The sequence below is a fragment of the Microtus pennsylvanicus genome, chromosome 13 (genome assembly GCF_037038515.1).
Source record: "Microtus pennsylvanicus isolate mMicPen1 chromosome 13, mMicPen1.hap1, whole genome shotgun sequence".
In the NCBI taxonomy this organism is placed as follows: domain Eukaryota; kingdom Metazoa; phylum Chordata; class Mammalia; order Rodentia; family Cricetidae; genus Microtus; species Microtus pennsylvanicus.
This window is the reverse complement of record NC_134591.1, coordinates 18,807,976-18,880,064: the sequence shown is the minus strand read 5'-3', so window position 1 is coordinate 18,880,064 and position 72,089 is coordinate 18,807,976. Positions and strand designations below refer to the sequence as shown.

Genomic DNA, 72,089 nt, shown 5'->3' with positions numbered 1-72,089 from the left:
GTGGTGCTCGCCTTTAATCCCAGCACTCAGAAGGCAGAGGCAGGTGCATCTCTGTGGGTGTGAGGCTAGACTGGTCTGCAGAGCAAGCTCCAGGATAGCCAGGGTTATGGAGAGAGACTGATAAACCAGTCTGTCTCCATCTTATGCTTGAAAGATATCTTATAGAAAAGATAAATGAGATTCATTTCTATTTATGATTAAATCTGTTTCTCACAGATGGGGCTATACCCTACCTGTAACCTTAACCTCTAGTGATTCTGTACTCCTGTTACAGGAAATGGTAATCATAGTTTTGTTTCAAGAGGATTCTATGACCATCTTGCTGTGACCACCTTGGAACCACGCCTTTGTTTCAGGAGGCTGTTGTCACTAGCTTGTTATACATACACTCTGCTTCTGTAGCATCATTTAGTCAAGAGCCAAATACTCCATCGAGAAACCCCTGCTCCTCAGCTATAAATGCTTTATCTCCCCCACATCCAGGGCTGAGCTTTTAAACCCTGCCTTAGGGGCGACAGCCATGCACATAAATAAAACTTGCTGTAGTTAATTTGGCAATGATTTGGGTTGCTGGTCTGTCTTTGCATACGTGGGACAACAAGACTGTCTCAAACAAATAGGAAAGACAAAAGAAGGATGATGCAGAGAAAGCAAGAACATGAAAGAAACAGACATTATCATATTCAGCCAAGAAACTTCAATAACATCCATAGGACACTCCATTCCTTAGTGAAAGAAGCTCTTTCTGGTGCCTAATAAATGCTCAGTGAGAAAACTAGATCCTAAACTGGAAATGAAATATAACAACTATAAAAGAGTTGATTCATATGAGATATCTCCTCACATAATAACATGATATAACCAGAAATCAGCCCAATTGTGGACACCTTTATCACCACAACACCCTTTATCCAAAGCTCAGGGAATATCTCAGAAGACAGTGGACAAGAAAGGGCCAGAGGAAGGCCAGTTGTGCTGGGAAACATTATCTTCTGAATATGCCATAGCCATGGCCTGAGGAACCCATAGCAACTGCTGTCACCTGTACATTATGTGGACCTTCAACATCCCAGCATGAAAGGGAGGCACACATGAGATCTCACCCCAGGTAGTGTAACTATTGACAGTTAATGGCTGCTGGAAACTTGGGAGTTGTTTCTTCAAGGGTATAGCCACCAGTAAGCTGTCCTTGCTTGAGTAGATAAGCCCACACCCATACACAGGTAAGCAACCCTAATGAAACTCCGCTATTTCAGATAAATTCATAAAAGCATGAGCCAATGAAGAAGGACTCCAGATGGAGGGGGAATCAGAGAGGGATACACTGTGTGCATGTGTGTGTGTGTGTGTGTGTGTGTGTGTGTGTGTGTGTGTGTGTAAGAGAGAGAGAGAATGTGATCAAAATATATTATATGCATATATGCAATAGTCAAAGAATAAATTAAAATTTATTAAAAACATAAAACAAATATACACAGAGCTATGGTGTGACATTTCAGGGAAGAAGTTTCTGGATCAGAATCTGACTCTTCTTGGCGTTTTTTCCTTTTCCTTTTTTTCCTCAGTGAGCAGGGTGTTCGTCTGCTGTACCAACTTATTTGATAGTGTTAGCAGCATGAAATGTCTTGGTAGACTCAAGAGTAATCCCTTGGTCTGATTATCATTGTGATTTTTCGTGCTTATTACTGCAAAATGACCCAGCCTGTCCTCCCTGACACCTCAAAAAGCTAACAAATAACAGAATTAGGAGCTTATCTGCTTGGTAGGCTATCTCTCAGAATCTCAAATAGGCTGTTTGGAAAACTGTAGGTTATGCTTATCAACGTGTATCTTGAAAGTGTATTCTTTAAATGCTATATTGCAATCATTATTCTGATTTCTATAAATAATAATTAGAATTTCAAATATAGTTAGAATAAGGACAAGGTGAAATTACCAATTTTTATTATTCCTTCAAAAGAACTGCTTCTCTCTATTCTGTGATATTCAGAATATGACTAAGCTTCTCAAGTCAAGACACCAAGAAGTGGGTTCTCTTAAGTGTAAGAATATATATAGGTGTAGAGATGATGGAAGAAATATGGAATTTAAACTATCTGATGGTCCAGCAGTACAGATTGCCCAAGATAGACTGGGTGAAAGCACTGTACAAACCTGGCAATCTGAGTTTGGTCCCCAGAACCTACACAACCGTGAAAAGAAACAACTACATAGAATTGTCCCCTGACCTCCACATGTACACTGTGACATGCATCTAATCCCAGTTAGATGCATCTAACCCAATGCTAACAAATAAAATTTTAGAAACTGTAAAAATTAAAAAAAATCTTCCTCAGAAAATTATAATTCTTTCTTTCATCCAACAAATCCACTGTGGAAGTTGTTTTAATATGCCAGCCAGAGTGTAAAGAAAGATGAACAATTTGATCTCACCAGAGACACAGGTAGGAAGGAAAGAGGAACACAGAATGAGTAAGGTAAGAAATAAGAATAAGCGATGCGCAAAATGCCATGGGTGTGCCTGCAAGGGGGCACCTACCACTGGTGGGGGCGGAAGAAAAGCTTCATATGAAAACAATGGAACCCCTCAGACTTTAGGATATAGGCTTCACGGGGAAGCATGATAGCTTGTGCAGGTGAGAAGAGTAGACAAAACATGGATTTCTCTGGAAACACTTTCTCAGAATTGGTGAAACAGTTTGCCTGGCGGGGAACTGAGCCACAGAAGCAGCTCTGAGAGTGCTGTGAGAACCAGGCACAATCATTGCCCGCATCTCTGAATCATCAGAGTGGGTAGAGCAGCTCCTCTGCCCTGTACATAAACAACCTTTGTCTGGGCGAGGGGAAGGGTGGCCTGGGCCAGACAGAACTGCTCTGCTGTGACTTGCGTTGCGGAAGATGAGAAAGCTGTTACAGCAAGGACAGAATGTAAAAAAAAAAAAGCAAGTTTTATATTCTTCTTGAAAACAAGCGGGCAGCTAAGCCAAAACAAGAGCGTTTTCAAGTAGGGTAACCCCAGGTAAAAAACAGCTCCTGGGAATGAGGCTGCTTCTGGCGAAGGGAAATTTTTCAACAAATGGTGCTGGAATGCTGGACATTCATACTGAAAATGAAAATTAAAAGAACCTTGACCATTGCCTTATTCCAAAATCCAAGGTACATTCATTTACCTATAACTCAACTGATAAAAGTGTTTACAAATTTTAGAGGGAAACGGAAGACTCACGTTGGTTGATAAACAAACACAGAAAACAGCAGACTAAAAAGTCAAGCAAAAACTTAAGCTTAATATCTGAATTCCCATGGATGAAATTCGAGAATTAAAGGGTGCAGATGAGAGGTTTCCTGTGGGAAGGTAGAGGGTAAGTTGGAGAGATTGTGAGACTATGTTTTGGGTGTAGTTGGGATTTATCTTTGATAAGGCTTTGCCTTACACAGAGGCACACACATTTTCTGCATACAACTTTACCAGAAATCAGAAAAAAATGATGAGTTCCACTTAACTTTCAGCACCCCAAAATATCTGGTAGGCACTGCGCTGTTATCCATAGTTACTTTGAAACACACTAAACACTGACCTAAATTCATGGACAGAGGAGTGGCTAAATGAACTGGCATAAACCACTTTTGCTGTAATGTTAATTAGTGAATTTAGGTGGGAGAGACAGAAAATACGCTGTTTTTTTTTTTCAATTTTGCTCTACCTTGAAATTTTACATAATTAACACGAAGATAAATTCATTTCTGATAGTTTCCTTCCACATCCATTAAGTGTAAAACAAGTGTTTAGAACCATTATTTTTAAAGGTAGACAGCCCAAGAGTGACATCCACCCCTTTACCCTCCCTTCCATTAGAGCCAAATGAAGTCACAGGGTGGATAGATGTTGTTATAACTAGTTAATAAGGGTCTTCTCCTGACACTCCCTACCCTAGAACACTGCTTCAGGGTTTAGGGCTGATAATTACCAAAGCACAAGTCCCTGCTGGGAATGGGAGCTGTGAGTAGGGCCTCAATCAGGTCATTACGGACAGACAGTTAATGCTGAAGGTTCTAACTGTGGGAACAAGCCTCCATTAAATGACTGACATGTTCAAGCTAAAAAAAAAAAAAAAAAGCCAAACTTTCCAAATGCTTTGGAACAATACCACAGTCAGCTAAATTCTCCCTTTAGCTGCTAGGATTAGCTATACATTGTTCTGTTTATGACCCCAATAATACTTGCACAGATGACTGATTAGGAAATTTAAAAGTATAATTACTGTATTTCTCCATTCCCGCTTGTTTCCTCATACAGTGTCATGTATCTCAGGAACACTGTCAGCCACCCAGTTGGACAATCCTGAAAATGGAGGGTAATTTCCGATTGCCCAATTTCTTTAAGCCTTCACCCATCATCAAGTCTGATTAATTCTGAATGTTCCAAGACACAATCCTCTGTTCTTTTTAATGTTGCCGTCTCCCCTAGAGTTATCATCTTTGCTGTGGGTTACTCCCCAAGCGTCTTTGCCGTATTCTCTTTCCTCATTCCCACTGTTTCCTATATAAAAGCTAGGTAATTTTTCTCAAAACACATCTGTACTGTGTAGTTTGTTTGAAATCTTTCATTATCCCCCTGCCCCGTGCTTTGCCGTACTCTCCTCTGTGTAAATTCTAAGACTGCTGGACAGGCATCTTTGTCTCTCCAGATGTTCTGCTCCACCTGTGTGTCTCTGAAAAGACCACATACCTGGCGAGTTTTACACGATCCACCCTCTCTGGAATGCTCTTCCTCCCGCTTGTCTATCTAACTCTCTTTCTGGTTTGGGGGTTGTTCAGATATAAACTCTCACGTGTCCAGAAGACTTGCCTGGCCACGACAAGCTGCTCTCTGTGTTTCAGTGTCTTCTCTAGATGAACAAATGCAGGCTTTCCTTATTGGATCCTCCAGCTTATTTCCTCAGGATCTACACTGGAAATGCCAAAAATCTTTGGTATAAACTAAAACTTACTTTCACACTGAAGCAATTCCACTTTATTTTCCTACAGTGTCTTTTTAAAGAGTATGTGGTTGCTACTATGATTTGAAAATCTTAATATTATTTCTTAATTTCTAGGAGATTTTTGTATTTCTTTTTCATAGAAGATCATAAGAATAAAATGCTCTTATGTGATATTTTTGTTGTTCTGTTTAACGAGAGACCTTATATCCGTGAAAAGTTCGAAGCACAACTACACAATTATGACAGATACGTTAAAAATAAATTAAGTAATAAAAATAAAAAATATTTCATTTTTGGACTAAATTGAATAGTTTTTTGCTTGTTTGGTTGTTTTGTTTTGGTATTTGTAGTTAGAATGAGACACTTAGAAATGAAAGGATTCCTTGAAAGAGGATCCACCCAGACACAACACTGACAGAGATGGAGGATGAGCTCACCAGGTACCATACCCTACTGAGACTTTATCTACAGTTGAAAGCTGACGGTTGTCTTCCTGCCACCACACTAATGTCCCTAAACCTGTCCCGCTCTCCCCAGAGGATAGAGTACTCATCAAACAGTTAACTCCTAGGGCTCTTGAGCCTCAATGGACAGCACCTCACACCTGCCTTCTCATCCCCCCCAAGGAACAGATGCCTGCCTTCTCCAGGATGACAGTTCATGGGATGCCTTTCCAGGCACACCTCTTGCTAAACATGGACACCTGGCTCTCCCCTTCTCTACTCCACCCTGTGCCCACAGAAAGTAGCCAGATTTGAGTCTACGCCCTTTGTTCCCAAAGAGAACCCAAGTGTTTGTCATAATTACCATTCCAATTTTCGGTCACCCCTATATCCAAAGAGTCTGGAATGCCAAGTTGGGAGTGTAGGCCCCAGTCCCTCGCATCTATCCCAGCCCCCAGGCCTGGTCTGGACTCCAAATTCCAGCAGGCCAGATCCTAACCCCTCCCTGGGGATGGGGTCAGGACCACTCCCCAGGGTACTTAAGTGAACTCCCGAAAGAGGAACACGTGTTCTCCCAGGGGGGGGGGGTCTCATTCCCACAGCTTCCTGGTTCCCCCTGGGGCCACCTGAGAGTGCAGATCTCCCATTAAACCTGGATATTTCTTAATTTGGCTTGTTTTGATTTGGCTTGATTGGAAATTCTTGAGTCAGTGGGGAGCTTGTATTAAATATTTCTAACAAAAGCTACTATGAGAGGAGATTCATTCTTATTCTTTTTATTTTATTTTTTTATTTTGCTATTTATTAAGATTTTTTGAAATTGGTTTTTTCTGTGTACCCTTGACTATCCTGGATCTCTCTCTCTCTCTCTCTCTCTCTCTCTCTCTCTCTCTCTCTCTCTCTCTCTCTCTCTCTCTCTCTCTTGTAGACCAGGTTGGCTTTGAATTCACAGACATCTGCCTGGCTCTGCCTTTCAAGTGTTGTGACACAAGGTGTGTGTCATCATTGCCTGGCTACATTGTTTTTTAAATATATGACCTCTGGTAACTTTCCCTTGCTCTAGTGATGACTCCAGAGCCATATATATGTGCAGAACTGATTTGGGATATTATGGGATAAAATAAAAGAAAATAGGACATGAAGTTAGGAGGGGTCATGTTGGGGAAGGGGAGATACCATATGTTTCACTATATATATATATATCTATGAAATTCCTAAGAATAAAATAAAATAAAAAGGGCCCAGACAAGGAGATAGCTCAGTGGGCTCAGCCAGAAACCACTAGATGCTTTACCATGGTCCCAGGGTGGATTTCCAACATCCACATTGTAATGTTAAACCCTGCAGTTCCCCCAGGGACAGCAGCTGGCCACTGCAGGTGGTTTAGGGTAACTGTAGGTGGCCACAGCTGGGTCCCAGGACCCGAGGACTCTGTGGGTCCCAGGCAGGTGGGAGGCAGTAGGTAAGAGACCTTGGAGGGTCAGCTGGTCCCATGAGTTGCTGCAGTGGGTGAGAGACAAATGGATAGACAAGTCATGCAGAGAGAGGGTTTGGGTATAATTTATTCAGTGGGTTATGGAGGGGAAAGGGAAAGGGGGGAGGGGAGAAGGGGAAAGAGCAGAGAGGCTGAAAGAGTGTATGTGTGTGTGTGTGTGTGTGTGTGTGTGTGTATGAGAGAGAGAGAGAGAGAGAGAGAGAGAGAGAGAGAGAGAGAGAGAGAGAGAGAGAGAGCGAGCTCAGGCTAGAAGTGGAAGGAAGATCTGTTTGTCTCAGCAGACAGGGGAAGAAGTGGGAGAGGCTTGTCTCTTAAAGGGACAGGACAGACTATTACATTCCCATCTCCTTTTTACAATAAAAAGGCTGGAGGTTAGGCACAACAGGTTAAAGAAACTGGGATGGCAGATTCTCAAGACTTCTTCCTGATTATTTGTGGGTGACATCTTGGGGGTAACCTGAGAAAGTTGGGTTCTGGTCACATCTTGAGGTAGCTGGTCTCTTTGTTCCTGTCTGGTGTTTGTGGTATGGAAATGTCTGGTGTCTCTTACACCTGTTTAAGGTATTGGCAGAACAGAGGACAAAGTTAAGTTTAGGGGAAAAAATAGGATCAGGGAACTGAGAAAGGTGTATCTGACCTGTTTAAGGTGGATCCCTTAATTTGGCTGCTTGGAACTCACAAGATTTTTTTTTTGGGTTCTTGAAAACATAAGTTTTAAACAGCACCAGAATGATGGTGACAGATATTTTTGCATAGGGAAAAGTATCTTTAAGACTATAAAAGGCAGTGTGAGAGAGAATATATTAATGAAATTTGTTTGGTGAGGCTGTTTTTTTAAATGACAAAACCTCTCAGCTGTCAAAAAGCATCAGAGATTTTTGAGAAGGATAAAATTTATTTTCCAGATCTCTGAGCAGTTGAGGGCTGTTTATTGGATATAGATAAGTTATAGAATCTGCCTGGAGAGTTGTGTCCAAGCTTCACTATACTGGCTCTCAATTTAACAGGTAAAATTTACACTTGTAAAAGATAGAACTCCAAAAGCTATAGAGAAACCCTGTCTCGAAAACAAACAAACCAACAAAAGACAGAAAGAAAAAACAACTGCCTGCAATAGAAGGTTAATGGGAAACTGATAATAGTAGAAAACAGCTTAATATATTTTAAAAAAGAATTGGATTACATATACAGTATTTTTTGTAAGAGACTTAAAAATACATACCAATTTAAAACATGAGACTTATTGTTTTGTAGTCTGAAAAGAGATACAACGAACAGGCAATTATAACATTTAACAGTAAACATAGGTGTATTTAAGTTGCATGTATGCACACACACACACACACACAGTGAACAGGAATTGGGTGAAGTGGATGCTTTTGGTGGGCCCTACCAAAGACATGCCAATGCACAAAACACACATGTAACAGAGTCAGCACCAGGGGACCAGACAGGGGAAAACTCAGTAAATAAGGCAGGACTTGGTCACCTGATCTGGCCCTCAGTTAAGATGATGGTAAAGTCACCTGACCTCAGTCAAAATAGCAGCAATCACATGTTGTATGGAGAAGCCCCCTTTTTTTTTTTGAGCCAGGGGAGTTTTAAACATAATAATAGGTCTCATAAGAGAGACCTAGAGTCATGATCAGCCATAACGCCAAGCCTCAATGCCACACGCTGCAGCAAGGAGCAAAGGCTGGAACTGAAAACAGCTGTCTCACAGATCTGACTAATCTTGTCTGTTTCCATGGGACCAACGGTAGCAGTGGCAGGAATAGTATAGAAGGAATGGGAGCAAGAGAAAAAGAGCATTTTCAGACAGGCGGGGAAGGGGTTGTCCAGTGAAACGAAAAGCAGAGTCATGGGACACGGGCTGATAGTTTGTGGGTTTATACTCCACAGTTGAAAATGTGAAAACCAGCAAAACAAGTGACACCACAAGGTCTTTTCTCTACAGGTGGGGTGTGAATGAAGCTGACTGGTCGTGGTCCAGGCGACTTGGAAGCCAGAGAGGCTAGAGGCCTTTCTGAGCAGTCTCTCACAGCAGGGACCACTTATGAGTGGTCCAAAAGAAAAGGAAAAGAAAAGAGAAAGAAAAACCTGAGAGATCCTGGATCCCAAAGCAAACACATTGCTCAGTGTATGCTGTGCTAGTGCAGGAGGATTACCCTGGATTGTCCAATCACATTTATAGCTATGAGAAGCAACCAGAAATGAATGTCAATGAAGGGCTCAACCATAGCCATGAAGGCTGTGGTTGGGACAATCCCTCCCTTTTTTTAGGAATGCCATAGGATTCCTGGGAGCTCAATGGTCAATTCCTCAGGTTCAGAGAAACGGTTAAGCTGACTGGAAGGGGAAAACTCACCACCAAAGATGCTGGTGTGCATAGAGGTTGGTGCTCAGGCAGAGCTGTTGTAAAGAAGCACAGTTCCTGAGCCCAGGGTTCCATGTGTCCTCAACTGGCCTGCGGATGGGCAGGAGGGAATGTGGAGAGAGCCTGGCTGAGTCACAGAGCATTAAATGTTATGATTTAGATAAAATGGTGCAGGTCCCCGAGGGGTGGCAGAGGGCCACAAGGAGCCACAGTGGGGGAGATACAGATATGGCTAGGCACACCATGCAGAGAAAGTGGGTATTTATTTAGTGGGTGTGAAAGGAAAAGGAAAGGGGAAAGAGGGAGAGAGAGAGAGGGAAAGTGGGGAAGAGGAGAGGAGCCATGGCAGTAGCTGCCTCTTCCAAAGAGAAACAGGGCAGAGAGAGCACAGGCTGAAAATGGAAGGAAGATCCACTTGCCTCCGTGGAAGGGGAGGAGTGTGTGGGGCTTGCCTCTTAAAGGGACAGGACAGACCATTACACACATTGAGGCTCACAACCATCTGTAACTCCAACACAAGGGGATCCTTGGCCCAATCTGGCCTCCATGTGCACTAGTCATGCATATGATGTACTTGCAAACATATATGCGAGACACTAATTCACATAAAATGAAATATTTATTAAAGAACTAAAAATTAATTTAAAAATCCTTGTAATGGTTTCGCTTCACAGTTTAATTTCATGGAAAGGAAGAAGGACTTCAGGGAGAACTTTAGAGTCTTCATGGAGTCATTCGGACAGCAGACGAGTAGCTCTGTTCAGTCCTGGGGAGTTAACACTTCTTCCAGCTTCCTACTTCCTCTTGACACCACCCTTTCCAAATAGATTTAGATGTTTCCTTAGATGACTAACATCCAGCTTCTAAACGGCCGTCCAAGGAGTGGTTAGTCCACTCATGCTCTGGTTAACTCACCCTTGCCCTCCCTCTTTCCAGACTATAATCTCATTGAATGAGGGATTTCTTTTTATTGGTAGTTAAAGAGCTATATAACAAGCTACATAGTAGCATTAAACGACAATAGAAGAAACAGAGTTGTTAAGCAAAGGTAGTATGACTCCAGAAAGGTAATCAGGAAGTTGTGCTGAGAACCATAAAACATGTGATGAAGCCCATATGCCTGTAAAACATGTGCAGAAGCCCACATGCATGTAAAACACATGCAGAAGCCTACATGTGCTGCCAGACCTTCTTCTCACAGGTCTCTTGAAGTTCCTGAGGCAGCATAAGACCACAGCCCTGGAACCCTTGGCAATAAGCTGAAGACTTGATGGTAATAAAGTTGGGTTCCCCGGTACTCCTGCTGGACACTGTGGAGCACAATCACTTTAATGGCGTATATAAACAGTTGGAGGGTTTAATGTTTTCATAGATTTACAATGTCAAACTGAAGTCCATTTTCAACAGGGATGTAGAAACCATAAAGTCTAAATGGATCCATATTAAGTCTGCTAGATTTAAATCTAGTGTTATAAAAATGTGGATTTGTAAATAAGCAGATAAAATACTTAAAATCCTTTCTATTTTCATTGATCTTCAGGTAAGCTGGTTTTCTAAGGACAGAACTTCTGTTAGGAGTGGGTTTTTTGGTTTTGTGTTCATAGAGAAAAAGGGATGCGTTTGAGCTGAAGAGATGACTCTGCAGTTAAGAACACTGGCTGCTCTGCCAGAGTCCCCAGGTTCAATTCCCCGTATCCATGTTGTGCTTCACAAACATCTATAATTGCAGCTCCAGGGATCAGATGTCCTCATCTGGCTTCTGTGGGCACCAGGCTTACACGTGAAACACAGACAAATATGCAGGAAGAACACTGATACACATACAATTAAACTTAAAAAAACAAAAGAAAACAAAAAAGGGAAAACAGAAAAAGGGATGTGGGGAGGTGGAAACTTCTAGTGGAAACGTCCATTTTTAGATTCAACTTTCTAGACAAACAGGGTGCTCAAGAGAGCTTTGGGGAGGTGGATACACAGTTCCTGCTGCTCCCAAGATGGCTTCGGGGATCTGTCAGACAGTTCTGGTCTTGGTGGGCACTGCACTTACATGTACACCCCATCCACATACACAGATAACTAAAACCTAAATAAAGAAACAGTTAGCATAGAGCATACTTTAAGATTGAAAGAAAAGCAATTTACATGATCTCTTAGACTATCGAGATTCATATAAAGGGAAATAGTAAACATTATTTGGAAAGTAGTCCAAATCTTTTGTCACAATAATCTGATTGTTGGGACACAATTTCTCATTGTGCACTCATACATTGATGGATATTTACCAAACAAGTTATACATTTTCAGAACACCAGTTGTTTATTAAAAGTTAAAGAGCAATAAACGAAACAACACAAGATTAAAGAAATACACCGAATTTGGGGATTGATTATACACACAAGGAAGGTAATATGACCAACACATCAGGCCAATTTAATTTTAAGTAATTCTGTTTTCCCGTCTACTCCATTGTCTTTGTTTCATGGCCTACAGGTGTCATGCATAATGCATTTCCAATTACCTTTTAAGTTGGAGCAGATGGAATTGAAGGGTGGAACAATGACCATTGTCCCTTACCCATATTGGCTTCAGCTTTTGTGTATAGTAATATATCCTGTGGCTCCTGCATGTCTATGCCAAATGCTGCTGCCTTTTGAATTAAAATTGGTTTTTAAAAATCACCTTAAGGAAACCCCCTAAAGTATTTTTGTAACTTCCTGTATCCTGAATGCAAATTTATTTCGGAAATGCTAAGGAAGGAAGAATCTTAGCTCCCTCTTGTCCTGGCCCAGATAAACTCACACCTTATTCAATCTAATAAAATAACCTCAAGAAAATGTAAGCATGTAAAATCGTGATTAGACAAAAGTTAGCTAGAGACAGCCAGCCAGGTCACTTTCAATAAACTTGAAACTTTCCCGTAGACTTGTCTTTTTGTAGACCAATGAGGTACTTTTATTTTCTTCTTCTGGAAATTCAGAAGTTTCCACAATAGATTACATAAAGCAATAGTATTCCACTGTTAAAAATCTCCGTACTCATGCAAAGCCTTGGCCTAAGAGTAAAGTAAAATGACCTTCCTTATGATGGGGTAAGCCTGCTGGCAGTGCCCGAGTTAGTCTTCTCTCAGCATATCTGCTGGATGCTTTCTGAACATGAGAAACATGGAAAGTCTATATTATATAGTATCATATCTACAGTTATTATCTGAAGAAGATGCATTGATGTGACAAGCTGTGGCTAGCCGTATTGGTACCATGAAGACTAACTTCATGTGAAGTAGACCATGCCAAATGTTTTTTACTGTTTGGGGATCTTGAAATGAAAAATAATGAACTGGTAGCTGGAGACAGAAATTACTCCAACATAGAAATGATTTTAAAAACAAAACAACAAACAAACCAAAAACCCCTTGTAGAATCAATTACATGAGGAAAAAGGGCAAAATGAAATTACGAGGCAACAGACTAGGAGAAAATGAAATTGAGAACTATAGGGAGTAGAGTAGAGAGAGAGAGCGAGAGAGCGAGCGAGAGAGAGAGAGAGAGACAGACAGAGAGACAGACAGACAGACAGAGAGACAGACAGACAGAGTGGTCAGTATAGTCAAAAGGCAGAGTTTTTTCTTTTAAATGTAATTTTTATGTAATAAAAATACAGAGGCTCCAGCAATTTTAGTATCTGTAGTAATCATTGATGGCTTGCCTGCCTCTGCTACATTCATACATGGCTTTACCTGAGAACACAGTGGGAGTTTTCTAAAAATCCTATGGTTTAAAGCAGGACAAAATTCAGGAGGAAGGGAGACCAGAGTGAAAACTCCAGATGTCACGAGGCTGTGCTCCTTCTGTGGCTCCAGAGGTATCTGTTCTGTGCCATCTTTACCTTTTCTTGGCTGCAGATGTTCCATGGCCTTGCTTGGTCTCCTCCACCTCTGTCTTCACATGGCCTTCTGCTTTGGATACGTTTCTAATTCCCATCTAGTTCCTTGTGATTAAAAAGCACTTGTTTTCCAGGCATGGTGCTCATATCCGTAGTCTTGACAACCTGGAAACGGAGGCCAAAGGATCACTCCAAGTTCCAGTCCAGCTATAGTTAAGAGTGAGATCTTGTCTCAGAATGCAACAAACAAAGCACTCATCAAGAGGACCACTTAAAATAAAATAACACCAAAATAAGTGGGGAGATTTTGGGAGAGGAAGGGATGAGGGAAGGGAAAGAGGCATCAAGAGAGTGTAATGAGAGATTAAGAAGTTATATACATTAAGACATCATAATGAAGTCTATTGTTCATACAGTTAATATATGCTAATAAAATAAGAAACAAAGTAACCATCTATTGATCCATACTCCCATAGTCCGAGGTCCTTGTCAGGTGGGAGCAGAAGGTGGTTCAGCTGATTGTTTAAGGCCAACCTAGGTTACATAGTGAAAGGCTGTCCTAAATTACAATTTCAGCAGGGACTAGGACTGTAGCTCAGAGGCTTTATGTAAGCCATTTTCATTGGGAGTATAATGTCTTATCATGACTGTGATTTTGATTTACACTGTCGTGGTATTTAGTGATGTTGAAGTTTTTTTTTTCATACACTAGATGACTAGACAGAATTTTATTTTATTTATTTATTTTTTGATGGACTGCTTGGAACTTGATATGTAGACCAGGCTGACCTCAAACTCACAGATATTCTAGTCTCTACCTATTCCTCCAGAATGCTGGAAATATGGACATATGCCACCACTCATGCCTACATAGCCAGTGATTTTGTAAAATGTCCTAAGCCATTTTTTTACACAATGTTTATTTAGATAATTTGCCCAAATATGTTTTAAAACTCCTCTATAGAATACTAGCAAAACACATTCAATAGCATATCAAAAGATTGCATGTCATAACTAAGTGCTACTTATCCCCAAACATAATGAAATTAATTAATTAAAATATGAGAAAGAATGAAGACACACAGTTCTAAAACATGTAACACCAAGTGTTACTTGCTCTCTCTGCTTTCTTGACCCATTTCCTTTGCTGAAGCTTTTTGGTTGGAGAGAATATAGCTTATTTTTTATTTCACTGTCTGTGCTTTTAGCGTTTTATTCAAAAGCTCACTCTCCATACTTATATCTTAATGTTCTCTTCATGTTTTTTTTTCTAGTGGTTTCATGGTCCCATGTCTTATATTTAGGTGTTGACACAAAGAGCAGTTGTCTGTGAGCATATGGACTCACTTCCAGTTTCCATCTTCAGTTGTAGTAAAGTAGCCTACGTGCTAGCTTAGACCACCATGGTGCTGTTCTAATTGCTATGTTGTGGCATGTAATGGGGTCATATATTGTGTGTCAACAGTAAACAATGGTCACTTAACTGGTCCATTCCTATTTGGAGAGACTTGTTTTGTTTCTCCTGGATTATTACTTTCTTAATTCTGTCTAATATTCAGTTGACTGAATATTAAAAGGTGGTGATGGCATTGGTGGTGGGGTTCTGATTGTTCCAAGTCTTAGAGAAAACAACTTTGTCCTTTTGAATTCTATATGAGGTCAGCTCTGAGTTTGTCTTATATAGGTTTTGTTATTTGAGATGTGTTCATACTGTCCCTAATGTCCTGACAGTTTTCAACCCTCAGAGCATTGACTTCTATGGAATGCTTTTGTTTGATCATAAATGGGCATACAATGCTAATCTTTTATTCTGCTAACACGAGTCTTATGGCTTTGGAACTCGGCATCTTGATCCATCCTTCTGTTTTTGGATAAACTCCACTTAGGTGTAATAGACCTTCTCAACAGGACACTAGCTGAGCAGTCACAGCAAATTCAAAGTTTCGTAGCTGTCAATCAGTGATATTGGTCTGTTTTTGTTGTACTCTTTCTTCTCTGGTATCCAGGTCAGTTTGGCATGACAGAATAAAGTTAAAAGTTTCAACATTTTAGAATAACTAGAGAATAATTGGTGTTAGTTGGTTTTTTAGCAGCTTGATAGAACTCAACAGCAAAGTCCATGGTTTCTGGTTCTTCTTTATAGAGGCTGGTTGTTACTGATGTCATCTCACTACTTTTGATTGATTTAAGTTTTCTATAGATTCACAGCTGTGTTTTCATATGTGTTAAGAAATGTACCCATTTATTCTACTTCTCCCATATTGTTGTTAATAACCTTTAAAGTTTCTTGGTTCTTTAGAGGCTCAGCTTCCTCAGCATATCAAAGAGCATATCTGTTTACTTGGGGGACTGTGTATGTAACTGTGTATGTATCTTTGTAGAGAATCCAGGAGCCTCCAGCTCACAGATGGCTTCCCCTGTTTCTTCCTTAAATTAAGAGTGCATAGCATTCATTATCCATTTATTTCAGAAGGCTTTCATCAGGCCGAATCCTTCAGGAAAGGCTGGAAAGCTACCTTCTGTGATGGTGGATGGATAGATGTGGTTCCTGGCCTCTTTCTGGTCTCTTTCTGGGTTTCTCTGAAAGATGAGTGAGTTCACCTTGCTTAGACTTGGGGACTCATCCTTTCTAAGGACAAACTGCCTAGCTTCTTCTCTGGGTTTTAGAAGCATGGATGAGGATGCTTCCCATGCTGAAAACGTTTGGGTAGGACTATCCCACCATTCCCAGGCTTAGCACCTGAGTGTGGAGTATACAGATGCATCTAGAGTTCTGGACAGAGAGGCTGACCTCAGCGACTTCTCAGGGATAGCTGCACTGCTAGGCTAGCGCGTCAGCTGTGTCACAAGAGATAGGTGGGTTTTCAAGATACTACCGTGCATCATAGAACAGGAGACTTTGCTTTCTCCTAAAGTTTCTACTTGATTTTGAACCTCAGACTTTCTGCTTATAAATTTTGCATCAGAGCCAGACGGTGGTGGCACACGCCTTTAATCCCAGCACTTGGGAGGCAGAGGCAGGCGGATCTCTGTGAGTTTGAGACCAGCCTGGTCTACAAGAGCTAGTTCCAGGACAGGCTCCAAAACCACGGAGAAACCCCGTCTCGAAAAAACCAAAAAAAAAAAAAAAATTTTGCATCAGCTAAGGAACCAAGCACGTCCTTCCAAAGAAGAGTATACAGCAGTGGAGCCTGACCTCTGACTGAACCTCAGTGAATCGCTGCCTTTCCTCCACACCTTGATTAGGTCGCCAGTTTTAAGTCACTCCATGTTGTTCCGAGAGTTTGAATTGGTCTTCCTTAGTGATTCTCAGTAGAGCGAAAACTTGAAATGGTCCAAAGTATCTTCCAATAGAGATTCCACAAAATAAACAATAATAATCACAACACTGATAACCAGGATTTAAAGGCTATGTGAGCATCATAACACATTCCCAGTTTTTCCCCTTTGAATCTTGGATTTCATTTGTACCTCTAATTTTATTATCTTTTGAAAAAAATAGTTTCCTATTAAAGTCACAATCAATGTATTGATTTGTGTGTCCAACTTTTCTCTCATGGTACATGGATTCTTTCTCCTCTAAAAGCTTTTCAACTGGGAAACAACTTTATTTATAGGCAAGCACATTTAAGCTTGTACAGCATTTAAAAAAACATCTGCAAGTCAGTAGAACCAAAAACTTGGAGATTCACATGCAATAATGTTCCTTTTTTGATAAACAATAAAACCTGATGAAATTGTACTCCCAAGTGCAAATTCAGGATCTGTTACCTCCGGATAATATTCCCTTGGCATTTGAATATTTTAAATGGGAAGAGCATTGAAAAAAGAGCCGAAGCTGTGTGTGGTGTCACACACTGCACTCCACGGCAGAAGAAGGTGAATTTCTGAGTTCAAGGCCAGCCTGGTCTACAGGACTACAAGGAGAGTACCTGTCTTGAAAAAGATAAACAAAAGAAAGGAATGAAAGAAGGAAGGGAGGGAGGGAGGGAGGAAAGAAGGAAGAAAAAAAGGAATAAAAAGATAAAAGCAGAAATGAAGGTCTTTTACCTTCCTTTGAGGCAAGCCACAGACTCATTTGAGGGACCTTTTCTGTAACTGGGACCAGGAAAGGAAAGCTCTTGTGTCCCGGGAGCGGAGGCATCAAGAGGAATCAAATAACACCTTGCTATGTTTCCTCCAGTTTGGTCATGTATCACCTCTCTTCATTCAGCCATTTTAAGCTATATTTACTATGCGTGTCTGTTCTTCGGCAATCCAAACATAAAGCTTTCTACTTTATCCATTTAGTTATGTCTTCGTTTTCCTTTGAACTCTTCTATGATCAAACTATATTCAATCAATTTTATGATGTTTTCTTACTCTGCTTTGTTGCTTGTTTGACTTTCTCTTATTGGTCTCTCATTTCTGACAAGGATCCTGCCAGTGACGATGGGAGAGGCAGAACTGCTTTTCCTCCTCTACTGATTCCTGGGATTCCAAGCAGTTTGGTTGCCCCGTGGCCTCTCGGGAAGGACCAAGGCAGGTGAGTCCCAGGGCAGCTCTTTTCCTAGCACCTTCTGGCTCTTGGAATTGACTCTTGCAGGAGCTTCCCGGATCTCTAATTACAGAAGAATTACTTAAGCGCTTGCTTATAACACAGCCTTGCATATACGTTTTTTTTCTGTTATGATCTCCTAAAGCCCATACCCTCTCTGTGTTGTAAATTATAGTCCCTTATTCATGGTAAGAATGACTTCAAGCAGTGAGCATATAGCTAAACTCTTGCCACAGTCTATATATTCTTTGTTTAATTTTTTTATTAGTTCATTTGATCAATCTGAAAAAAAAAGTTGCTGTAGCCAACCACATTTAGAGACAACTAAGAGTTCACCGTAGACTAACCATGATGCAATTTCTAAATAGGCCTGTGTCATTGCAGAATTTAAGCTCTAGGTTTTAAAGGGGATCTATGACATCTAGCCTATCAATGCATTTCCAAACACTACATGCTTATAAAGAAACTTGATGTATTTGTGTAACTCCTCTTATGGGCAGAGATGATTTTTAGCATTTGTGCAAGAAGACCCAGACCACAGCGCCCTCAGTTCCACATTTTATGCAAAATGCTGGTAGTTACGTCAGGCTTAAATCTGGAAATAGTGAGGAGGTCAGTGTCAGCTTCAATACTAAATTTTGGATATTAAATATAATTTAGTTTTTTCTTTTTTATTAGTCTATTCTTATTTATTTAATGGAAATCTAATTCATTTTATTAATCTAGAAATTAAATTTAAATAAAAAGAAAGTCTGTTTAATACTGTTTTTGCATTTCTCTGTAGCATTTGAGCATCTTTAGCTGAAGGCAGAAATGGCTGGGGCAACAAGGGAGAGGACTTTGGATTGTAAACACTAGTTCAAGACATCTTCAGTGACATCACGGCTGCCAGCAGATGAATCAGTGGCATCACAGCTCCCAGCAGATGAGTTTAAAACATGTTCTTCAGATTTTTCCACATATATCAAAGGTATTAATATGTATAGAATGACAAGAGACAAAGATTTAGAAACACAGATAAGAGCTGTGAACTTGAGGTTGCTGCTTTAATAAGGATTTCAAACTCAAGGGTTCTTTTCCTGGAGGCTCAGTCGTGAGACAAGCCATCTATGAAGTTAAACTTTTTAGCCTCATTATCTGAACTTTGAAAACAGAGAATTTGCAGGAACAGAATTTCATCTGAATAAAAGCTCTACTGTGTGATGTTATTTTTTTCCTTTTGTTTTATTAACAAATGAAATCAAACATATTAAACTACAAACTTCTGCATGGCTGACGGAGGCTATCTTTCAAGCAGAGCTCCTACTCTGTAAACATCCTCCTCCTCCCCTTCCGGGTTTTTAGGACCTTTTCTCTAGACTCTCTTTTTAAAAAATCTGCTTGAAGGGCTGAGGCCTGATAAGATCAGTATTATTTAGATGTGAATATGTGATAAGACTTTGAGGGTCACCTGTCCCAATGTGAGTTTACCAGGGGTCAAAAGCTTTAAAGTAGAAGAAATGAATCTGTAGCTGTGGTATTCTAGGAATTAGCTGTTTCTTGAGATAGACACACACTCCTTGCCCAATTCCCAGGGCTTTAGTGTCTCAGAGGTGTTAAAAGTCTGCAGCCTTCCGGTTGGTGTAGCAAAGGCCCGAGTGTTAAGGAATCTTTTAAAATTGGGCCTTTGTTTTTCTGGGTCCTTTCCCAGGATGCTTTGTTTAGGGTATGTTTACCCCACGTTTCAACGTCTAGATTAGTTTTGCTGTCATCACTTTGCCTAACAGCTGATACAGAAGGTGACTCCCCCTAGCAACAGTGGGCCAGGTATAACCAGTTTTGTAGCTTGGAAAATTAGATTTAATGGCTTGTTTCACATCAAATGTTGGAAGCCAGGAATGGTCGCTCACAACTGAAATTCCAGCACGTGGGACCTTGAGACAGGGTTGTCTTAGATGTGAGGCTGACCTCAGTTTCACAGTGACTTCTAAGGCAGCCTGGGCTACAGTATAAAATCTCATCTCAAGAAATAAACAAACAAACAAACAAAAAACAACAAAGTGATGGAAAAAAAAGAAGATCCGGAAACTGGTAGTCTTTTTGCTTGAAGTCAAAAATAGCTGCTGGTTTGGAGGGTAGACTCTGGCCTGGGTGGAGACCTGACATTCTAGTTGGACTTGTTGGGAGACTTTGGCCGAGATCCGGCCCCCAGGAAGGTGGGCTTCTTGCAAGCCATACTAAAGAGATAAGAAGGACCATTTATTGCTTAAGGAGATGCTGTTTGTCCTGCATTCCTTCTCTTTTCTAGCATGCTTTCTTCAATACCTTGTTCTTCACCCCACTTCCTTCCTTACTCATGCTCCCCAAAGTCTCCCTCCTTTCTCTCTTTCCTGTTTTTTTGCACATTTTTGTAGACAGCATGTTGTCTGATCTTCTACATCACGAAGTTTAGAAGAATGGATAGACTGAGGCAGCCTGTGTCCGAGGTTAAAGCTGTAAGGGGGACAGACTTTGACAATCAGACTCCAAATCTCCCTGTCCAGAATCTGTCCAGAATGGAGATTTGGAAATTCAATGTGGCCGGGGGTGGGGAAGAGGGTTTTGTTTTTACCTATGGGTGCTAACAGTGTGACCAAACAACAAACAAAAACACTGTGTTTTTTTTTATTAGAAAAATTGAACCCTGATTGCTCTTCGGGCTGAGGAGGGAGGGGGACTTGATTGGGGGAGGGGGAGGGAAATGGGAGGCGGTGGAGGGGAAGAGACAGAAATCTTTAATAAATAAATAAATTTAAAAAAAAGAAAAATTGATGATAATAGTTATCTACTAGTTTAATATTTCTTTTCTGATTTTGAAAAAAGCACAAATGAAATACCCATTATGGACAAGTGCATGTTGCATTTAAAAACAGGTAGCTGTGATAAGAGGCCTACTCTGTGCAGGCATGTTGCCCTTGAGAGGTCTGGATCAGAGTCGGTTACTCTGCCAACTGAAAAATTAAAAGGAAGCACAACAGAAGGCTGTGGGAAAACCTCAAACCTGGCAACCAGAATCCGCCACTGAAGAAAGGCTTTTATTAGGCGTGAGAAACTGTGAGTACACAGACACACGGCACACAAAGAGACAGCTCATCTACACACGGGGGGGGGGGCAAAATCTGCTCTCTCTTTGAGAGTTAGAAATTTTAAGGGTCATCCAGAGGTCCTCGTTTCCTAATTTATGGTAAGTTAATTTGAACGAAGACAGGGATACCAATAGGCCCATATCATTGAGGTAAATATGTCTGGATAAGGCCTTGAACTTAACTTGCCCATCACTGTTTGGCTGGGGCACAGTGTTGGGTGAGTGTTATTGACATGTAAAAAAGCCTGTTAGACCTTTACGATCTTTTTGAGGAGGAAAAAGTCCCATATTGTCCATCTTTATTTTCTTTCAGAGGCCCTCTTTCTGCCTGCCTACCAGAGATCTAAGTCTTGCACAAGTGTGTGTGTATGTTTGTGTGCACACACACACTCTACCCACCCCCACCCCGCAGTGGGTAGATTTGAGACAATACACTGACCCTTGTGTATGTATGCTTGCATGGGTTCCCATTTTTTTTTTGTGGGATCCCTTTAGAGAATTACATAGTGCCCCCTGGTGGAAAATGGAAGATGTCACAATAGTAACAACTCTGAAAATTGACTCCTTTCAGATTTATTTGTCCTGATAAATATCTATGTGCAGAAGTCATTACTTTGTGCTGAGTGATCTGCAGGATATCATCACTAAAATAAGACATGATTTCCACCCTAAAAATTGCAGCATTTCTGAGATGCAAGAGTAGAAACAGCCAAGAATATGCCTTGGGCATATTGGAGTTCAGGGAAGATTCACAGCTGGGGCAGGGCCACATAAGGAGCGCTGTGTTCCACCCAGGAGGACCACACCTTACTGGGCACTGGGAAAGGCTGTCTGGAGTGATTAATTCTTGCTGGTGGGATCCTAAGAAGCAATAGGTGCATAAAGAAAGCACAGAAGAGAAAACAACAAAAATAGCAAATCACTATCCACAAACAAAATAGCACTGTTCTACCTTGTATTGGAAGAGTTAATGATTCAACTTAAGCATTATACATTTTGTACAACTGCTCTGGCATTTTCTGTAAATGTCTGTTCTGTCCCTTTAAGAGACAAGCCCCACTCACTCTCTCCCCCTTCCACAGAGGTAAGCAGATCTTCCTTCTGCTTCCAGCCTGAGCTCTCTTTTTCTCTCTCTCCCAAAGAGGTAGCTTCTCTTCTCCTCTCCCCTCTCCCCTCTGCTTCTTCTTCTCTTTCTCTCTGTCTCTCTTCCCCCTTCTCCCCTTCCCTCCTTTCCCTTTTCTTTCCATAACCCATTAAATAAATACCCACTCTCTCTGCAGGGTGTGCCTATCCATCTCACCTGCCACTGCTCCTTGTGGGACCAGTCTCTCACCTGCCACCTGGGACCCACACAGGCCACAGGTAGTGGGATCAGCTGACCCTTGTGTCATGCTGTGGTCTCCCACCTGTCACTGCCCTAAATCACCCACAGTGGCCACTGCACCCCTTGGGGAGCTGTGCCATTTTACCATTACGTTTTCCTCATGTGTTAATATCCTGAAAGCTTCACGGAAGAAAATGTCATAGGCCTTTTATAAACTCAGTAGTGGGGCAAGCCTGGGCTACCTGAGATTCTGCCACACACAATAACAACAACTCTCCCCAAATCCACAAATGAACAAATAACCCCCCCCCCCCAAACATTCAGCACCCAACTGGAAAGGCAGAAAGTCCAAAAAAGAAGAAAAAAGAAAAAAAGAAGAAACATTGGGATGGTTTAGTAAAGAATTAGAGAAAAAAAGAGAGAACTGTGCCATACTTTGGAAAATAAATGAGCAGACATCACGTACATTGATTACAAAGATGGGAGACCCAACTGGAAGGTGAAGGAGAAAGAGGGAATCTAGACTGGTTCCTGTTTGGGGCAGTGCCTCATGAACAGTGCAATGTGCACTCTGGCTCAGGGCAAGGCAGAAGGAAGCAGCCTGTGGGGTATACTATACAGACGTTCTAGATGATTCATCAACTGGAGTGGACTGCCTTGCAGGTTACCATGTTGTATTGTAGCTGATGGTGATGGCTGTGTTCTCTCTATCCCTCCCTTACTGTCAACTTGTATTCAAAGTATTTAAAGGAAAACTTGGAAATGTTTGTTTCAAGTTGTGTATTCTTTGGATTCTATTTGTTTGTTTGTTTGCTTTGAGACAGTGTTTCTCTGTGTAACAGCTCTAGCTATACTGGAACTCTCTTTGTAGACCAGATTGGCCTCAAACTCGCCTGCCTCTGCCTTCTAAAACTAGAACTAAAGGCATGTACCACCACCACCAGGCTCTGTTCTGAATATTGCGGTGAAATATTGCCACCCTTCCCACTCCTGCCATTCAGGACATGAGTTGTCTGTTCGTCTGTCTGTCTATGGTGTTCACACGGTTCATGCCCCCTGAATATAGTAACTATTAGTTCCTTAGCTCTGGTTTGATGTGGGAGTCCCCTCTGTGTGCTGTGATTACCATTAATAAATAAAGAAACTGCCTTGGCCTGTTGATAGGGCAGAACTTAGGTAGGCAGGGAGGACTGGACTGAATGCTGAGAGAAAGGAGGGAGGATTCAGGGAGATGCCATAGATCTACCCCAGAGATAGGTGTGCTGGAACTTTGCTGGTAGGCCACAACTCGTGGTGATATACAGATTAATAGAAATGAGTTAAATTAATATGTAAGAGTTAGCCCATAAGAAGCTAGAGGTAATGGGCCAAGTGGTGTTTTAATTAATATAGTTTCTGTGTGATTGTTTCAGTTCTGGGTGGCTGGAATGAACAAGTGGTTCCCTGCAACACTAGTTGGCTGCCGTAATATGACAGTGCTTATGCTCAGGTCACAGCATTTTCCTTAGCTGCCCAAAGCACAAAAGCCAACCTCCTCGTAACTACTACAGCACATGGCTCTATGGCATTATTACTTATTATTAATCTGTTACTTTACTCATGTTATAAATTTAAACTCTATGATCTACATGTACATAACAGCACACGTGGGTCACTAGTATTGATGGTTTTAGGCCTCACTGGGGTCTGTGATGTGCCTCTTGCGGACCAGAGAGACTACAGAATAAGAAGTTGAGAATTATTGTTTCAGGAAAAGTGATTAAAACGACGAGGAAGATTGAGAGCTCCCAAGGAGAATTTGTAACCTGCAGTGAACAATGAGCCAAGGAGCTTGCCTTCAGGCAATTATTGAATCTAAAAGAAAGATATTTTCACAAGTATGGCGGCGGGGTTGGCATTTCTTCTGAAGACTGTGGCTCATAAAGGCATTTTTAAAGCAATTTTTCAACATTTTGATTTTGATTCAAATGCATTGTACATATTGATGAGGTTTAGTGTGATATTTCAAAATATGTATATAACATGCCCTAGTCAAATACAGATTTTTTTGTTTGTTTATTTCTTTTGAGACAGGGCTTCTCTGTGTATCCCTGGCTTTGTAAATCAGACTGACCCCGAACTCGTAGAGATCTGCCTGTCTCGACCTCCCCACCATCACTCAGCCAAATACAGTTTCTTTATCCACCCTCCTTTCCAATCACCCTTATCAATCTTAGAAATTGCTGCTTAGAATTTATTTATTTACTTACTTTTACTTCAAAAGGGTTCACATCTCCTGTATGCCTGGTGCCTTCAGAGGCCAGAAGAGGGTGTCAGATTACCAGGAACTGGAGTTGAGCTGGTGTGGGGGCTAGGAACCAAACCTGGGTTTTATTCAAAGCAGCAAAAGCTTTTGACATCTGAGTCATTTCTCCAGTTCCATTTATCATTACTTTACATACAGGTTTTCACCCTTTGCTTATGAGGAAAAACATGAGGTCTTTGTCTTTTGTATGGGACTTATTTCACTAAACAATGTTCTCTTCTTCCACCGGTCTTGTTGCAAATGACAGGATTTCACTTTATTCATGACTGAATAACATTCTACTCCAAGTTTGTGAACCCAGACAGGCACTTAGGTTAATTCCATATGTTAGCTATTGGAGACAGTTGTGCTGTAGCAGAAATGAGTATGCATGTCTTTGATATACTGGCTTAATTTCCTTTGGAGATATTTATGGGCTGGAGAGATGACTCAGTGGTTAAGAGCACTGGGTGCTCTTCCATAGATACTAGGTTCAATTTCCCAGGACCCACATGGTATCAAATAGCTGTCTATAACTTTAATCTTAGGGCTTCTGATGTAATCTCCTGGCTTTTATGAACACAAGGCAGGCATGTAGTATACAGACATACATGAAGGCAAAACACTCATATACATAATAGTTAAAAGGTATGGTATTGTGGAATATTCCTTTATGCTGTGTAAAGATATGTCACTGTGATTGGTTTAATAAAAAGTTAAATGACCAATAGCTAGGCAGGATTTTGGGGGCAGAGAGAATGCTGGGAAGAAGAAGGCAGAGTTGCCAGCCAGACACAAAAGGAACAAGACACGCAGGAGGAGAGGTGAAAGTCACCACTCACATGGCAACATGTAGATAAATAGAGATGAGTTAATTTAAGTTATAAGAGCTAATTAGAGACAAGCCCAAGCTATGGGCTGAACTTTCATAATTAGTAAGAAGTCTCCATGTTTGTAAAGTATTTTCTTAATTAATGACTTATGTGGGAGGGCTCAGCTCATTGTGTGTGGGGCCATCCCTAGGTTGGTGGCTCTGGCATCTATAAGAAAGCAGATTGAACAAGCCACAGGGAGCAAGGCAGTAAACGCATTCCCCCATTGCTTCTGCATTAGCTCCTGTCTCCAGGTTCCTGCCATGTATGAGTTCCTGTCCTGACTTCCTTTGACGGTGAACAGTGCTGTGGAAGTGTAAGTCAAATGAACCCTTTCCCCCCCAGTCGCTTAGGTCATGGTGTTTGGTCGTAGCAATAGGAACCCTAACCAGACAATGAGTGATGGAGGTAAAATTCCCCATGGGCATCTAGTTTTCCCAGCATTGTTTGTTGATGAGGCTGTCCTCACTACAGTGTGTGTATTTGATGCCTTCCTTGAGAATTGGTTGGTTGTGGACACATGGGTTTATTTCTGGAATCTCTGTAAAATCCCCGGTCTTAGTATTTGTCACACACTGATGCTGCCTTGGCTACCATGGCTTGGTCTGTGTTTTTCTCCCTAATGATTCCTTTTATTTTTCAGAGTTTGTCTTGAAATCAGGTCCTGTGACACCTCCAGCTTTGCTTGCCTTGTTTAAGATTTCTTTGGCTGTTTGGAGTTTTTCCCGATTCCGTGTGAATTTAATGTTGGTTTTCTCTATTGTGTAAACAATACCCCTCTTCTTCCTGGAAAGGTTTTACAGTGTAGTCCTGTCTATCTAGAACTCACTGTGTAGAGCCCAGACTGACCTTGAACTCACAGAGGTCCTCTTGCCGCCTCTGATTCCTGAGTGCTGTAATCAAAGGCCTGCACTACTGCATCTGGCCCATTGTTTATAAAATGTTATGGAATTGCAATCTTTAATTTGGTTAGTAGAAACATTCTAGTTATGTGAGCATTTAAGAAAGGAAAAACCAAACAGACTGGTTTTATGAAGGAATTAAGGAATGTTAAGGAGATCCCAGAGTTGAGAGCACAAGCAACTTCAGTAGAAGCAGCCTCCAACAGACTCACGTGGGTAGGCGGGAAATAACTGAAGAACAGGAAATTTCTTTCGAGATTTATGACAGAGACTTAGAATCCTTCAGTCAGCTTTGTAGTCTTGATTTATTGCCCCTGATCATCGCCAGAAGAGAGTTAAGGATAAACTTTTCATGAGAGTTTAGTAAGGAAACATGAAGAATCTGGAACTGGCTTCATTTTTCTCTGCTGGTATAGCTGAGCCACTTACTCACAAAGGAACCATTTGTGAAGTGCTGAGGATTGGCTCTGAAGTTGCTTACTCCATAATCCACAGGACTGTGAGTGTTACCTTGTGGGATAAAGTGGACTTTGCAGACATGATTAAGATCTCAAGATGGGAAGATTATCGTGGATTACCTGGGTGGGTCTGAAATGCAATCTCACATTTCCTGACAAGGTGAAGTCAAGGGAAGACTCAATAAAGAGAAGCAAAGAAGGCTTTGTGACAGAAACGAATGTACACAGTTAGAGGTGGGAGATGCAGGCCTCAGAGTTTATAGCTGGAGGAAGGCGCATGAGCCAAGGAAATTAAGCCTTGACATTCTAGAAGCCAGGAAAGACAAGGAGGATTTTGCCTTAGCTTCAAGAGACAAGGCAGTCCAAAGCAAATGCTGGGCTCAGCTCAGCAAAACTGACTTGGAAGTTAAGAGATTTATATTTATATATGGGATTTATTAGAGTGGTTTACAGGTTGTAGTCCAGCTCTGCCAACAATAGCCATCTACTAGCAGAAAGTTCAAGAATCCAGTAGTTCTTCAGTCCATAAGATTGAATGTCCCAGTATACTCTGTAATTCTGAATAAGTTGGCTCTAATGACAGTGAAGGAATGGACTTGCCTTTCAGAGGGAGGGCATGTAAACAAAGAGCAAAAACTTCCTGCTTCCATTTCCTTTATATAAGCTGCCACCAGAAGATGTGGCCCAGATTAAAGGTGTATCTTCCCAGTTCAAAAGATCCAGATTAAGAATGGGTCTTCCCATTTCAAACTATTTAAAGAAATATTCCTCACAGGTGTCTAGAGACTTTTGTGTTTTAGTTATTTCCAATGTAGTTAAGTTGACAACCAAGAATAGCCATCACGATACTTTATACATATAATACAGTTACTCTAGTGATCCATTAAAATGTTATTTAAGAATCTTTATTTAAATAAAAGTATATTTTGTTTTGCGTAGCTCTGACTGGCCTGGAACTTTCTCTGTAGACCCAGTTAGCCTCAAACTCAGGTATCTCCCTGCCTCCTGTTGAGTGCTAGGCTTACCACACGGCTTTTGTTTTGTTTTGTTTCTAAGTGTGAAATAAACCCTCATTTGTGATATGAATGCAATCTATTCTTTGGAGAATTTTGATCTTAACTGTGAGCAACATGATCAGTTGAGTTCTTGATGGGGACATGATACATATTGAGAAGACCAGGAGCTCAGGACAATGCTATGGAATAATCTTTTTGTACACTATGAAAATGTCTGTGACAAGGCACCTTCTGATTGGTTTAATAAAGAACTTAATGGCCAATAGCTAGGCAGGAAGAGATTGGGTGGGACTTCCGGACAGAGAGAGGAGGAGAAGAAGAGGAGTTTAATCTAGGTACCAGAGGACATAGAGAGGAAGCAGAAGATGCAAGATGGAAGAAAGGTAAAAAAAACTGAGGCAAAACATAGATTAATATAATATAAGTTATAAGACCTAGAAGGACAAGCATAAGCCATAGGTTGAGCTTTCATAATTAATAATAATTCTCTGTGTCATTCTTTTTATGAGCTAGGGGGCAAATAATAATCCATCTGTAGGAATGGCTAATTTGTCACCAGTTTAAGCAGAGAAATGAATAAGCATATATTTATTTACCTTCACTGCAGTGTTCTATCTAGCTTAGGTCCTTCCGTGTTTAACAATAAGGAACAACTTTGTATTTTGCCGTTATTTGAGGAAGTTGTCATTATAACATTTTATATTTTATTTGAGTTTTCCAATGATTTTAGCAAGAGCATTAGAGACTGTCAGTCATAGACTATCCATTAACTGTTTTTTGTTTAATGCAAGACTATGCCAACGGGCAGATTAAATTGAGTTCAATCATGATCAGTTATATCAATAACCACCTAAGATAATGAAACCTATTGAGCTTTTAAAATACTAATGTCTCAGCATGGGACATCCTTAATTCCACTATCACTGTCCTACACTGAATGATAAGGTTGCACGATTCGAAGACGCAGAGAACAGCTATGTTTGTAGAAATGTTGGCCATGTTTTGTTCTAGAACAAAATCTATCCTGCCATCTTCACATGAACATTCATAGTTGCAAATTTAGTTCAGTTTTCAAAAGAGAAATCGTTCAAATGCATACATAGTATGGACTGGCAATAAACATTTTACTGTGCTCTTTATTTTCGCCTTACAGCTAGGATCTGTAACTTCTAGGACTATACTGACACCTAGCGGAAATCGGCTCTAATTACTGAGGCGTTCCAGTGGTTTTTACAAGTTTCCTGACCCACTTCTCAATATTATTATTATTATTATTTTGTTTTTTTTTTGTTCCCAGCCAACTAGGAATTTATTTGGTATAGAAATATCTTGTCATGAAAAGAATAACACAATGTAGAGAAAACAGAAAGATAAACCAGTAATTCCCACTCATTAACAAACTAAGAAAGATGAAGCAGAATCTCTGTCCATTTGATGCCCTGTCATGAAGCTCATCCTTGCTGGAAGTTCAGTAGCTGAAAGGTACTGAACAGAAATCTGAATCAAATTTATTTTATCACTTGAAAACTATGTACTACCCATAATGATAATAAGATACTATTGGGACAGAACGTGACTCTCTCTCTCTCTCTCTCTCTCTCTCTCTCTCTGTGTGTGTGTGTGTGTGTGTGTTTGTGTGTATGTGTGTAACATTATATATGTGTGTGAGTGTGTTTCCAACAGTTTAGTGCTTTGTGCTATGTGTAGATGCTGTGTAAAAATTTGTTTCTGTATTTCAAATCTAACCTGGAGAATCAGTTAAGGAAGAACCCCCATAATTGAAAAGCTAAATATACACAAGCCGATTCTGTCTCAAATGCATAGTTTAGAGATGAAATTGAAGCACTGTGGTTGTCAGAGACCATGAACCAGGAGCGCTAAGTGTGTTGGGAAGAGCTGGAGCCTCTCTTCAGTACAGGAACAAGGAAATAACTTGAGCCCGGTAATATCTATTTTGAGGTTGCCTCACAAAGCCCTAGAAGCACCAAACAGGCAGACGGTGCAGCCGCAAAAGAGGCTTCTGAAAGGAATGCTGCCAAACCCAGGCGCTCCCACCACGATTTGCATAAGTGCAAGTGCAGTTCCTCCTGCGATGTGGTTCTGCACCCCAGACGCTGGGAAGCAGCTGAAGCAGCAGATGACCGTTTACATTGCCAGAGCGCGTGAAGCAGCGAACATCCCCACATTACTCACTAAGTAATGAGGAGGGGACTTAGAAACGGTCTGCGTTTCAGACGGGCCTGCCAGTTAGCCCCTGGGCTCCGCTTTGTGTGCTCCACACACAGCGGAGACTCTAGGGAGGTAATGCAAATGAATCAACAGACAGCGTGAGGTCCCAGCAGCAGCAGGCAAGGTACCGCCTATGCAACAGGGCGTGATGACAGATAATTAGCTGTGACATGCCCTCGATGGCGCTGGGATGAGAGCATTCAGTTGGAAACCAGCGTGCTACAAGCTATCGCAAACCGAGAGATCAAACTTTGGAGCATAAACTCGTTATTTTGCCAGGATTTTTTTTTTTAAAAACATAGTTGTTGGGAAAAAAGTTTTCATGGAATTTTATTGGAACCAAGGTTGAAATTTTATTAAATTTTCTTACATTCTAGGCCACACACCTTCACTTCAGATACATTTAACATACATTCACTCTTTGAGGGTTTAAAAAAAAATCTGTTTTGTAAAACCGACCCTTATTTTACATATAAGAAATTGTGGCTTAGAGAAGTCATGAACTTGCTCAGAGACAAGATGAGGTAATAGAGGACTGCCAGGCGGGTAGGGCATGGCCTTAACTTCAATACTCAGGAGGCAAAGGCAGATGGAACTCTGAGTTCGAGACCGGCATGTTCTACTTAGCAATGGAATTCCAGGACAGCCAGGACTAAGATGTTGACATTTCTACATCATTTTAGTTTTCTTCTTCAAAGCTGTTTATTTAAAAAAAAATACACTAAAGATCATTACTAAAACAACTGGCAAAATTTGTGAACTATGTATTCGAAAGGGGTATTTGTTCTCTGTCAGATTTCCCGCTCATTTCATTGTGTTAAATAAGAGAATTCTACTGAAACATCCTCAAAGGAATCACAACTGAAACAGAAATAAAGAAAACACACACACAGATAGTGAAAACACGCGTGCAAATTTCAGTATCTGTTAAATCTCACTGTAACGTATTTGAGGGCTCATTTTGTATTCTCACAAGCATTCCAGAAATTGGAATTTTTCTAAAGAAAGGTAAATATGAATTATAGGCCAGTTTTTCTTTGAAAGCTTTCAATATTTATATACCAAATTAGCCATTCATTCAATATCTGTATTCTTAGCAGCTGCCAAATGGGGCTGATTCCCAGGGCCTCCTTTGTCACAAACCGTCAGTGTCTTTGGTCCGGCGATCACCTATTGTCTGTGGAAGCACTGGATGCTGTGCCCCTCACCTTTCATTCTGTGTCCCCAGGAGACCGGTGACTATGATGAAGGGGTGTAATTGCACGAGAAACAAGAACACATGCTTGCCATTGCTGTTTACCTGGGACTTTTAGCAGTATGGGGAGATCATTAATTACAAATGCCTCTCCCATCCTCATAGAAGCTGCTTCTTTTTTGTTCTCAACTAGCACACGAGCATTTTTTTTTAAGCCGGAAAAGGAGCAGCATCTGCGAGCACTGTTCATTTCAGTCCGAGCTGCTTGCTGCTCATAATCCAAATTGTAAAATGTGCTCAGAGGGGCCATCTTGTGGGAGATTTCTATTCAATTTTCAGCAGGTTTATTGACAAAATCTGGCCAAATCTGAAGGTTAGAAAAAAAATAACAGCGTGGTTGTCCATTTGGTGACATGTCATAAGCTTCTGTTTTAAAATCTAAATAACAAAAGACGGCCAGAGTGTATCTCCAAATGTAATTTATTTAATTGAAAAAATTGTTCTAAATTTCTGTCTGAAGGCCACAGTGAATTTTATTCTGTGGCTCTTCTGCTCTTTCCCCCATATTATATGCCTAACATTTTTTTTTTGTACAACACAAGAAAAATTAAGAATAAACTTTTGTGTGGTTATATATTTTGAAATACTTTATATTTTATTTCTACTTCCAGAATACGACTTTCATTAACAATTTTCTCTAAATCAAAGCTGATGGAGCCCTGTAAGTTGCCTGCCAGCTTTCCCGTCCGAATCATACTGCCAGGAAGAGAGCATTTTCGTCTTAAGTGGTGGGGTCTCTGATTTGCCTCTTTTTTTCTAACCAGCATGTTTAGACTTGAGGCTCTCTTTTCTTCTTCTTTGAAATAGACCTGGCTGGCCTGGAACTCACAGAGAAATGCCCACCTCTGCCTCCCAAGTGCTAGCTGAGGACCAGTAGGCGTAACTAGATTTGTATTTCTTGTCTTTTTATACAACTCAAGAAGATGAGAGCACTGGTATTTCATGGCTCCATCCAACACATCTTTCACATGATTTTTCTTCTGTTTTTTTTTTTTTTTTTTTTTTTTTTTTTTTTTTTTTTTGGTAGCTCTACTGTTGTTGAATTGTTCTCACTGGCACTTCATGCTGCTCAAAACACCTTGAATCAAGGACAGAGTCAGCTATTGCCTGACTGGATTAGCCATAGAGATGCTGGAGGACCGAGGAAGTTGGATAGAGAGGGACAGGAAGAGAGAAGGTGGGGCTGAGAGGGACATCCAGGGTTTTTGGATCAGAAAATATTGAGAAGGGTTAGTTGGTCACATCTCCACTATTCCTTAGATTTATCCGTTTTTTTAAATTTCAATTTCTGACCCCCTAGTTTTTATTAATACTAACACAATTTAGGTAAACGTTACACACTACAATTCTCTTTTTCTTTTTGGTTTTTCGAGACAGGGTTTCTCTGTGTAGCTTTGGAACCTGTCCTGGAACTCGCTCTGTATGCCGGTTTGGCCTCAAACTCATAGAGATCTGCCTGCCTCTGCCTCCTGGGTGCTGGGGTTATAGGTGCATGATACCACTGCCTGGTTACACTATAACTTTTATTGCCAAGTCATTTACTATTTATGCTATCATAAAGCTCCTGTTTTTAACTTTCTACACAGCTCCCACAGTGAAAGTTCCTTCCTCACACCCTAACTATTTTCTGAACTGTCTCACCTTTCATGAACTTCACTGAATTACAGTAACCTTTTAGGACTTACTATATAGTCTCAACAAAATGGCTTTCCTGTCTCTGTGCCTTTCGTGTGACATACATGACATAAAATTTAGTGTTGCCCTGTCATTTCCAAGTATTTTAACTTTTGAGAGATATTACCAAGACTGAGTTTTCCTTCTCTGCAGAAGTTAGGGTTAGCTTTTCATAAAAGCATCTACACTAGAAAACAGGTTCTGTAAATTAGCACTGAGCCCAGGATATGAAAAAATCAACTAATTAATTTAAAATGGGCTTTTATTTTATAGAAAATTCTAGATTATTTCTCTGTCCCATTTCCTTGAAATAAAAGTAAACATGATTATATCTGATTTTTAAAAATATTTTTTTTTTTTTGGTTTTTCGAGACAGGGTTTCACTGTGGCTTTGGAGCCTGTCCTAGAACTAGCTCTGTAGACCAGGCTGGTCTCGAACTCCCAGAGATTCGCCTGCCTCTGCCTCCCAAGTGCTGGGATTAAAGGCGTGCGCCACCATCGCCCGGCTTTAAAAATAATTTTTGAGACAAAGTTATTCTGTGTAGACCTGGTTGTCCTGGAACTCGCTCTGTAGACTGGGCTGACCTCAAACTCACTCTGATTCTGCCTCCCGAGTGCTGGGAATAAATGTGCATATTTGTTTATTTAATGAAATATTTGGAAATAAAAATATCACAATTTTAGTAGGGCTTCATTCAGGCTTTGGGAATTGTTGAAATATATTTCTGGAATATACAGAATGTGTTTATAGAGCCAAGCAGTGGTGGCACATGCCTTTAATCCCAGAACTCGGGAGGCAGAGGCAGGCAGATCTCTGGGAGTTCAAGGCCAGCCTGGTCTACAAGAGCTAGTTCCGGGACAGGCACCAAAGCTACAGAGAAACCCTGTCTCGAAAAACCAAAAAAAAAAAAAAAAGAATGTAAGAATGTGTTTATAGAAATATTAATATTTTTGTTTTAAAATATTATGCTTTGTGTGGTAGTGTTAGTAAATTCTGATTGTACCATCTCTTTCTTATTCCTAATGAGGTACATAATTTATTACATTAGCTCTGGCTTCATCATAAACAATTGCTATTTACATAAGCACTTCCCCATGCCTCATCCATGTGAGAGATTCCACCAGGAATGTAGAGGAATTCACAAAGATTAGCTCTGTTTTCCAAAAGTATTATTCAATGAAACGAAAATGACTGTGTAATTGAAACTTGCTTTACTAAATTGAAATAATTGTTCTTTTTTTTAAATTTTTTTTTTATTGAGAAAAGGAAAAAAACAAGTTTCTGCCTCCTCCCAGCCTCCCATTTCCCTCCCCCTCCTCCCACCCTTCTCCCCCTCCCCCTACTCCTCTTCCCCTCCCTCTCCAGTCCAAAGAGCAGTCAGGGTTCCCTGCCCTGTGGTAAGTCCAAGGTCCTCCCCGCTCTGTCCATATCTAGGAAGGTGAACATCCAAACTGGCTAGGCTCCCACAAAGCCAGCACATTAAGTAGGATCAAAACTCACCAACCCCGCAACAGACAAAGGTCTGATCTCCAAAATATATAGAGAACTCAGGAAACTAGACTTTAAAATGCTAATTAACCCAATTAAAAAATGGGGCACTGAACTGAACAGAAAATTCTCAACAGAAGAAGTTCAAATGGCCAAAAGACACTTAAGGTCATGCTCAACCTCCTTAGCAATCAGGGAAATGCAAATCAAAACAACTTTGAGATATCATCTTACACCTGTCAGAATGGCTAAAATAAAAAACTCCAATGATAGCCTTTGCTGGAGAGGCTGTGGAGCAAGGGGTACCCTCATCCATTGCTGGTGGGAATGCAATCTTGTGCAACCACTTTGGAAATCAGTGTTTTGGTTTCTCAGGAAATTCGGGATCAACCTACCCCTGGACCCAGCAATACCACTCCTGGGAATATACCCAAGAAATGCCTTATCATATGACAAGAGCATTTGTTCAATTATGTTCATAGCAGTATTATTTGTAATAGCCAGAACCTGGAAACAACCTAGATGCCCTTCAATTGAAGAATGGATGAAGAAAGTGTGGAATATATACACATTAGAGTACTACGCTGAGGTAAAAAACAATGACTTCTCGAATTTTGCATGCAAATGGATGGAAATAGAAAACACTATACTGAGTGAGGTAACCCAGACCCAAAAAGATGAAAATGGGATGTACTCACTCCTAATTGGTTTCTAGCCATAATTAAGGGTCACGGAGTCTACAATTGGTGAACCTAAAGAAATAATTGTTCTTAGAAAACATTTAGTGCAGTCTTTTAAATATATGGTCGTGTGTCTCCACCTTTAAATGATATTCTTTTTCTTTATTAGTTATTTATTTTATGGACATGAGTGTTTTACCTATATGTATGTGTGTATATCAAGTGGGTGCCTGGTGCCCGAGAAAATCAGAGGATGTCAGATCCCACAGAACTGGAGTCATGCATGGTTTTAAGTGCCATGGAGGTGCTGGGAATTGACCTGTGTCCCCTGGAAGAACAACTGGTGCTTTTAATCACTGAATCATCCCTCCTGCCGGTCTAGCTTAAACTTTAAATACTTCATTTTTATTTTATTTATGGGTATATGTGTGCATCTTGGTGTATGTGTGTGTACATGTATGCAAGTGCAATGGGGATCATGAGAGTGTGAGATCCCTACAGCTGGAATACATGATGGGAATTGAACTCCTATCTGCTGTGAGAGCAGCAAGCACCCACCTCAGCTTGACATGCCAGGCTTTGTTGACTCCCCATGGGAGGCCTTGCCCTGTCTGAGGAGTGGATGGGGGAGTGGTGGGAATGCTGGGAGGGAGGGGGAACGGAGGTTAGTGTGTAAAATGAATAAAAAAATTAAAAATTAAAATTGAATATGTAAAAAATTAATAAAAAAGAACAGCAAACATTCTAAACCACTGAGTCATTTCTCCCACTTTTCTAACTTTAATCTTTGAGACTCATCTAATAGATAATCATTTATGGGTTAATTTTATAATCCCAGTTAACAGAATCCCTTTATGGAGGACCTTAGCAATTCGACCTTCTCTCTTTTTAGTCACTGTTGTAGGATTTGCGTATTGGTCAGCTTTTTACTTCTGATGATCTGATTCTTCATTCTTTGAACTGAGAAACAACCATTTGTTACTTGAGCTCATGGAATAAATTACCATCCTTTGTACTCCAGGTGCCTTTGCACCTTGGTCTCATGGTCTCACCAAAATCCTGTATGCCTATCTAGCAGATGTTCGAGTTCCTAGGGTGCTTGAGGTACCTGAGGAGCTGCTTCACTTACTCCGGAGACCTGAACTTTAGCTTTCCTTGTTGTGTTTGTTATATCCTTGGCAGTCATGTGGCATTTGTACAAGAGTGATGCTTTGCAGGAAAATGGGTTGAATTGGAAATTATCATGTTTAGCAAGAAAGGTCATGTTTTCTATCATATGTGGAAACTAGACTTATTTTGTTCACTTCACTGTGTATGTGTGTGTGAGAGAGACAGAGCGGGAGTTAGTTTTATCTAAAAGATCGATACAACGCACAATCGCCTGGAAAGTGAGTCTTCATGAGACATTGTCTAGGTCTCATTGACCTGTGGCTATATTTATGAAGGATTATATTGATTGCCTTAACTGATGTTGCAAGTCCCAGCCTTTCAGTGTCCTTCCCAGATTTTGAGCCCTGGATGATGTAAGAGTCGGCAAAGCTAGCTGAGCCTGAGCATGATGCTTCTAACCCTCTTTGTGCTCTTCTGTGAGCTTGCTTCAGGTTCTTGCCTTGACTACCTCACAATTATTGAGTATGAGCCGGGGCTGTGATCTTGTGAGCTGAAAGAAGCATTTTTTCCCCCATAAATTGCTCTTTGTCAGAGTATTTTATCAAGCAACAGAAATGAAACTAGCACACTGTGTATGTGTGATAAATGTATGTCTGCGTAGATGATGTGAGTTTGTTTGTTTATGGGTATGGATGTGAACAGGCCAAAGCGCTTATTTAGAGGTCACAGAATATCCTCAGATTTCATTGTTTACTGTCCACCTTGTTTGGGACAGGTCTCCCTGCTGTTCAAACTGCATTTGACAGGCTAAGTTTCAGTGAGCTTTTGAGAATTTTCTTGTCTCTCTGGGGATTAAGGATGAGTGTTTGGCTTTACATGGGTTCTAAGAATTTGAATTCAGATTCTTATGCTTGTGAGTCAAATACTTTATAAATATAAATCTATATTATTCTATGTGGGTATCCACCATGAAAACAGAAGGATGATGTTTGCAGAGAGAAAAGGGATCAATGGGAGAGTGGAGGAGGCGAGCAGAGAGGGGCACTAAGAACATAAAAAAAGTGCACCGATACATGCATAGAAAGTGTCAAAATTAAACTCATTATTTTTTATACCAACTAAATTAATTACTTATAAACTATTAAATAAACATTGGCTTGAGTGTGTGTGAGGATTATTAGAATATATGGGTGCCTCGGTCCTTGATGAACAGCAGAAATATCTGTGATGTTCTGAAAATTAAAAGAAATAAATTTTAATGAAAAATTATTTGACTCCAAAGTGGATAGCCTTTAATGAATAAGTATCTGCAATTAAAAAAGAACAATTGATAAGACATATACTTTATCAAAACTAAATCAAGAATAATGAAGAAAGCCTAAATATACCAACAATACCGAGTCAGCAATGAAAATGTCCTATACATGAAAAATCTGATCAAGATGATTTAATGAATAAATTCTGTCAAACATTTAAAGAATCAAAACCAATATTTTTCCTTAAACTAAAAAAAATAGAATTCATAAAAATTTCAGACTCATCAACTTGAGGCCAGCTTTACCCTGATACTGAAATGAAAAAAGACACCACAGAGAAAGATCAGGCCTCTGACAAAGTACATGTACTTCATACATGAGTCAATCAGTGCAATAAACACACTAACAATGAAGTGTAAAGCACCCACATAATCAGGGGCTGGAGAGATGGCTCAGTGGTTTTGTGTACTTAATGCTTTTGCAGAGGACCAGGTTCAATTCCCAGAACCCAACATGGTGGCTCACAGCCTTGTATATAATTCCATTCCAGAAGATAAGATGCCTTCTGAGTGTTCTGACTTCTGAGAGCTCTGAGAGTTCTTACTTGTAAGCTGTGTACAAACATATCCTCAGACACACATGCATATACACAAAGTAAATATGCTTTAAAAATCACCTGATCAGAGAGAGGTTGATTACCCTACAAGATTGATGCTACTATTGTACAGGTGCACACACCTTGCTTGGGAAGTTGCTGTTCTAGTTCATGTGTATCTTTTTCCCCTAGTGGCCTGCATAGCACTTGCTGACACCATTAGTCAGCAGGGAGAAAGCTTACAGCTCAGTTTCAGCTTGTTCTCTCTCTATTTAAAATGTGTGGTGTGTTCAGCAATAGAGTCTTATCAACTACCCGTGGTACACACACACACACACACACACACACACACACACACACACACACACACACCTGTTTGTTTGTTTATTGAGATAGGGTTTCTCTGTGTAGTCCTTTCTGTCCTGGTACTTGTCTGTAGACTAGACTGGCCTTGAACTCAGAGATCTGCTTGCCTGAGTGCTGGGATTAAAGGCCTGTGCCGCTCTACCTGTCTTTCAACTTATATTTTTTAGTTGCCTTAAGGGGAAGTAAGTTTTTTTATGGCATTTTCCTGCATCCTTACTTTTATTTAACCATTACCCTACCTTCTCTCACACCTCCATTTCCATCCATGCTTCCACACCCCCACACACCCCCAATTCCTCCTCTCTGTTTTCATATAATCTGTGTCCCACTATTCCTACTTTCTTAAGTCATCCTCCACTCAAAGGGCCCTTGTTTAGTTTCCCTACCATTACAGCTACTCCAGTTTAAACATCTTAAGTCAGAATCCACATACAAGAGAAAACATGTGGCCCTTATCCTTCTGAGCTTTGGTTACCCTATTCAGCATAATTTTTTTCTCGTTTCATTCAATTACCTGACAAATCCACAAGAAGGAATTCATATCTATCACTGAAAACTTACTCTATTGTTAATTGTCACATAGCAAAACTGCCTTCACTATTTATGTTTGTACCCAAAGACAAGCGCTCTTCCGAGCCCTAATCATAGAAGCCCCTTTCCAGTGACTGGCCATGAGTACAGAAATACACAACTGCTCAAGCTGATAAGGAAAAGTAACAGTTGACTACTGAGCCCTAAACAGGACATTTAGAGCACTACACCCTGAAGACTCTCACCCACCTTGGAAGAGGTGGGAGAAAGAAGATAAAAAAATTGGAAGATAGGCAGAAGTGCTGTGGAATGTCTTCTGGTCATGACAGAGCCAATGGTGTCATGCCTTTACATCCAGCTGTGGCTGCCTTCAATGGGTCTGAAAAGAGTGGTCTGAAGAGCAGTAAGTCATGGATGGGAAGGTACCTAAAGAGCCCTCCTCCCTTCCTGTTGGTGTGATGTGTTGGTCACTGTGGATTATGGAGGAGGAGCAGCCATTGTCTTCAGTTGTGTACCCACTGATGAACCTCCCTGTGGTTACACAGATGACCCTGGTTAAACTCACGGACCCTTAAACAAATCATAACAAAAAAGCAAAACTGGAGACATAAATATTTTAAAGTGACAAGGGGAGGCTACTAGGAATGGGAGAGAGGTTTGAGATGGTAGGGGATTAAAATAATCACAACATCCTTTACGCATGCATAGAATTGTTAAAGAACACATTAGATAAAAATTATTTGACCAGTGTGGTAGGACAGGCTTTTAATCCTAGCACTTGGGAGGCAGAGGCAGAAACAGATGGATTGTTATGAGTTAGAAGCCAGCCTGATGTACACAGTGAGCTCCAGGCCAGTCAGGACTACAAACTGAAAAAGACATGGTTATTTACATAGATTCAGAAAAACAAAGGCCAAACTCTCAAAAAAATTAGATACCAAGGAAACTGACCTCAAGGTAATAAAGGCCAATGTGGGGTTTGGAAGAATATAGCCCCAAAGGGAGTAGGAGGAGGTATGACCTTGTTGGAATAGGTGTGGTCTTTTTGGAGGAAGTATGTCACTATGGAGGCATGCTTTAAGGTCTAATATATGCTCAAGTCACTTCCAGTGAGAAAGACTACTTCCTGTTGCCTTTGAATTTAGATGTATGACTCTCAGCTACTTCTTCAGTACCATGTGTGCCCTCCTGCTACTTTGCCTTCTGCCATGATGATAATGGGCTAATCCTCTGAAAATGGAAGCCACCCCAATTTTTCCTTTATAAGAATTTTTCCTGGGCTGGAGAGATGGCTCAGCAGTTAAGAGCACTGCCTGTTCTTCCAAAGGTCCTGAGTTCAATTCCCAGCAACCACATGGTGGCTCACAACCATCTGTAATAAGATCTGGTGCCCTCTTCTGGCCTGAAGGCATACATGCAGACAGAATACTGAGAATACTATACATATAATAAATAAATCAATCTTTTTTTAAAAGAATTTTTCCTTTATAAGAGCTGCTGTATTCATAGCGTCTCTTCACAGCAATAAAAACTGTAACTAAGACAGAAGTTGGTACCAGGGACTGGAGTATTGCTGTGATAGCCTGACCATGCTTTTTGTTTGAAGGAATATGAACCTTGGGACTCTGAGTTAGAAAAGCAGGCGAATGCTTTGAGTGGTGTTTAATGGGTCATACTGTTTGGAGCATGGGAGACAGTGGTGCTAAGAGTTATTTGAACTGTGGGGCCTGATACAAGAGGTTTCAGAGGAGAAGAACATTAACATGTGGACTAAAGATCATTCTTGTGAAATTTTGGTGTGTTGTAATAGGAGCAGCAGGCTGAGTCCCGCCACCCGGCTAGCTTTACACCCAAAATAATTACACGGAAACTGTATTCTTTTAAACACTGCCTGGCCCATTAGTTCCAGCCTCTTATTGGCTAGCTCTTACATATTGACCTAACCCATTTCTAATAATCTATGTAGCCCACGAGGTGGCTTACCAGGGAAGATCTTAACCTGCGGCTGTGTCGGGAGTGAGAATCATGGTGACTCCTTGACTCAGCTTCTTTCTCCCAGCATTCTGTTCTGTTTACTCTGCCTACCTAATTTTATGTCCTATTAAAGGGCCAAGGCAGTCTCTTTATTTAACCAATGAAATTAACACAAAACAGAAGACTCTCCCCCATCATTGGTGAACAAGACATTTTGCTCTTGTCCAAAGAGTCTGCCTAAGGCTAAAGTGAAAAGTTTTGGATTAATTCCTGTTGGTGTACAAAAGAGTTCTACACTAGCCAAGAATGGAGTATAACAAATGTTTATTTATCTGGGGATAAACTCACAGAAAGAGTAGCAATCTTCAGTTTTTTGTATGCACTGGGAACTGGAACCAAATCCAGCAGTGAAGTGGCCCACATACACTTTACATACACATTTATAACACATGAAACCATGCCCAAAGTGGACCGGTATCTTAAAGGTTATTGGCTTAAGGAGTTCCCACACAAATTACAATGGCAGAAGAAATCTCAAAACAACCTAGTACAGACTCTGTCATATAGTTATTAGTGGTGACTCTTGTAAGAATTTATAATGAAGAACAAATTAAACTGGGTAAATTACAAAATAAAAAATTTGAGGGGAAAAGGAGCAACAAGAAGTGGAATGAAGTTGAGTCTTATGTTCAAGGAAATAAACAGATTCAAAGAAATGGAATAAAGGGTGTGAATTCAGAGCAAGATCCCACCCAGATAAGTTTCTAAGTTGTGAAAAGGAATTACTGAAAAGATTATAACCAGGTGTGATGGTGCATGCTTTTAATACCAGCACTCCAGAAGCAGCGGCTGGCAGATCTCTGAGTTTGAAGACAACCTGGTTTGCAGATAAAAATTCCAGAAAAGTCAAGCTTAGTAGCCGGGTGGTGGCGGCGCACGCCTTTAATCCCAGCACTCGGGAGGCAGAGACAGGCGGATCTCTGTGAGTTCGAGACCAGCCTGGTCTACAAAAGCTAGTTCCAGGACAGGCTCCAAAACCACAAGAGAAACCCTGTCTCGAAAAACCAAAAAAAAAAAAAAAAAAAAAAAAAAGTCAAGCTTAGGCAGTGAAGGTAACCATTGAAAACAGAAAGTTAGTGAAGATGTGATTGAACAACGGAATGATGTTCCAGCCCCTGTAAGCGGCAGAACTTGGAAGCTTTGGCCATGAGGTTCTGGAGTTAAGAATAGAAGTAAGAGGCTATGGATTTTGCCTCCCCAACTAAGGAAAGATGCGGAGACCAGGCATATTTCAAGGGTGTCCCTGAGTGGAGGCTGTGAAGTTAAATCCTGGATTGCCTTGAAGACCGCAAGTTGTTGTTCAAACCAGAGCCATGAGACACCTAGCAAGTAAAGATGCTAATAGGGAGTGGAACCAGCCTAAGAGAAAGAAGTGCATTGCAATCAACAAAGGAGTTGGAGATCTGAAGAGTGTTTTGACATCGGAATGGAAATGCAGAGTTTGGAGCTTGCCCAGCTGGTTTTCAGTCTTGCTGTGATGCAGTATTTCAGCACTATGTTCCCTTTCCTATGGTTTGGACTGATAATGTATATCCTGTGCCATTATATATTGGAAGTATGTGATCTTTTTGATTTTGATTTTACAGGTGATTATAGTTAAAAGATTGCGTAAATCTCAGAAGAAACTTTGAACTTTAGACTTTTAAAATAAAGTTGAGACTTTTATAAACTATGGGAACTTTTGAATTTGAACTGAATACATTTTTTTTTTGTTGCAATATGATATGTTTACAAGCTTTTAGGGCCAGGGAGTGGAATTGATGGTTTAAAGAAAATGGTCCCCAACAGGAGCAACACTATTAGAAAATGTGGCCTTGTTGGGTAGTTGTGGTCTTGTGGGAAGTGTGCCACTGTGGAGGCTGGCTTTGAGGTCTCATATATGCTCAAGCCATGCCCAGTGAGATAGACCACTTCCTGTTGTCTGTGAGTCAAGAAGTAGGACACTCAGCTACTCCTCTAGCATCATGTCTGTCTAAATGTTGCCCTGCTTCCCACCATTACGATACTGACCTAAACCTCTGGAAATGTAAGCCACCCCGATTAAATGTTTTCCTTTATAAGAGTTGGTGTGGTCATGGTTTCTTCACAACAAAAGAAACCCTAAGTCAGACAACCAGAATGAAAACTCTCAGGTGACATGACAGGGAGGAAAACGTGGTTCAGTACAGACAAAGAGGCCAACAGGTATCACCTCTGCTCAGCATAACAGTGGAGTTTCAAGCCAGAGTGAGCAGAGAGGGAAATAGAAAGTCCAAAATGGAAAAGAAAAAGCAGTTACCTATGTGTGCAGAAGAGATGACTGTACATGCAGAAATTAGCAGAGTTTGCAAGCACACACTCATATACTTGTACATACTCTTGCACATACACATGTACACATACATGCACACACAAGCACACTCGAGTATGCAGGCACATTAACTCATGCACACACACACACACACACACACACACACACACACACACACACACACACACAGAATATTAAAACATATACCAGTTTCAAAAGTCAATCACAAAATCAGCATGTAAAGTCAATAGCTTCCCATCTACTATATGACTCAAAATTAATTGAAATTAATAAAATAATTCTGAGCCAGGGAGATGGTTCAGGGGTAACGTGCTTGTACCACAAACTTGATGACCTGAGGTCAGTCCCTGGAACCCTCACAGTGGAAGGAGAAAACTGACTCATGCAGGTTGTCTGTTGCGGGAGCTCCTTCTGCTCCTTCAGCCAATAGCCACTGAGATACCAGCCCATTGGGGTGTGGTCTTTCTCCCTTTAAAAAAGTGGCCACTTCCCTCTCCTCTCTCTTTGGCTTCCGGCAACAAGGCTTTTTTCCTGATTGTGCAGAGGGCTGTTGTCTGGGATGGTGATTTGTAAGTTTTCCCCTTTAAATAAATAACCATTCTGTTACTCATAATTCCAAACTGGTGTGAGATTGTTTGTAACTTATGCCTTCAGTTGTCCACCCAGGTCGTCCATGCAGGTTGTCCTCTGAGCTCCACACATGGGCTATAACTTGTGTATACCCATCCTTATTTTAAAAAAGCAAGTGTTAGGAAATGAAAAAGTTTGCATAGCAAAAAAATCCAAAACCAATCAACCAAACAAACAAAATCCAAACCCAAATCCCAAAACAACTAAACAAACAATTAAATGCCTGGAAAGGCATACACAGACTGGGAGATAATATTTATAAATCACCTATTTGACGGGTTGATATACAAAATATATAAAAAAGGGCCTCAACACTAGGGAGAACAGGTCCTGCTCCCCAATAGCTAAAGTACTCAGGAGAAAGGGTCCTATACTTCGCATGGGAAGCACAATAGAGCTGACCCTGTTCACAGCAGCATGGGCAAGACCCTGAGGGCACGGGAATGTGAAAGCAGGTTGTGCCCCTCTCATCTGCCAAGTGGTGGCATGGATGAGGGAAAGATGCCCTCCTTTTTACTTTATTTTATTTTTAGGAGGGAAGTCTTGAAAGGGAAGATGGCAGATGCAAATGGACTGGGAGATGAGTGGGATTGAGATGCATGATGTGAAAGACACAAAGAATAAATAGAAAGAAAGTAAAATTAAAAGAATGGCAATCGAAGTCACTGGTAAAGCTCTCACCCAGTTAAAAAGGTCACAAGATCTGAACGCACATTTCTGTAACATATGAAAGCCACCAGTATCCCTAATGTCAGAGGGTCGTCTGCTCAAGGGACATCAACTGACATCTGCTAAACTGCTCCTTGAGATGAGAAGATAGCATGTTTTGGTGAGGGTGCAGATACAAAAGGCGGCTGACCACCCAGTCATCTGATTTCTGGGTATGTAGCCAAGATCTGCAATGAGGATCTCAAAGAGGTGTTTGAAAGCTTGTGCTTGCTGTACCATTGTTCACAAAAGCAGAGGCACGGGAAGCAATATAAATGCCCAATGACAGATTGCTGCCAGAACTCTAATTGTTCTTAATAATAAAAGCCCAGAGTCAGCTATAGGGGTTAATGCTGAAGATCAGAGAAGCAGAGTGGCCAGCCACTAAGAGATTTCTTACCTCTTCCAACACTTAGACAAAAGGGGTGATCCTGTCTCTACGAATCCTCAGACTGCATCCCCAGACTGCATCCTCAGACTGAATCCTCAGACTGCCTCCACAGACTGCCTCTTCAGACTGTCCTCAGACTGCACGGGAGCTCTTGTCTCCTCCCACCTTATATTCCTCTCTCCACCCAGACATATCACTCCTGTCTCCACCTCCCTACTGCTGGGATAAAAAACACGTGACTCCCAAGTACTGGGATTAAAGGTATAAATTATCATTTCCGGACTCAGTGCTCTGTTTCTCCTTTAGACTGGTTCAGTTTCATGTGGCCCAGGGTGGCCTTGAACTCACAGAGATCTGTCCGCCTCTCTCTCAGGAGTGTTGGGAGTAAAGGCATGTGCCATCTCTGTCTGGCCTCTATGGCTAACTAGTGGTTTAGCTCTGCACTCTGATCGTCAGACAAGCTTTATTTGTTAATTTACAAACAAAATATCATTACAAAAAGATGATTAGATAAAAATGTGTATGCTTACAATGAAATATTGTCTAACCTTTAAAAGGAAGAAAGCCTTGTCATTTGTTAGTGATGAATTTGAGACACACCACCTAGTGAGTTAGTTTAGATTCAGAAAGAAAAGTACTGATTTCACTTTTGTGTGGACTTGAAAAGAGCTCAACTCCTAAGGGCTAGGAATTGAATAGAGATGCCCAGGGGATGTGGGGAGCAGAAAACATGGATATGTGAAAGTTCATAAATTTCTTGCAAGATGGATAAACTTTCGAGACTGAGCACGGGGCTTAGAGCCTGAGGGTAGTGACTGCACTTTAGATTTTAAACAAGAAAGACTGCCAATGCAGAAAAGCTAAATGAACAGGGAGGAAGGGGATGCTAGGCAGCTACAGCCCGATGTGCGGGTTGTGCTAGTTCTTCCCTAGGTAGAGCCGTCTCCAAATGTGAGTCAGCCATTTCTAATACAACAGTTTCTAAAATCTCATTTCCATGACAATCAGCTTGCATGTGTTTCTCTTGTCCTAGATCACTACTTTGTAGCATTTCCAGAGCCTAGACTGTCTAAACTCCAGACACCCTGCTCTCTCTCTCTCTCTCTCTCTCTCTCTCTCTCTCTCTCTCTCTCTCTTTCTCTCTGTGTGTGTGTGTGTGTGGTGCAAAAGCATGCACGTGCGTAGGTGTAGTAGGTCTATTCATTTGTAAACTGCACGAGGCCAGGCACACATAAATCTTGTTTAAAATCCTTATATACACACCAAGGTTTCTCAACATGACCACTATCAGCCCTGTGCTTGTGTCCTGCAATCCCCAGGATGACAGTGACATTTCTACACCTCTGCCTATTAGAGTGCAACCACACTTGGAGTAGCCAAAAGTGTCTGTCAACCTTGCCAAAAGTCAGCTGGGGCAAAATCCAGTGGAGTCATAGCCTTAAATGCTGGGTTTAGTGCTTATAATACAGTAGTTAATAGCTAAAATGTAGTGGCATTTCAATTGTATTTTAATAACTAAAGATTAACTGAAGATCTGAGAGTAAAACAGCCCCACTGGCCTTACAGGCCAGGTAATGGTAACATACACCTTTAATTCCAGTAGCCATAATAGTTTGCCATAGAAACTGAGCAGGACGTGCCTGCCTTTAATCCCAGTGGTGCACACCTTTAATTACTAGAGAGGAATATAAAACGGGAGGAAACAGTTTTCAGACACAGTCTCATTCTGAGACTCCTGGAGACACGATCACCATTTTGGATCAAAGTTGAGGCTGGTGGCCTTAATTTTTGGATCTTCAGATTGATCTTCAATTTCTATCTCTGAGTTTTTATTAAACACGCTTCATTAATAACCACATTAACAAAATTGCTATTAATTAGATGTGAGAATTGAGTAAGATGGGAGAATTCAAGGATGTCTCCAAGATTCTCTCTTCAGATAGTGATTATGTCTTTTATAATAAAGATGAAGTAGTGTATTATGGGGTATATGATCATTCTGTGTGAAGATATGTCTGCTTTCCCTCACCTGCCTAAGGCACCTTCTGATTGGTTTAATAAAGAGCTGAATGGCCAATAGCTAGGCAGGAGAGGGTAGGCAGGATTTCTAGATAGAGAAAGTATCTTGGAGGAAGAATCTGAGAAGGGGGTTTGAGGGTCTGCCCACTGAATGGGGAGAAGGTAGTGGGACTACGGTACTGAGGAGAGGTAACAAGCCACATGGTAGAATGTAGATTAATATAAATGGATTAATTTAAGTTTCAAGAGCTGGTTGGGAACAAGCCTAAGCTAAGGCCAAGCTTTCATACTTAACAGTAAGTCTCCGTGTCATTGTTCAGGAAGCCGGCAGTTCAGAAAAAGACTTGTTCTAGTAGTGCATCATAATTCTCAATGGCTCCCTTCAAATGTGGACTTAAAGTTGAATTAAGACTTTAGACAGAACTTATGCCCACCAGATTTCTGTCTCTTTGTGCTGCATCCCAACAACCAGCAGATCCCTGCTTTGTGAGTTACATATCCATTTCCTCTTTTTAACATTACACTAATAACTTATGTTTAACCCTCTATTTGTGAAGAATTTTGTTAGTTCTTATCTTCTTCTACTTTGTATTTTCCATTTGTTCACTATATTTTATATATTTTTCTCATTAAATTTCATCTCTTTTTATAAAGCATATTCTTGGTTTTGCCAATATTTAAAAAACTAAGTATTTTCATATTTTATATCATATCTTTGCCCAATCTTATACTACATTTCTTGGTTGTTTGGTTAATAACAATTTTGTTCTGAATACAGTAAAAAATGAAAATACATAACATAATTGAATACTCATGAACTTTGTGAAGAACAAATATCTTATAGCCAAATCATGGAATACTTGTTTCAAAGGTCTCAAAATTTCCCCCTTTCCTCCAATTTTAAAAATTAAAATAAGCAAAACGATATCACTATTTCTAAAATATGCTGCTGAAAATAAAGACAGGATGTATAGCAACTGAGGGCCACACAAATTTAATAGCTCTTTTCTCTGTCTCTCTCCCTCCTTCCCTGAGGCCAGGTTATCCCTATGTATGTAGTCATGCTGGTGTTCAGGCAAGCACCACGGATCCTGGTGGCCCAGTCTGGGCCTCTTGTGTTTCTCATTCACTTTGCTTAGCTGAGCTCAGTTGTGGCACTGGCATGAAATGAGCCAACACCTCAGGAAAGGATGGGTTTTAAGTGGTTTGGAATTTGCTTTTTCATGAGTATGTAATGCCATCACTATGCTTTGTAAGAGAACACCAAGAGTGTTAGGAATGCAGTTCTCTAAGACAGTAAATGAACATTATTCGTCATTATTTAGAAAACAAAAAAGGGCCATCTGGTCAAGAAAAGTTATAAGGTCTCCTCATAGAACTGTATAATAACTACAAGCATCCACGGAAAACAAAGAAGCAAGTTGGCTATATTTATAAGATAAGCGTGTAGTGCCCCATAGTGAGATTATTTATGTCTATATTTCAGGTAGGACTTCTCTCTCCCATGAATTATTCCATAGTCACTCTTCTGGTCTCTCCTATCATCAGTATTATTGGCAGATTTTTACCACAGCTATCATTTTTGTCGATGCATCTCGCATGTGACACCTCCCCCACACCCATTTTTTTCTCTTTTTTTGTAGAATGTGTTACAACATGTTCGGGATTGCACTTAGGGCACTCTGTGGTTTCATTCTCAATCAGCTGTCTACTCCCTTCCATCAAGGCTGTGCTGTTGCCACATTGACCCTCTTTAGATTTTTGAATGTTCTATGTTGCGTTAAAACACTGTGCCTTTGCTTACGCTGTCATTCTGAAAATACCCTTCTCTGCTTTTATATTTGGTGAATTCGCTGAGATGCCTTGAGGCCAAAGTTAAATCTTAATTTCTCAATTTTTTAATCCCGACTTTCTTCAGAAGTTCATAGCACCTTTAACTAACCCTGAGATTAAGTATGTGATTAATGAAAGTTCCCAAATGATTAAATATTAACTTGTCTAAAATATGAAATGAGGCTGTTTAGTTTCATTGGTAGTCTATTAAAAAATTACATTTTGTAATAACATCTCTAAAATGTTATAAATAAATGTGTAATATTTAAACATGTTAAGCTGTGTTTGAAGAGAATCAACCTAATAATACTACCTGAGAAACTTTAAAGCACTGTTTTATATGTATCATTTAACATATTCTGTCATGTATTTTGTCTAAACATTGTTTGAAATAAAGAAAGCTGGTAAATATAACCTTAATCTTGTTTCTGTATCCTAAACTGGGATATCAAACCATCTGTGTTCTGTGGTGTTATGATTATTATTACTATTATTTCTTTTAACAAATTTTTAGTAGAATATGTTATGGCTATCCCAAATAGTTCATCTTTGGAACATTGTTTCATTGCACAAAATAAAAGGAAAGAAAATGCACATTATATTAGATTACAAGGTAAAGGCCAAATGTGGTGGTACACATCTTTAATTTCAGTACCGGGGGAGGCAGAGGCAGATGGATTTCTGTGGATTTTAGGTCAGCCTGGTCTATATAGAGAGTCCCAGCCCATCTGGGGAAACAGAGTCAGACTTTGTCAAAAAAAAAAAAAAAGGAAAAAAGAAAACCTCTTTGAAAAACGGGAACTAATGTAACAAGATTTTATTATATTTATTTTGAAGTACACAAACGGCTGACAAGCGGTAAGAGAATGCTGCTGAAGTGAAATGAATACATTTGATGTTATGCACAACACAGTGTCCTTTGTCTTAATCCTTCTCTGCAGACTTCCAAGATACTAGAATTGGGAGGTGAGCTGTGACATGGGTGGTGGGAACACAGTGGCAAACAGGCAGTAAAAGCTGTGTTCCAGCAAGGTGAAGCTTTCGTTTTTACAAAGTGTGACAAGAATTGTGACTTTGTTGTGACCTTGCACCTGAGCCCAAATAATATATGCTGTCATCAAAACAAGAGCAGTTTCAGAAAGCTAATCAGGATCCTATTTGCTTACAAAGTAATGCAATTTAACCAACCAACATGGCTGTCTTTATCTCTGTTGACCAGTATCAAAATAGCAATGCACTCACATGCTGACAACATAAGAATGGCCACTTACACAAATGAAGTAGAGATTTTTACATCTTATTTTTCGGTGCACACAAAGCATTGCTTATTCACAGCCCTTAGGCAATCTTTAGAGTACAAGAAAGCTCATCACATTATCCCCTTAGATAATATGGAGCTGGTACAATATGCCATCTTAAACAGAGCTAATGATTAGAACCCATTGAAAAGATTCTGAATTCTCATCCCCAAAAGGCAATGCTTTAATTCCGACACACATCTATGTAAGAAAGAAAGGAAGCAAAATGAAAAGTGGGTGATCACTGTGCTTCAATCAGGTTGTGTCCGTCCTCCTGCGTTAGCGGACAGGCGGCTATCAGACCATGGACTGATTAGGATTTGGGAGCTCCTCGTATTCCTCAGCATAGCGTTGGTAGTGATCAGTGAGAAGAGGCTGATTGGCTTCATTCTTGGTGCTTCTAGAACGGATCAGACAGGAAACTCCCACAAAGATGACAGCCACAAGTAACAGTCCAGCCACTACAGCAATTGTAATGATTTCAGAAATAGTGAACTCCTGACCTGTTTGAAAAATAAGATGAGATGAATGTTATTGCTATTCCAAAGTTGAAGACAAGACAACTCAAAGAATAAAGACCCTGCACAGGGTCTTTATTGACCAATGGGTATAGGAAGAATTGCTGGTTTTGGAATCTCGTTTCATCGAGTCCCAAGTTTGGTGATCTTTCACGATATTTTGGTACTTTTGTTGAGGAAAATTTACAATTGAAGGTCTTTAATTTTAAAATATCAAAAATCAGTGTTTTTTTTTAATAGATAAAAGAAAGTGGCATGGTCTTATGAGTAACTGGTGACATCACAGGTGTTTAAATCGAAAACTCATTCTCAACTTGGCTAGAAACATAGCCTCTCTCATGTTAGAATTAACTTCAAATTTTCAGTTTTGTTATTTTCAAGATGAGAAGTAAAATACCTCTAAAGAGTATGAAGATTAAATAAAATAGAGTGGTGTTTGATTACCTCATTACTGGGTCAGAGTGAGTACCCAGTAAATAATAAACTCCCACATTTTTATTCCCAAACAAGAATCTATGGGAAACCTTCATATCCAATATAATGCACCAAGCTCAGCGCACTGTGAGGACCATACCTTTAAGATGACAGATTTGCTTTCAGAGAACACTACAGTAAAAATTCGCTGACAACACTGACCTGGCCATTGAACTTCATAGGCATATCCCAGGTTGTCTGAAGCAGTAACAAACATCTCTGTGTTGGTAACTGGAGGCCAGAATGGTACCATGTTATATTGCCTGTTATGTCCAATGGGAGCATTTTCCAATGGGAAGATAGAAATATCTAAAATATTCCAGAGGAAACTCGTAAGCAGGCAGGAAGTTGATATCAGAATAGTTACTATGCTCTGAAGATGGCAAATGTGCAAAGAGCATGTGGAAAGTGTTTTCAGACTTTACAAGAAATAAAGGCACAAGGCAGGTTTCACTGAAGAACAGGGTGAATGCAGCACCAACTGTATCACAAATAACAAAAACCCAGAAACAGACATGGATTCAACCTGAAGATCAGAAAAGCAAAGCAGCCAAGTCACTAGCGAGCTCTTACCTCTAAGAAATTTTCAGACTGAAAGAGAGCTAGTTCCTGTCTTATACCTGCTTATTTTCCACCACTACCTGGATCTGCTACTATGTTGATCTTGTGTAGACCAGGGTGGGCTTGGACTCACAGAGATCCAGAGAACCATCTGCTTCTGTTTCCCAAATCCTAGGATTAAAGGTGTGTGACCCCACTTCCTGGCCTCTAGTGACTTAGTTTTACCTTCTGGTCTTCATGCAATCTTTATTTATAAAGCACAAATAAAATACCACTATAATAAACACTGGTATTGATAGAACCTTTAAAGTCAGAGGACTCGGGTGGCACTGCTGTGTAAGAACCTCTCCAGCTCTTCTGTTTTTAAACTATAGACACTACTTTAAATAAACCCACAATTTATTTACAATTTACAAATTACTCAGTGGTCTGTAATTCAAAATTGAGAGATGGTTGCCTTAGACCTTAAATATATCTGTGCAATATTTCTTAATATTTCTTTCTTTTCTCTTTTTTCGAGACAGGGTTTCTCTGTAATTTTGGAGCCTGTCCTGGACTTAGCTCTTATAGACCAGGCTGGCCTCAATCTGCCTGCCTCTGCCTCCCAAGTGCTAGGGTTAAAGGCGTGCACCACCACCACCCAGCCTGCTTTAGCTTTTTAAATGTTGTTATTCTGACTTCAGATTTTGGTAATTCTACAATTCTGATTTCCAAAGAATCTTCAATATGTTTAAAACTTTGATAGAGTTCAGAAAAACAACTCTGTCCTCTCTGCTCCTGGACTATTTTTAAAAGTCTGCTTTTGCGGGAATGTTGCATGATTCTTCCCCATTTCTTACTTTAGCTGTTCTCATTAGTTCATGGCCTCCTTTCCCAAGGGACGTTTAGAAATAAATGGGATATGTGGGAAGGTGTCTGATTGGTCAGTTCTCATTTTTACTCAAGTTTTCAGCATTGACTTTTTTATAGTTTAAGACTATATTTTATCAGAAAAATGCCACAGGCTAGCTACTGTTTATTGATGGCCTTTCTCTACCCACTGACTGCTTGTGGCTGAGAGTCTTTAGACTGCTCAGAACTCAAGCAGAGAGGTTGAGGGGATAATAAGAAAAAAATTTCTGCTTTCATCAACAGCCTTTAGATTCGATCTGGGGAACCTTTACCAAATTTATACGAATGAGCAATAATTAGGTTTTAGCCACTGTATGAAGCGTAGAATAGTACACATTTTTATGGTATCTACAAAACTATAATAAGAGAACACTTCTATTCCCTTTGAGAAATCTAACACTCACAGCATTGGGGATGACTGCATAGATATTACTTGTATACTTTTGGCTAGTTCTTCAAAGCCTGTACTTAACAGGAGCTGATTTTGTTCATTTCTAACCTATGAATTCCAGTTTATGTAGTGTTACAATAAAAATAATCGAGTGAAAAAGACAAGATCTCCTGAGTAAATTGGGAGTGTGGGGATCATGGGAGAGGGTAGAAGGGAGAAGAAAAGGAGGGAAATGGAGAAAAAATGTATAGGTCAATAAAAACAATTTAAAAAATAATCCCATGAAACACACTCAAAGTGATTGCTATTATTCCAAACAGAACAACTTGTTCTGACAATTATTAAGTTGAACACTGGCAAGATTGGCAAAAAGCAAGTGCCCAATGTAAAGGTATACGCTAAGGAGTGGGGAGTATGATGAAAAGTTAGGGAAATGGCAAAATGTAGCTTACCGAACCTGGGTTGAATCATAAAAATATTAATTTCTTATTTTATTTTAAAGAAATTACAGTGGTTTGAATGAGAATGATATATTTAAATGCTTAGTTACCAGCAAGTAGATCTGTCTGAGAAGGATTAGAGGATTCGGAAGTGTGGACTTTTTAGAGTAGCTGTGACATTATTGGAGGAGGTGTGTCAACGGGGGTGGGGTGGACTTTGAGGTTTCCAAAGCTCACTCCAAGTCTTGTGCCTTTCTCTCTCTCCATGCTGCCTATGGATCAGATGTAAACTCTCAGCTACTGATGGAGGAAGGTCATTGGTTAAAAAATAAAGAAACTGCTTGGCCCTCATAGGTTAAAACATAGGTGGGTGGAGTAAACAGAACAGAATGCTGGGAGGAAGAGGAAGTGAGGTGAGACGCCTCAGACAGAGGCCATGCTCCCCTCTCCCAGGCAGAAGCGATGAAGCAAGCTGCCAGGTCAGACATGCTGAATCTTTTTCGGTAAGACTGGTGCTACACAGATTATTAGAGATGGGTTGATCGGGATATGAGAATTAGCCAGTTAGGGCTAGAGTTAATGGGCCAAGCAGTGTTTAAAAGAATACAGTTTGTGTGTTGTTATTTCAGGGCATAAGCAAGCCAGGCGGCTAGGATCCGGGCTGTGGGAAGAGGCCCGCAGCTCCTACTACAAGCTACTGCTCCAGCACCATGCCTGTCTGCTTTCCACATGATGATAATGGACCATCACTCTGAAACTACTAAGTAAGTACCCAATTAAAAGTTTTCTTTTATAAGAGTTGTCTGTGTCATGGTGTCTATTCATAGCAATAGCACAGTGACTGAGACAGAAAGTAACATTATAAGTAATAAATTCATTGTCTGTTGCTGTTATGTATTTAAATACACATGAAATATGAAGCAGGATACCAATTAATAAATTCATAACCTTGCAAGTATTTATGTGTGAATTGCCTGTCTGAATTCATTTTTTTGAGACATCTCTGTAGGAGAGACCCAGCCAATCACCTTACTTGTAGGGCGGGGTCCCCCGAGGATATTTCTTACTTATAAAGATTGTGGGTGCGCTCCAGGCCACCCCTTCTGCTTTCCTGTTCTCTGATGGAACCTCTGGTTCTGTAAGTCTATTTCCCAATTAAAGCTGTATATATTTATTACAATTTCTGTCTGCATTAATTTACGTCGATACACTTGGCGTCTGTTGAAATATGGGCGGCGGGCTATGTCCCACCACCCGGCTAGCTTTACACCCAAAATAATTACACAGAAACTGTATTCTTTTAAACACTGCCTGGCCCATTAGTTCCAGCCTCTTATTGGCTAGCTCTTACATATTGATCTAACCCATTTCTCATAATCTGTATAGCCCAAGAAAGAAAGAAAGAAAGAAAGAAAGAAAGAAAGAAAGAAAGAAAGAAAGAAAGGGAAGATCTTAACCTGCCTCTGTCTGGAGTGGGAGAATCATGGCAACTCCCAACTCAGCTTTTTTCTCCCAGAATTCTGTTCTGTTTACTCCACCCACCTAAGGGTTGGCCTATCAAATGGGCCAAGCAGTTTCTTTATTAATTAACCAATGAAAGCAACAGATTAGAAAGAAGTCACTCCCACATCACATCTCCCTGTATAACACTGGCCAACTTCTGAGTACTGGAATTATAGTCACTACCATAAATGGCAAATTACTTGTTTCTTAAATGATTTCTGACAGAATAACATTTTGATCAACACATGGATTGTTGGTCTGGAAAGGTTGCAACAGAGTTTTCTGATCTACATAAAGAAGTGTGAGGGCCTTGCTGGATAGATAAAGCAAAAGAGAGCTAACCTTCAATATTGTGTGTGTATGATAAAAGCACAGAAGCTAAAGTTCAGAACATTTCCAAAACATGAAAATTTATGATGTTTAAACTAGTGGAAATACTTTCATGGTTTTGAAAAGCAACATACTTCACTTGGCTGAAGAGGAACGCAGTAAATGAGGTCTCTAAAATAATATTTTAAAGAATGCAGTGAAATGAACTTGAAAGAGATTTCCTATGGCATGACATAAAAACTCTTAACTTTTCAAGTCGATCAAATTTTCATTTGTTTTGAGGCCATAAAGTAATATAACTCAGAATTACAGATTGCGGATATGGCATGTTTAGTGTTTTGTGGAACCCAAGAATAGGTCTGTACCTTTCTTCTATTTATATTAAAAGGAAATGAGAAGGTTTGTTGGAAAATATGGGTAGGAAAAACTTGGAGCACGTGGGAGTTATCTTTTCATGACAGGAATGCCAGTAGTGACATCTTAATGGTAACAGTACTGAGAGACTTCCACAGTATTCAAAGTGGTTTTGAGTATTTGGCAATGGCTGGATGGGAGAGCTACTGCATCTTTATTTTGGAGCCTATTTTATGGTTGTCAAGTGCTAGCTTATATTGATAGCAACACCACCAGAATAATCCCTTTGCGAAGCTTGCAAAATCATATAAAAGCACCTCACCGGCGTTATACTTCCTCAGCCATTCATCAAAGACTGCATCAGTGAAAGTATGCAGGAGGACAAAAATCGGATCGTTGGGAGACAGATGGGTTTGTCCTCCTGTTCCATTCAGGAAGAGGTGGGCCAGGTTGTGAAGGCTTCGAACAGCAGGGTCATATTTCCCGGTGGGATCACTGTAACCTATATTTAAAAGTAAGAATGAATATAGTAGAAAACATTGTGAGTCAACAGCATAGATTATATTAGGAAGCTATTTTTCACAGCTCGCCAGGCTAAATATTGCCTCAGTATAATAGTGTTGCCCTTGTAGTAACGGCTGATGACATTTGCTTGCTGTACTCAGAACTAGGTTAGCTCTGAGCTGGTGGTGTGGTATTCCAAATGTAGCTTCTAGGTTAACAATAACAACCCGCAAAAGACAGCAGTCAAAATATATGAGTGCTGAACTTTGACAAGGCACAGATTTTTCTGCATGGAAACCGAGACAGTGGAAATCCCCCAGTTACTGCTTCCACCACTGAGAGCATTGCTGTCACTGTCCTGCAAACTCTCCTGCCTTCCTCCTTTTTAATGACTGCCAGCATATTTATTTTCAGAAAATTAATTTTGTGGGGATGCTAAAATGCCCTCAATTTCTCTCTTTTTCTATATAGTTTTAAAAATCTGGAAAGATTCTTGTTAAAATATTTAGAGAATTTTTAAATCCCTCTACATATTAGGCGGATGAGGATAAATGCCAGTTTAGGTCAGAAAGCAGTTGGGGCTTGTGATTTGTGATAGAGTTAAGTGTATCTCATTGGGTTGAACTTCCATGTCTATATAGTCACTCATTCATTTACTCATTCATTCATTCATTCATTCATTCATTCTCCTATTTTTTTTTGACTCAGGGAACATAGTCAGCATATTGCTTTTAAAAATCAGTACTGTATTCTTATAGTTATCAGTTTAGTATCCATATGTAGTAAATATTGAGCCAATTCTGTTGGTGAATTAGTATGACTTAAATAAACATAAGGAGAGTGTGCAAATTTGATAGCAAAAGGGAATAAAATTGAAGTTAGTGATTGGAGTTACAGCTTCCGTATCTCTGAACACAGAAGAGAGAGAATCATTCCTGTTGGAAGGAGGGTGGTGCATAGCACCAGTGTGATGCTGGCACTCAAGGGGAATTCCAATAGTAACAAATTTAAAATTAAGTTAGACATAATTGTACTCCTCTAGAAATTTGAATGCATTATCATTGGCTGTCTCAGAAGGGCACTACACCTATTTGAACTGCACTACTTCAACTTACAAATACTTCGACTGCTATGAGGAAAATCAAGCTAAACCTCAGTAGACGCTTATTTATATATTTATTTTTATAGACCTTTAACACTTGTTATAAAGTGTTTCAACTTAAATAAAACTGCCCAAACCAGACTTTACAGGCTGTCAAGCAATTGGAATTTAAATTGTTAATCTTACCTTTTAAAAAGAAACAATTTGATGACTACAAAAGTTACCTGTAATGCTACACTGTGACCTCATTACACAGGAAGCCCGATAACTGCCAGGCACTAAATTGGAAAGACTATAGAAATCTAAGGGGTTTGAAACAATAATTCTCCATGATTTTTTCCTCAGATAACCAAATATAATCTGATACTCCCCTTACTTTTGAATTTGAAATTGTGACTAAATCGAAATCAACAGTCAATTCATATAAGCCCATGTGATCAATGTGGCATTCAAACGCTTTTTTTTAAAAACATCTAATTTGGGGCTCTCCAACTTACCCTCCTAACTAGATTAATTCAAAACACCCGTTTTTCAATTGTTTGTTTACTTGCCTTCCACTGTGTTTCGAAAACTGTTTGTAGAATTGGAATAAAAAGGAGGTGTGTCAAACACGCCAACCTCCAAACACTGGGTGACGTCCTGTGGCGCAGGAAGACGCTGCACTGCTGGTCTGCCCACGTTCCCAGCTGGGTTTCTCCTGATGGGCCCACCCTCAGTGCCTAGGGAGGAAAGGCATGCACACAGTTAGAGAATCTCTACAGGTCTGGCTACTGCTCTTTCATATACAGTGAAAATACTGAAAATTAGATCCTTGTGGAATAACTAGGAAAAGACACGCTCATTGTGAAAAACATCGAAATAACCCTGTCCTGCTTCTCTGAATTGAGACAACCTGATATATCAAAACAATGGAAGAAAACAATAATCATGTTGACAGACATGGGTCTGCATGCTGCTAAATTCAACAAGCTTTATTAAAAGAATATAAGAACATGAGAAACTGAGTTTTGGTAAGAATAATCTTATAAAGCTAAATATAAAACTAAAATATAAAGCAGGTCATGGTAGCACATGCACTTGGGAAGCAGAGGCAAGTGGCCCTCTGAGTTTGAAGCCAGTATTGCCTACAAAACTAATTCCAGGACAGCTAAGGTTACACAGAGAAACCTTGTCTCAAACAAACAAGCAAACAGGCAAAAATACAAACAGAAACATTAAAATATGAAAAATTTTACCCAAATGCCATCTGTTACAAGTCTTCAGAGAAGTAAGAAAAAATACCCCCAAATCTCCTTGGAATTTTGTGCTTATTTCAATCAACAAATGTTTTCCACCTTTTTAAAAATAAATTAATGTCATCAATAAACTTTTTGAAGGGTAGTATGGATGCCTTAAGGGAGGGAAGAAAGGGAGAGAGAGAGAGAGAGAGAGAGAGAGAGAGAGAGAGAGAATCATAAAGAATAGATTTTGCAGGAACTCTAAATGACAAAATGACTGTGGAAGAACTTCTGTGAGTAAAGTCAGAGAAATTCTGTAAAGTGCGTAGTCTCGAGAGGGACAGTATCACAACACCGTACGCTTCCTTCTGTTTGTCTCATGAGCACATGAGCGCACTCATCAATCCTGGCACAGTGCCAGCTGCTTTCCAGGATTGACAAGGAGTTGGTGCATGCTTTGCTATGGCTCTTTGGTGAAGAGCTTGCAAGATGCAGAGCAAGCTGTAGGGAATGATGGAGTTAGACCAGAGCCACATTGTGAAGAAATCAGGTTCCAAGCTCAGAAAGTAACACTTAACTCACTGGGAAATGGAGGAAACTGCGGTGAGTGGGGCAGAGTAAGAATGGTTAAGAGCACATTTTATGACTCGCTATGGTGACTGATAGGCTCATAAGTGCTCCACAAGGACAAAGCAGATAGCCCATTGGCCTGCGGGGGACAGCACTGCAGCTTCAGTTTGTCTCTCTTTTCATTCACAAATGTCTTATATTGAATCCTATGCACACTGTCCCCTATCTGTTGCATTAGCATAACAACCATTAAACACTATAGCAATAAAACATAGACCTCTGTCTGTTAGGAGTGCAGTATCCATGTACAGTTTGCAGTATCGACTATACTCAAAAACGTTCAGGCATCACTAAATCTAAAGTTCAACTTTTAGCTGTATTTGGGGAATTATAAATAAATCCCATGAGACTTGGAAGTATGGTCTACTTTGGTTGCAAGAAACCGCACCCTTGTTCACCTTACGATATTTTATGGTTGAGACTTTGGGTAGTAAAAGAAATTGGTAGAGCCATTTTGATTTTATCTCAGTGGTTTTCAAATTTAGTTGAACATGGACAACCTCTCCTAATTCAGTCACTAATGTCCTATGAATTCTAGTCCTGTACAGTTTCCACACTGGGATGAATGAGAAGTTCAGAATGTGTGAGGGAAAAATAGATTTGAAAAATTCTGTAAAGAAAGAACCACCGCTTTTTGTATGACAAATCATAGATGCATTATGAGGGTGGAAAGAATGTCAGGTGTCACTGACTCAATTTCCCAGCCACTACATTTCATGAAACAAGTAAATAACAGTGTGTCTGGAATTTCTAAAGAAATGTCCATCTAAGAATATGCATGTTACAGTCTCCCAAAGATGTCAATGAAACTATAGAAATGGATAAAATCTTCTCAGATAGAAGTAGGATAAAAGAAATAATTTCCGTGAGAGTTTAAGAAGACATGTAGTAAGAATCTCATACTGTATGAGAAATATGATATGGTTGGTAGAGTTTTCCTGTATTCTTTATTATGTTTGATTTTCAAAATTAAATGTATGTGTGTGTGTGTCTATGTGTGCACATTTAGAGATCACAGAGTCCCCATGTGGGCTCTAGGAATTGAATTCAGGTTATCAGCCTTAACAACATCAGCTTTTACTTTTACTTGACTGTCTTGCCAGTCCTTTTTACCATGGTCAATAAACATGGTGTTTAATTTTTACATCTTGAATTGTCACAGTGGACAGTCTTAAAATTTGTTTAAAAAGGAAAAGTACTCTTCAATTTTCATGAAGTTGTGAGGTTTGTTAAACAGAGTGATAGCAAAACCTATGACAAAACGAAATACTTCCACTTTTATTTTTTTCCTTTTATGTCTTATTTTCATGGGCTTTAAATTTTTTTTTCTTTCTGGACTGGGAAGATAATCAAACTCAGAGACCTGAGTTTGACCCAAGATCCCACAGGAAAAAAAAGTGAAGTACATCAGGGCACACTTGCAGTATCAGCATTGGAAAGGCAGAGACAGGTAGAGCCCCAGGCTTGGTAGTGAGTCATTGATGCGTTCTGGAGCAGTAAGAAACCTTGCTTCCCCACTCCCCTGCTCCAGAGTCAGATGGAGCCTAAAGCCTGGCTTTAATCACAGCCCTTGAGAGACGGAAAGAGCCTGGCAGTTGAATCTCTATGGGCTACATAGTGAGATGCAGGCCAGCTAGAGCTACACAGTGAGACACGGTCTCAAAACTAAAAGAAAATAGGCAGACAGAGCTAAAACAATGACAATTGATGGTGGCCTGTGGCTTACACATGCACATGTGTATTTACACACTCATGAACATGAACACACATAGACAGACACATGCCACATGATTATGTCTAGCCACCAACATGGCAGGAAAATATCTAAGAACTCCCAGTCCTAAGCACAATAAGCCTGGTGAGAAAGACGCACGTGTTAGTATATGAAGACACTGTAACCTTCAGTTTCATTCCTCTGTCACAAGGTGGAACCAATTGCTCAGGTGTTAGATTGCTAAGGAAATATTCATGTATTATCACATTTCTTATATTAGTACAAAACTAAATATTTTTCTAATGATAAAAATGTACTCAGTTAAATATATTTAAACTATTCTCTTTTTAAGTGCCTAAAGCAATACAAAAATTTATACATAAAATACAAGCAGAATAATATACCACATATGTAATAATAAATCATAACCTTAATTTTCATATGGAAAATCAAATATTTTTTCTGGAAATGCCTGAAGTAGAAAAACAAGAAATAATAGAGAACACCAACAATTAAGACTGTGTTAGCACAGAGAGGGTAACTGTGTTTCATGGAAGAAAATGGGAAGCTCATGAACAGACCAGTGTACAGCAGAAATGTTCTGTGTCAGAGCTGTGTATGTTCTCTTCAGGAGAGCTGGAGCTGAGTCTGCAGGCATCTTTCTTTCTTTTCTCACTTGTATCCCTATGAAAAGTATCCCTTTTGGATGTTGGTTCTCTGAACAAGCATGGAATTTTCCTTTTATTTTTGCTTCCTTCTTGTTCTGCTCCCAGAGCACTCCAAACTAATTTTTTGCATATTTCAGATATTCTTGCAGGATATTTTCAGTAAAATCCCAACCCAAGACACATGACTGCTAAGTAGTGCTTAGTGTGTTAAGAGGATTAATGTACTCTAGGATTTTTGAAACTAAAGTTAGCAATGTACTGATCAAATTGCTGAAGAACAATAATAACATACACAGATACTTATTTCCCAGGAGCACTGTGTAGACTGCTTTGCATGTCCTTGGTGCTCAGTGTGCACCTGCACTGGCGGCAGGATTCGTTCTGAAGAAAAAGGCCTTGCAGGAGCACAATCACTTTAACTAATAAAGAATAGTGAACAGTATCTCTGTCATTGGGGTCTTACTGTTGCAAAGTGTTCCCAGGGTGTCGTAATCTTCTAAGGACTCGCAGACCACTCTCCATTGAGAAAAGACAGAGCTGGGGTTTATAAGAGTAGAATCAAAGCTGCTTCTGGATCCCATTAAGTCATCGGTGCAAATATCGCAGACGTTTTTCCCAGTTGCAAAATTCCAATAAGGAAGGGAGAAAGAAGGCTCCTGCAGCATCTCCTAGATCACAGAAATCCGTTAGTGGTCCCTGTTTCTACTTATGTCCTTTTTCTTGGCTTGCTTGACTCTGGTGTCCTTTTCTGTTAGCTCTCTTCATGTGCTAAAGAAAGCAGTGCATGCAATAATAATATCTAGGATCCCAGAGAAGTTAAGGACCTTATTGAACAAAGTTTGTAATTTAGTTGGAGGACTCATATAGGTAGTAGAAGCAATGAAACTCACTTCATGAAGAAATTTCTACAAATAATTTGGGGGAATATTGTTTTCATTGTTGGCAGATAACTGTATTTCTATTGCTTTTATTAAAATTTTTGATGTTTCTATCTCTTTTGCTTTCCTATTATTTTTACATGTCTCTCCCCTTTCTCCCTCCGCCAAGATCTGTGTAATAGTTCTGGTTGTTGTGGACTTTGTAGATCAAGCTGGCCTCGAATCCACAGATTCACCTCCAGAGTGCTGAGATTAAGGCCTGCACCTCCACTGCCTGGCTCCACTTTCCTATTTTTAATGGAAGCACTGCCAATTCTTCGCATCATGTGACCTCAGTTTTGAAATGATTTGTGGAACAGTAAGTTTTGGGATTTTGTTTTGAATGTGGACTGAATGACTGTAGTTAGGTAGAGTCTGGTTTGCTGACAGACTGCATATTTTGTCTCATACAGATTCTGTTTGCAAAGCTCAAAAGTTTTGTTTAGAGACTTACACTGCAAAGCTGCACTAGGAAGATGGGAGTCTGCCTGAAGTTTACAGACAAAATGCTAAGCAGATTCAGAATGAATTCTGTGCCTGTTGTTTTTAAGACCAGTGACCTAGTTCCCACTTAGAAACCATCTCACACTTTTTGAAAATGCTTGAGACCAAGGATGCATGCTCCTTAAAACACTGGTGTGGGAGGTCCTTCTGTCTATGTGTTGCTTTTATTGGTTAATGAATAAAGAACTGGCATGGGAGGAGAAAGGCGGAGTTAGGGAAAAACAATGGAGCTGCCTGAGACAGACACTGGGAACTTTGCCGGAAAGCCACTGCCATGTGGCAATACACAGATTAATAAAAATGGGTTAAGTTAATATGTAAGAAATTAGCCAATAAGAAGCAAGAATCAAAGCAGTGATTTAATTAATCTAGCTTTTGTGTGATTATTTTGGGTCTAAGCTATCTTGGGAGGTGGGGTCTGCTGCTACAAAACACTACTTCCTTCAGAGGGTGAGATTTAGTGCAGAGCTGCTTTTACCTTAGGTAACTTTCAAGGGCCTGTGTCTTTCTGCTCCTTTCCTGTGTCTCCCTTTTGGCAGGCATCTCCTTATTCTTGGGTGTTTTCGAGCTCAGAAGCTTTTCAAGGCACCCCCAGCTGTTGATCACTAAAAGTTTGTATTACTCATACAAAAATAATCACTGTGCTTTACAAAAGTTAGTGACAACTGCCAAGGGCTCTTTGTAAGTCAAGACCAACTGTGACTGGGCAGCTGACATTTGGGAGCCAGAGCACATTCATATGGTGTTGTGTGTCACGGGTAGCCTGGAACGTGATGATGCCTTGTGCTAGAAAATGGAAGTCATCGAGGTGGAAGTTACAACAGCAGAGTTCAGGCTGGAGACACTTCCTGCCCACCTTTCCAAATTCTCATATGCCATTGGGAAAATGCCTTGAGAGGATGAAGATCTACAGTTCGTTACTGATGGCAGATTTATCCACTCACAATCTATTAAATGTCTTCCATGTAAACAGAGCCTTAAATATGATGCTGAGAGGAGTAGATGAACTCATTTAATCACCTTCAAAGTGAATACGGACAGACTCCTGTCAGCTATCTTTGTATTGTAGCGCATCCCTCTGTCTCTCCCAACCATTGCTTTTCCTTGAAATGCTAGCATAGTGCCCCGAAAATCAAGTTTTTTTTTTTTAAAAAGAAGATGTTAGTGAATTTTAAGACTTTAACTTTGGGATCGAGATTCATGACTAATGCTTCAAATAGAAAGCAAGTTTAGTTTACAGACTGAATAATTGAGATGCAACAATAAGCAGTTTTATTTGGGGCTGGATACTGCTCCTAGGGCCTTTTGCTTGCTAGGCAACTGCTCTTTATTTGAGCTAACCTCGCAGTCCCTAAACCATTCGCTTTCTGAATGACAGTATTTTTCTCAAATATTTGTTCAGTTAGTGAAAAGGCAGCAGTTATATATTTACAATACTAGATATTCTAGTGTCTTTTGAGTGTATCTGCTTATAAAAAAGGCTTGAAGTTACTGTGCTTGTTTGAGGTCTACTTTACATTCCTCTCCAAAATGCTAGTTTTCAAATGACAATTTGTATCTAAAGATATGCCATTTTGAGGTCCTTTTAGAATATATATATATATATATATATATGTGTGTGTGTGTGTGTATACATATATATTAAAGGTGTGTAAAATGATATTTTGATATATTTGAATGTGTGTATGTATGCATTTATATATACATATATATATGTATATATATATATATATACACACACACACATACACACAATGGAGTAAAATGATTATTACCCCCAAGAAAATGAACACACCCATCAGTTTTTAGTTATGTGATGCTTTTGTGTGGGGCTCTTCTGTAAGCCTTAAAGTGGTAGGGAATATGAAAAAGTTTAGTTCAGTGGACATGAAAGGAACCATCGACTTTAGAATCATCAGCTGTTTGAGGGGCTATGTGTGGATAGAAGAGCAAGGCACAGTGCACCCCTTCCCAGGAGGTGGTGCCTGCATGCATTCTACAGGTCAGGACAAAGGGCTGGAAGCTGACAATTCCATTGTTTCCTAAATAATTTCCAAACTTTCAGTTCTTGGCCAAACAAGGTCTCCATTGTTTTTATCATCATTAGCATTCTTTCATTTCACTGCACAAAAGATCAAGGTTGTGGGAAGAATCTTACCTGGAAGTCACAAGTATCCTGACAACGTGATTGTTTTGTCACGGCTCATTCTTGTCATTCAGTACAAAGTGAATCCCAATGATTTATTTACATGTAAGGACCTAAAAACCAAGACGGAACATACCTGCATGTCTCTCTCCAGCTGCAGCAGATGGTACCTGTGCCATGTGAGAAAAGCTGGTCCTTCATGAGAGAAATCCACATCGCCAAAGCTTTCCTGCCCTACCCCAAGGAAGGTTTTTTTGACGGAATAATAGTGTGTCCAAACAAAGTAGTTGTAGATGGAAATGTTCTCGAACTGTGGTGTGTTGCCATCTGGTCCCAGTATGTCTTCTGACCTCCTTGTGGCAATGACAAATTGAGGATGCGTTGTGCGCTTTGCCATATCCAAGGCTCTCACAAAGTCGCTCCTTTCTTCTGCACTTAAGTCAAGAAGATTTCTCCTGACTTTAAGGATGGAAATGTTAAGTTGTGAAAATCAGCACAATCATATTACAACATGCTCTGCTCCCTCCCGTGTCCATTAGTTCATATGTGCTCCCATTCAGATCTTTTATAAGCTATTTAACTGGTTAAATATCATTTCCAAGATGATTGGGACCAGATAGGTTTTGAGTTTACAGATTTTGAAATATTTTCTTGTACATTATATTTTGGGGATTAGGTCCAAAGCGAAATGTAAAATTCATTTGTTTCATATACACTCCATTATACACATAGCCCAAGACAATATGAACCATAGTTTCATCAGTTAGTGTTTAAAACAAAGTTTAGCAGTATGGGACTTTCTATTTGTGATACTATATTGGGCTTGAAAACTTTTAGAGTTTGAAGAATTTTGGAATTTTTGATTATGGATTCCCAATCTGTATGTTATTAAAAACACTCCTAATGTAAACCTTTGTTTAGACTTATCTCTCCACCATTCCCTCTTTTCTCAGCAATTTACTTTCATGGGGCCCCAGACCGTAGTAGGTCCTGAGACCTTATTAAAACCAACTCCATGATGGAAATACCAATCAGGCTATAAAACTCATCACATAGAAAACACCACCTGCCAAAACTAAAACAAAGGCCTAATCCATCGATGTCCACAGAGCTTTGGGAAGATCTATAAATGTACTAGCTCTGCTTTTCAGTTTCTGTAGTTCTGCTTCTGACTAACTGATATTGTTAACTGAATTATGCCAGCCCAGAACATGGTTTTTGTGCACAAAAGCTCACCCTGAGGAAGGCTCAGGGCTACACTGGCATCCTAAGTACTCATGTAGTCACTGGCCAGCTAATAAAGACTTTCTAAAGCCCTGTTCAGGCAGTCTTCTATGGTGCACACCCTGCAACATTTACTCTTGAGTCTTTAAAATCTTTTTAAATCTTACATAAGGATGTGTGGTTCTGCGATATTGTCATATTTATTTTTGTTCACTATTGGCGTTTTTTGTTTCAATTTTCTACTTTTTTTGAGACAGGATTTCACTGTGTAAGCCTTGATATCCTGGAAGTGACACTGTAGACCAGGCTGTCCCCAAAGTCAGACATCCCCATGCCTCCTTTTCCTGGCTTCTAGGATTAAAGGCATGTGTCACCACCCCACAGTTGAATTTTCTACTTTCTAAACATCATAAATCTTATAAAAACAAGGCAGATGAGCCCAGCATAGTGGTTAAAACAGAGTTTTCTGTATTTTGGCACATTTTTGTAGGCTCAATTTTCCTGTTGTGGTATTTGAATAAAAAGAACTCCTGTTTTCCAAAGACACAAAGATTAAAGAGAAAACACACACACACACACTTAGACCAGAATGTGGATGACAAAGATTGAAGAGAACACACACACACACACACACACACACACACACACACACACACCACACTTAGATCAGGATGTGGATGATAATAAAGTCTCAAAAGATAGTCTGTGAAACCCTTGGTCATTGTCTGAGACATGTAAAACCAGCAAGTGCTGCTGCTGTTACTGTTTTATGCTCCACACACTTGATCCTTCATCTAAAATGCAAGAATTCCATCACCACTGTGAGGAACTATGGTTCCCATGGCAGCTCAGAGGGGAGAGACTGCCTTGTTAGAGTTAGATAGATCTCAGTGGGAATACCATGCTTGCCAAAGGTCCAAATCGATGAGTTTGGCCTTTCTGCATTTAATGGACAAAGATTAGCATAAACACCTCTAGTGATACAAAATCAGTTCCCAACACATAGTTACCGCTCAAGCATTTTTGAAGGAAATACTGGGTGTGGAGGTGACATAAACAAGTGTGTGAGGACCCGAGGAGAGTGTCAGCTGCCCTCTATCACTCTCCACCTCACTTCCCTGAGGCGTTCATGACATTTTGGCTAGACCTGTGGTTTTTCAAAACTCCATAGATTCACCTGTCTCTCACCCTTAGGCCTGAGGTTACAGGCACATGTGGCCATACCCAGTTCCTTAAGTGAGTGCTGGGGACCTGGAGTCAGGTTCTCCTGCCTCAGCAGCAAGTGTTCTTACCACTCACTGAGCCATCTCTCTGGACCCATGGAAACACTATTAGTTAAAATGTGGGGGTTTCAATCCCAAACTTCTAAAGCAGACAAAGTTCTTCAACTTCCTAACCTTCAGTTTGCTCAACTAGGGAAAAATGGTTGAGCTCTATAGTTGTAGGTGTTTCCTGATATAAGTGATTCAGGTTCTGTATATTGTGTATAACCTTGAGTCTAATTGAATGAAACTGCCTTTCCCATCTCTCCACTCACCTACGAGAGTTTTCTGGTCGCATGCAGCTCCTCTCCATCCAGGACGGCAGGTTCCACAGTTATGTCCTGAGAAATTGCCGTTGCACTGACATGTCCTATTGAAGAACTTAAGAGGCCAGCCCTCTCGGTCATCTTTGCCGTCGTGGGGGTAATGGGGGCTGTGGGGTCGGGAGTCTGCGGTCACAGACTCACACCTTCCCCTTCCTGCCGATGAGCCACAGGGGTCAGTCCCAGGTCCAGAGGAAGGAGAGAGGTCTGGGCAACACTCTCTACTTCTCAGAGCCTCAACAGTGGTACACTCTCGTGGAAACTGAGCCCAGGCTTGATGAAAAAGCATCAGGGAGAGGAAGACAGAAGCCAGGGGGAGGACTTTGTAAGATTTCATTCTTCTAGAAGAGTACAAGATACAGATAGAGTATGGATACAGATCTAGTATGCTGCTTTTTGCAGGGAGGAAACTGAGGTACTTAGATCAAAGCCAGCTGAAAAAAAAAGGCAAACAGAGTTACAAAACTTTTTTTGAATACTGTTCCCAACCTACACCAAAATGGAGTCCTTCCATGTGGAACAATATTACTAAAATAAATAAAAACAATTTACTTTTAAATATCAAGCAAAATACCTAGATCACTGAATCCATCCTCCTGGTATTTGAGTTTCCTTATGTAAAACTTCTACTTGTAAGAATCCAGTTCTAGGGCTGGGGAAATAGCTCAGTGGTTAAGAGCATATATTGTTCCTTCAGAGGAACTAAGTTCAGCGCCTTGTGCCAACATCAGGTGGCTCATGATTCCTTGTAACTGCAGCTCCCAGGGTTCCCCTCTGCTCCTTATGGGCGCCTGCACTCATGTGCACATATATCTATATGCAAACACATAATTTAAAAAGAAGACAGAGCTAATCTAAAAAGACGTAACCTGGATATCATTTACTGAAAGCATCTACTAGTGACAACCATCCTATCATTTAACCATGGATCTGAAAGGAAAATAGGGAGCAGGCACCTAGCAAGCAAATCTCCTTTATCCCAGTTCAGTTTTGGCCACAGTTGACCCCCAGCAGACCTGCTCACCAGTACCTTCAACTCCGGGAAGGTTTCTCTGCTGTCCTCCTTCTGAGCCAGTGTTGGATGTCTGCTTGTCCCCTGGTGCCAGCTGTTAATTGCATATGGGTTTCTGCCAGACAGTAAATCCCAGACGATCACTCACACTGGGAGGGGCTGGTTCTCTCCTCCAGCTCTCACTAATCCCTTCTCACACCAGTGAATTCTCCTGCCCTTTAACTACTCCTCAGCACATGACTCCCGCCCCACTGGTTCCCTTGTGATGGCTAAGGTTTTAAGAAAAGGTCAGACACACTGATTTGGATGATGTGTTAGAGACACTGAAGAGCTTTTGTTTTCATTGTAGCGATTTTATTTTTTTCTTTATCGTTATACTTAAGGATGAAACAAGGTGAAGTGCTTTCTCAGCCACACAAAGTCCAGGTGGTACTGGTATCCTCTGGTAGCTCTTAAAGAGCCACTTTCCCCTGAAACTGAAAACTCATGAATAGGTAGTCAACGTTCAGATGTAAGCCTGAGTTTGGAATACATGATTACACATGTAATCATGTGTAATTTGCACAAAGCTTGTCAGAATTCACGATCAGTGTTGGCTGTTCTTTTGATGCTAAGCTAGAAGTGCACAGAAAACAATATATAAAATAACCCGTTATGTGTTTAGCAACCAAAAGACAGCTAAGGATCTGTCTATAAATTAAGGTAAGAAAGAATAAGAGTGCTTGCTTCTGTTTCTAGTTACTTATGTATGCCAGCATATAATCTGTTAGAACCAGAATTGCCAAACCATGTTTGATACAAGAGTGCCTGTACATCTGGTCACTCTTGTTATTTTCAAATTTTAATCAGTTGTGCCTACAGCCTAGTAATGTGAGTACGTACTAGGACATTCTTTTCAATGCGTAAAAGAAACCAGAATATTTCTGTTGATGATTGATTACATACACAGTGGACAAACACGTTTTTTCTTCTGTATCTCTAGGCGATTCGAATCTCACGAATGAAACCATTCCTGTATAAGTAGGCTTTAGTGACTAGATTTCCCCCACTAGCGCTGTCTCAAAAGTGTACTTGAGTTGCTGCATGTGAAATCCTACAACAAAATTTTATAGTTCTTATGGCAGTTTGATATATTATTGTAATAATATATAATAATATATTTACCCATTCTCCAGTTATTAGACTTTTGGGGATGTTCTCCTGTATATTTTCTGTGTTGTGAAAAATACCCCTATAAATAATCGTTAAATGTTTTTTGTTGAATATTATATATATTCAAGGTAAATATCTGTAGAGGGAGTTGTTAGTCTTGAGGCTTGGGAATATGTATAAAGTAATTTTAAATTACTTTCTAAATTGTTCATATCATTTCCCATTTTCATCAGCATTGTTCAAGGTTGCTAACACTTAGTATTAATAGACTTATTTGTCAACACTGCATTGAATTCTTTACCTTTATTCCCAGCCTCACTTCAATTATTTGTAGTCAGCCAGTCTGAAAATATTAATCAGAAAATTCTAAGTATAAGCAGTTCACAGGGTTTAAACCATGTGCCATCTGTGTGGAATGATGAAACCTCATACCAACCATCTGGACCCGATTCATCTTAGTTCTGTGTTTCCCCCCTCTGTGTGCTCCTCATTCTCTGTTATTAGCATGCTGCTCTGACCTCTCCTTAGCTCCCTGGTTCTTGTGGTCTCCATCGAGTGAATTTGGATGGGAGTCACAGATTATAGTATAAAATGCAAAGGGAGGTTATTGTAGAAGAATATGAGGCATTCTCAAGGATGGATTGTGACAATATCCAGAGAGAGAATTATGTCAACTTACATATTTAGATATCTTGTGTGTGTGTGTGTGTGTGTGTGTGTGCGTGAGTGTGTGTGTGTTTAATGTTTTTATTTGGGGTGGGAGACAGGAGGGAAACAGGGTGAGAGAAAAGACTGGAAACAGGCAGCCTGCTAAGTTCCCTTCTCAAACAAGAAGCACTTTCATTCCGACAGCAGGCTCACCAAAAGAGCACATTGAATTAGTTCTTATGGGAGAGAAGAGTGCTAAACCTTTAGAAAGCCTCCAGTAACAAAATAACCATATACAGTGTGTGTGTGTGTGTGTGTGTGTGTGTGTGTGTGCGTGCGTGTTTAGTTCAATGTCATATCCCTACCCAGGGTCAGACAGACAATTCATATCTCCATGTTTTGACCAGGGACCTGGGGTTTTGACTCCTGGTTTTATAAGCTGATTATGAAGGGGGTTCAGCCTCAGTGACATTCCAGCATGCTGATGTCTGAAAAGCCTAAGGAGTGGTTTCAGAGATTATCAGGCCAACTATAGAGATACTGAGATGCATGAGTTCAAACAAGTTTTATGTATTTATCAATGACTTTATGATGTAAGAGCAATGATGCTGGAAGCCTGGATCCTGAAGACAGCCTAGAAGTGATTCTCTTCATATAAAAGGTAAAAGTTTTATTTGGTAAAGAAGAAAAAAAAACCAAACCAAAAATATATTGACATTTCTAAATTATATAGTAAGAATGACTACAATGAAACAAAGTAGATACAAAAATCCTTCCTCGGTGTGATTTCATACATTCACTGGGAAGTGTGGAATGTATCCTCAGATGATAGATTAGTGAACCTTCTGCATATTATCAACTAGATAAAACATCAAATATATATTTTTAAGAGGTTTATTTTTATTTTATACATATGTGTGTTTTTGTCTGCTTGTGAATCTGTGTACCATCTGCATGCAGTTCTTGCAGAGGCCAGAAGAGGGCATCATATCCTCTGGCACTGGAGTTGCAGAGGTTTGTGAGCTGCCTTGTGCCTCTGGAAAAGCAGGTAGTACTCATAACCGCTGAGTCATCTCTCAAGGCCCCAAAACACCAAATATTAATTGTTATGACTTTTCATGAGCACTCAATAATTTTTAACTTGTTTCTAGTTCTTCATTATCACTGGTATCTTAATTTTAGAGATAATTTAATTGCTGTATTTCTCCTGTCTCTTTCTTCCCCTTTCTCTCTCCAAGTCTTCCCGTTTACCCCTCACCATTCTCCTTCAAATTTATGCCCTATTTTTCTTTTTTTCTAATACTTTTTTATTACTTTATAAATAATACCATTCAAAATTTCCACTTCCTTCCCTCCTGCTCCCTGTTCCCCTCCTCCCTCCCCCTCCAGTCCTAAGAGATGGTAGAGTCCCTGCCCTGTGGGAAGTTCAAGGCCCTCCCCCCTCCATCCAGGCTTAGAAAGGTATGCATCCAAATAGACTAGGATTCCAAAAAGCCAGTACATGCAGTAGAGACAAATCCCAG

The 72,089-nt window shown here is 40.1% G+C and overlaps 1 protein-coding gene across 1 annotated transcript; it reads right to left on the bottom strand.

The window, feature by feature from the left end:
- Positions 1 to 49,638: 49,638 nt before the first annotated feature.
- Tyrp1 (tyrosinase related protein 1) lies at positions 49,639 to 68,091 on the bottom strand. The gene is made up of 7 exons (XM_075945440.1): positions 67,707 to 68,091; positions 65,082 to 65,404; positions 61,842 to 62,046; positions 57,701 to 57,868; positions 55,866 to 56,045; positions 51,236 to 51,382; positions 49,639 to 50,584 (listed from the first exon to the last, which is right to left on the bottom strand). Exons 1-7 carry the CDS (start codon positions 68,089 to 68,091, stop codon positions 50,379 to 50,381), a joined length of 1,614 nt encoding a protein of 537 aa, XP_075801555.1. The 3' UTR covers positions 49,639 to 50,378.
- Between the last annotated feature and the right edge of the window lie 3,998 nt (positions 68,092 to 72,089).

Excerpts from the sequence above, each read along its gene's own strand:
- Tyrp1 (XM_075945440.1), bottom strand. The coding sequence starts at position 68,091 with ATGAAATCTTACAAAGTCCTCCCCCTGGCTTCTGTCTTCCTCTCCCTG. Across the intron at positions 57,869-61,841 it reads CCTGGGAACACTTTGCAACA|GCACTGAGGGTGGGCCCATC; the intron begins GTAAGACCCCAA and ends TTTCCTCCCTAG. Across the intron at positions 51,383-55,865 it reads GCTGAGGAAGTATAACGCCG|ATATTTCTATCTTCCCATTG; the intron begins GTGAGGTGCTTT and ends GGAATATTTTAG.